Raw genomic sequence first — 60948 nt, 5'->3', positions numbered from 1 at the left:
AATCCATTCTGTTCATGTGAGGATGTGGCTCCATGATTTTATTTTTCCCTCAATTTTAGGAGAGATTTTTACATAGTTTTCTCTGAATTTACATTCTGAAGCAGAGGCAAAGTTGAGAAATCAGTAATTTGAGAAAAAAGTAGTATTTGATTGAATGAATATATATATTTACAAATTATATATAGAACCTTGTACCACAAAATGGAATCCAACACAAGAAACAGAAAAAATGAAATATCAATGCATACATACCCAATACTGTACGTTTAGGGATCTATATCTGTGTGATCTATGGGCATCTATATATACATATAGATGTAGAGTTAATCATGTCTGTTATCCACCAATCAGTGATTTGGAAATCTGTGCATTAGGACAGTTTTCAATAGTACCAATTATAATAATGACCAATCCTAAGGTGTATGTGATCTGATGTATACATCCTTGTGCTAGATGTTTGTTAAAGTTCCATGAAATGTATTTTTCATTTCAACATTGATTCTATTATTTTGCCACATCTTTCGAAATGTTACCCAGTGAGCATAGGAAAACATGTTTGATTTTAAAAGGGGTAATTAGACTGAAGTTGGCCTTAGGAGGTGATATTCTGGAGGCAAAGGGCTGACTTCCACTCCCCTGGAAATCCTGTTCTTTCTGAGTGGTTGGTATTGTGTTACCTGTTCCTGCTGAAATTCTTCATATTTCTATAGAAAGCTCTCCTGCTACCATCTCCAACAGCCAATCTAGTAGTGGATGTGGTGATGCTTCTCCTGTGCCTTGGAACTGAAGGAATTTCACTCTGTTTTGGTGCAAAGGGAAACCTCTGCCATTGAAAGACGCCACTTGGTATTAACATGGACTTGAACTTCCCACCTGCCTTAATGTCCTCCAATTGCCCGATGCTGCAGACCTCTGACAAAGGGAGGCAGCCTCCACCTGGAAGCCCCAACTTGGTGTATGAATTTTGGAGCCTTTGTGAGACAAATGACAGTTGTGCTCCTATAAAATAACAGTGATTAAAAGCTAAACTAAATAATTTTTTTTGAAAAGCAGTGTTTAGCTTATGGTAAGCTCTCCTCAAAATCGACCTTTAGATGTATCGTATCTATGTGGCTTTATATTCCAATTATGGAATGAGTCAACATAGACTCACTTTTAACAAGGTAGGAAGGGCCACAAAGGCCCTGTCGTGTGTCATGGAAGGTGTATATTAAGAAGGAAGGCAGACTCTGCCGCAGTTTGATAGGAATAACTGATATTCCTATCAGTTTGATAGCAATAAGGGGTACCTATCCCTTGAGAGGAAATTTTAACCTCCACGTAGCCAAATCAAAAGGCGCTGGAAACCCTTAATCCTCTGAGAGTGCCCTAAATGCATGGCCTTGATTACTGATAGTTTAGGTCAGCTGAAACCTGATGTGTCCCCTGGGCCACTGGCTCTGATTAGTCTCAGGGCCAGCTCCACTGAACTGAATCAGAGGAAGGTCCTTCCTTCATTGTTCTCAGAAACCTGGGCTGCTGCCATTGGTGTAGCTCTTCAGTGTGCCATTTGGACAGCTATGAACTGGCAGCTGAAGGACCATTCCTCCCCACCCCCCCTTCCAGTTGCAGTGCAGAAAGATTGATGTGGGTCACTCACTTAACACTCACTGGTGAGGGTCTGTTCTTCATAGAGACTGCCCAGAAACAAGCTGCTAATTGAGCCTGTTTGTGACATGGAGGTATCTTTGTATGGCACAGTTGTGACTCCTCATACCTGGCTTTATGGTGGTACACATGACAAATAAAATTGAAAAAAATATTTAACATGCAGCCTTAGCTAAGAAGACCCAAATCTTAGGGAACTGGTGGCGTGGTGGGGCGGTATTGGGTATGTGGAGTACAAGGATTGAAATATGTAACCCCACCACCATTCCCTTTTTATGGGGAGAAGTTTCCTAGGTGGAGTGGGGAGAAGTCTTTGGAAAAGAAACTTGGGCTTTTCAGACGTGTCCAGGAGTCCTAGCTCAGCCTTGCCCTTCAAGGGGTGCAACGAAGGTGGAAGAAGCATCTGAGTCCTTCACTTCCCATCCCCCAAATTCCTCTGTTAAGGTGGTCTTGAGAGGTGAGTGGGGATCTGTGTTGAGTGAGGCATGGAACAGAGTAGTCAGAGGCAACACTGCTCCCATTCTGTGTGGGAAAATACACACTTAGATGTAGAGTTAATCATGTTTTTTATCCACCAATCAATGTATTGGAGCATTGTCACTAGGGACATTTTTCAATAGTACTAATTATAATAATGACCAAACCAAGGCATATGTTATATGATGTATATATTGGAGTGCTAGTTGTTTCATTGTTAAAGTTCTATGAAATGTGTTTTTCATCCCTACTTTAATTCATTTATTTTGCTGTATCTCTTGAAGTAGCACTCAGTGAACACAGGAAAACATGTTTGATTCTAAGAGGGGTAATTAGAGTGAAGATGACAGTGCTAGCTGATATTCCAGAGGTAAAGGGCTGTCCTCCACCCCTCTGGAAATCCTGTTCTTTCTGAGTCAATAGTATTATGTTGTTCCTGCTGGAACTTCCCATATTTCTGTAGAAAGCTCTCCTGCTGCCATCTCCAACAACCCAGGTAGTAGTGGATGTGGTGATGCCTGTCCTTTACTTTGGAAATGAAGGAATTCAACTTTTTTGGTACAAAAGGAAACCTCTGCCATTGAAAGATGCCACTTGGCATTAGTGTGGACTTGACCTTTCCATCTGCCATGATGTCCTCCTATTGCCTGCTGTTGCAGACCTCCCTCCGTGCTCTGCTTGGAAGCCATCCTGAACAGCATCCTGCTCTTCTTCTGTGGTTCAGAGCTGCTTATTGAGGTGCTCACCCTGGTTGTTTTCTCCAGGATAGACAGGATTTGAAATACAGAAATTTCACCCAGCATTCTTCATGGGCTCAGACCAGATACTTCAGGCCTTTAGCCACACCAGTGAGATTTTGTGAGTCAGATTGTCTTGGGAAAGGTCACAGCTTTCCCTCTGTATAGGCATTTGAGTAACAGTGAGCATGAGGCCACTGGGCATCCTCTTTTAATGCAGGACCAAGAGTTCAAGAGACTGTTCTAACTTTAGCCTCAGGAGGGGCAAAGCTGTCCCATCCTGGCCCTTCTCACAAGCATTCTCTCTCTGCCCTCCAGTTCTCTTTGAACCTCCTAGTTAGAGCATCTTGTATGGACCCTGTAGGATCCCTGGACTACCAGCAAGACCACAGCCACATACTCTCTGTATGTGTTGTGTCACACCTGTCACTTGAGCGTAGAGAGCCTCAGGGTGGTCTGCTCCCAGGGTGACACAAAAGCCTCTCACCTTGATCCTCAGAGATGAATGCCAGAAATTTTTTTTGTAGATCATAGTGTTATTTTCCTACTCTTATCATGAAAGAAACACTTTAATAACAAATGTGTATTTTTTTGTCAAAAGACAATAAAGGAATAGTCTACTTACAATTAATAGAGTAACTCAGACATTTACATATCAGTGGAGCTTATTTCCTCTTTTTATGTATGTACATGTCTGTCAATTTTCAACATAATTTACGTTATAATCCCACATAATAATTGACCTCTACTTTTGAGTTGTATCCTTATGTCTTAGTTTAACCTGTTAATTTCATCATATATTTAAAATATAATCACAGTGTCATTTCTTTATGTACTATGAAACCCCACCTTTATAATTTAAGGACAATACTAATCCATTTACTTTACCCCTTCAATCTGATTGCTGAGATGTGTTTTAAAAACTTAAAGGCACATTCAGTGGTCGTAAGTGTGTAAGTGTGTAGCTCATTGACAGTTTACACAATGATCACCTTTCTGTATGTGGCACCTTTTTCACTAAATAGCATATTGTCAGACCTCATAAGCCCCTGGTGCTCCTTACCTATCAGTACTCATCAAAGCCATCACTGCTCTGATGTGAGACAACTATAGGTCACTTCAGCCTGTTTCACATTTGATATAAAGGAAGTAATAGAGCTTGAATTCTTCTTTATTTTACTTTTGCCCATCCTTCTATGTTTGTAAATTTAGTGCTGCATGCTGTTATTGATCATTCATTGGCATTGCTCTATAGGGTTCCATTGTGTATATAAAACAATTTGATCATTCCACTGCTAATTAGCCTAAGGGTGGTTTTCACTTTGAGACTATTAAGTTGTGTTGGTAGATAAATTTAGATCATGTCCTGTTGGCACACATACAAATTTGTTTGCTGTACAAGTAACTAACAATGCACTTGGTGGATGACAAGTCTACATCTTGGCAGCTTAAGGAGATGGTGCCCAGGGGGTTGGAAAATGTTTGTAGGAAGTTTCACACCCACCAGCAGTGTAGGAGATTTTCTGTTTTGTGCACATCCTTGTCAAAATTGTCATTTTTTCCACAATATGTTTTTGACTTCTGGTTGGTGTGGGATGGTACCAAGTAGTGATTTCATTTCCTTGATTACTAGGAAAGTTGAGTATCCTTTCATGTATTTGACACTGGGCAACCTTTTTTTGAAGTATATGTTAATTCATTTTATCCATTTTTAAAATTTTTATTTATTTATTTGAGAGAAAGAGAGCACAGGAGTAGGAGGCAGAGCAGATGGAGGGGGAGAAGCAGACTCCCCACTGAGCAGGCAGCTGGACATGGGGCTCCATCCCAGGCCCAGGGATCATGACATTGGCCAAAGGCAGACACTTAATCAAATGAGCCCCCAATCACCCCATCCTTTCTTTATTAATTTGTAATAGTTTTTTATATGTGCTGGACACATTTCCTTTGTTGGGGTCCTTCTCCATCCTCTGTGTCTGTCTCTCATGTGTGTTTTCAAATGAGGAGAAAGTGTTAATGTGAATATAAGTTTCCTCCTTTATAGATAATGTTTATCATTCTATTCAAGAGATACTTTCCTATACTAAGACTATATTCTTCTTTGTTATTTTTAAATCTCTATGTAGCTTTAAAATTTAGACCGTCAATCCATCTAGAGTTGGCTTGTTGCATGTATGGTAAATTCCATTTTTTTTCTGAAAAGTTAACAAATTTCAATTAATTCAGAATATAGGATATTATATGTGGAACTGAAGGGAACAGATGTGAACTACAAAGCTCTTACTCCCTGTGTGCATGAATAATACTGTCTTATGTCTCCCTCCATGGAGTCTCATGTCTTCTCCCAGCATCCATGCAACTGGCAACCTGCAACTTTGCAAATGGGGTAACATTTACAAGCCTTTACATATCTTGACAGTCTTGGCAATGAAGATGGGATAGGGATTGAACCCTACAAGCACTGGCCTTTGTGAGTTGCCATGTAGCAGAGGGAAGCTAAGTTGATATGGTCCTTTGGGCCTCTCACAGTCTGTGTGCAGTGCTATAAGAAAACGCCAGTCTGGCTACCTTATAGCCAAGTTTGTATCTCGGTGTTTTGGAGGATGAAAAATCTGAGATTTGGGTGCCAATGTGGTCCATGAGGGCCTTTCTGTGGGTTGCAGCCTTTTAGTATCTTCACAAGGTGAAAGGGGCTAGAGAGCTCATAGGTCTAGGCCTCTTTGTAAAAGGCCCCAATTCCATTCATGAGGGAAGAACCTCCCAATCACTTCCCAAAGTATCACCTCCAAATGCCATCACTTTAGGGGCAATATATGAATTTTGAGGGGACACAAACAGACCATACCAGGGCACTTTGTAAAAAGTTCAACACTAGTAGTTCTTTTTACATCAGGAAGTAACAGGCATTATTGTGCTATAGACTTGTGCTTCTGCATCCCAGAAGTGACAGAGGGGATTTTCCCAATCCGGGTGAGGGACAGGTAGAGAAGTGATACTGGGACACAGGGCCTTTCACTTGCCACTAGTGGGGGGTTAAGGATTTAGGTTTGCCTCTGATGTACCAAGGTTTCAGAATGTTCATGATATTCTCTGTTGGCAAAATTAAAGGCTGTCTCAGTTGCTATCACCTCTTTGCCAGTAGGAGTGGCTGATAATTCTAATTTCAGAGTCTTGTTTCCCACTGAAAATTCACTGGAACCCTCTGGGCAGGTGTACAATGCTCAATCCCTCCAGCAGTGAAGGAAAAGTTCTTGTCTCTTTGCCTTCCATCACCTAAAAGGAGGTCCCTTATTGGACTCCTAGCATACAGGAGATGGTACAAGTGTCTGTGAGGAATGAATCTATTATTTAGAACCTCTGGCAAAAGGAAGCAGCCTTCACTTAGAAGCCACATTTGCTGTATGAATTTGTGGCCTCCATGACATAACTAACAGATGTTCTTTTTAAAAATAGCAGTAATTAAAAACCAAACTAAATTAATAAAAAAAAAAGAGTATTAGCTTATTACGGAGCTCTCCTCAAAACTGACCCTTGGATATGTGTGACATTCCTCAGGAACTCCTGACTGCCCTAAATCCAAGAAAAGGAAAAACAAATGGTTAAGGAGAGCATGTGATGTAATAGGGGCACCGGGTGTTATATACAACTGATAAATTATTGAACACTACATCTGACAGTAATGGTGTACTGTATGTTGGCTAATTGAATTTAAATTAAACAAATTTTTAAAAAGAAAAGTAAATGGTTAACTTATAGAGATTATAGTTCTGCAAGACATGAGACTCCTTCAGTTTACAAATGTCTTAGTGATGGGGATCCCTGGGTGGCTCAGCGGTTCAATGCCTGCCTTTGGCCCAGGGCGTTGGGGGAGTCCCAGGATCGAGTCCCACATCGGGCTCCCAGCATGGAGCCTGCTTCTCCCTCTGCCTGTGTCTCTGCCTCTCTCTCTATGTCTGTCATGAATAAATAAACAAAATCTTAAAAAAAAAACAAATGTCTTAATGATTTACAAGAAAAAAAAGCACTTAACAATAACGAAATTTCCAGAAGGAAACTCTCAAGTGTCTTAATGCTGTGCTAGGTGGAAAAACAATCTTGACAATGTCAAGTCCTCCATTATCTTCTAGGTCCTCTTTAGTGTATGAAAGTTCTTTTGAAAACCTCCGTTTGTCCTTACCCTCAACTCCTAAGTATATTACCAGTCACCTCTCACAGCCCAGGTGCACCAGCTCCTTCTGCCCACAGGTCCTGTTCTCTTGCTTTAATAAAATCACCTTTTTGCACCAAAGACACTTCAAGAATTCTTTCTTGGTCATTGGCTCCAGACCTTACCAACATTGAAAAACTACATCAACTGTCTGGCTTAATATTCGAATTTTGGAATGAGTCAACATGGACTCACTTGTAACGGGATAGGAAGAGCCCCCAAAGTCCTATGTGGGGCAGCCCTGGTGGCTCAGGGGTTTAGTGCCGCCTTCGGCCCAGGGCCTGATCCTGGAGACCCGGGATTGAGTCCCACATTGGGCTCACTGCATGGGGCCTGCTTCTTCCTCTGCCTGTGTCTCGGCCTCTCTCTCTCTCTCTCAGGAATAAATAAATAAAATATTTTCTTTAAAGTCTTATGTGCCATGGAAAGTGCATTTTCAAGAATCAAGGCAGACTTTTTCCAGCAGCATCTCAGCTTGACAGGAATATAAGTGGTACCTCTCCATTTAGAGGAAATTTTAAGCTCCACACTGTAGCCAAAGCCGCTGGTGCTAGGAACCCTCTGAGGCTGCCCTAAATGCATGGCCCTGATCACTGATGGTTTAGGGCAGCTGAAACCTAACGGTGTCCCCTGGGCCACTGGGTCTCGTTAGTTTCAGGGCCAGCTCTGCAGAACCGAATGGGAGGCAGGTCCTTCCTTTTGGTCACATCTCAAATACCTGGGCTGCTGCCAAGGGTCTAGCTGTTCAGTGTGTTACTTGGAAAAGTATGGACCAGCAGATTAAGGACCCCCTCCATCCACTGCCTTGGGCTGTGAACTGTGGAAACCAATTGCAGTGCAGAAATGCTTGCGTGGCTCCCTCATTTAGATGCCCATGGTGAGGGCCTGTTCTTCAGAGACTGCCTAGAATCAAGCTGATGATTGAGCCTGTTTCTGATGCAGAGGTATTTTTGATGGGGAACAAAGGACTAGCTAAGGACAAAGCACAAGCCCTGGGAAGTACATTGACAAGTCCTTGAAACAGGGAGAGTGATGTTCCTCTACAGACTCAACTGCCTTGATGTTCATACTTTGCTAAGGGCAAAAGGCAAGATTAGCCAGACACCCAGGATCCTGTAAGTCTACTTTAACATATAAAAATTCCTTTAGAAATTCCCTTTATCTCTAAACCCCCAAGATACATGTTGGCAATCATCTCACAAGCACGTGGCTCACCAATATGCATTTGAAGGGTCTCATGACTCAGGTTTTATTAGACCATAATAAGTGACCTTTCTCAACAATAGCTAGCCCCCTCAAGGTCCTGGAAGCCTTGCTTCCAAAATTCCTTAGAGTATGCTATCCTCAAACCCCTCCCAACCCCCAGGTATATAATCAGCCACCCCTCACAGGCCTAGGGCAGCAGCTCTTCCTGTCCACGGGTCCCGTCCCCGTGCTTTACTAAAACCACCTTTTTGCACCAAAGATGTTTCAAGAATTCTTGGTGGTCGGTTCTAGACCTCACCTATAATTCCAAAACTTCATCAGTGGTAGTGGTAGTCGTATGTGGTTCTGAGGGCTGGACGGCAGTGAAGCAGTGAACGGGAGACATTTATGCAGAGATCTGCTCTCCAAGGAAAGGGATGTTTTGGACAAATGCTGTTTGACGTGAAAAAGCATGATGTAGTGCGAGGGCTCTAATTTTTCAGGGCCACTGAAGTGTAAAACGAGAAGTGGAAGATGTGCCTTGACTATCAGCCTGAAGGGCTTGAGTTTCATCGAGAGAGTAAGGCAAGTCACCAACCTTCGCTGGGCCTCCGCATAATAAGGCAAAAACCTAAGGCTCATTCCCATCTCCTCCCTCACAGAGTTGCCGGCAGTACGTCCACCAGGAACCAGGACCACTGCCTCACAAGCCAAAACTTGCAGACTGTCCGGGTCCTCATATGACGTCACGCACTCCAAGCGACGCATGCACAGAAGCTTTGTGCTGGACCGGCCAGAGCGCAGGCTTTGCTTCCTTTGAATCCCTCCATTTATTGGTTAGGTACAACTGCTCGTCTCCCTCGTCGTTAGCGGCGACGTAGGCGGGTACAATCTTGGTCGCTAAGATACCGCGTACTTCCGTTTCCTTCCCCTCTCTGCTATACTGAGACAGCCGACCTCGTCCCTTCAACCAATGGCAAATGGGCAGTGGGCGGGGCTTCATTTATCCGGACCAACGAAATGCGGGCGTCGCGCGGCCAATGACCGTGGGGCAGCCCCTGTAAAGTGGCTCAGGCGGCCCCACGCTCGTCTTCCGTCCTCTTCCCAGCCCTACCCTTCCTGCCGCGGTTTCAGTACGGCGCCGGCTGCAGTCTGACAGGAACGGGACGGAGCCAAGATGGCGGCCGCCGACGGCGACGACTCGCTCTACCCCATCGCAGTGTTGATAGACGAGCTTCGCAACGAGGATGTTCAGGTCCGGAGGCTACGGGGGTCTTGGGGAATTACGGGAAGAGGAAATGGGGGCACGGACGGCCCTCGCGGAGAAGGCTCAGTGTTCGCTAGGAGTGGCGGAAGGGGGAGGCGGCCAATCAGCGTCCGGCTTTCACGTTTCCATGTCCCTGGACTGGATGAGAGGGCGCCCGGGATTGGGTGTTGGCCCACTGGAGGGCGGGAGGCAGGCCAGCCTGGAGGCGCCCGGGCCTGCCAAGTGCGCGCGGCGGCCCGGGTCCTGGGAAGCTGCGCCTGGGGAGGGGGTCAGGACACTGGGTGGGGCGGAGGGAAGGGCTCGGTGATTGGCGGCGGCCCCGGAATGGCCCCTTGGGGATGGGGCGCGCGGCCTATTCCGAGTGGGGGAGGGGCCCCCGGTGTGTGGGGGCTCGGGTAGGTTTTCTCCTTACTGTGTTCTGGCGGCTGGGCCTCAGCGCCGTGGGGTAAACTCTCGGAATGGGGCCTGAGCGGTGACGGCTGCCCTTCCAATTCCTGCTCTCCCTCCCTCTTCAGTTTTGGTGTAGAATCCACGAGGGGAGGTGCGGCGAGAACACCCCATTCCCACGAGGGCAACTAGCCAAATTTAAGCACGGATTTCGAGATTGAGATTCTCCCGCCTTCTGGGGCCCTGCCGGGCTGCGGTGGGCAGTTGACTAAACAAACAGCCTAGCACATTTCTGGTGAAGGGCTGAGAAGACTGAGGACTCCACGGTTTGCCCATCCCGGCCCTACCTCCCACCCGCCGTGTGACCTTGTGCAAATTACTTCATCGCTCTGGGCCTGTTTTCTCTGCAATGTAGGCTAATAATAGTTCAGGCCTCCCTGGGTGGTTGTGATGGCCTGGACGAGTTAATACTGCAAGTAAAATAGAACGGTGCCTAATTGTTATAAGGGCCCAATAAATGTTAGCTGCAATTATTGGGAGTAGTAATGGAAGAGGTCCCATTCCTTTATAGGAGCTTCCATTTTTCTGTTTATGAAACTGAGCGGACTGCCTTAGGCCCAGCCTCTGAAGTTCGGGGTAGATCACTGATTCTGGAGTCAGACAGGCTGCTGCTGTACTTCTTGCTAATTGACATGGGCAAGTTTGTTAATCCTCTTGGCCCTGGCTTTCCTCTTCTCTCAGATGGAGGTAATTATCTGGTTCATAGGGCTCTTGTATGAATTCATTTGTTCAATAAACACCTGCCCCATGTCAGTTATGGCGATAATGGTGACACCAGTTGTTATACAAGAGGCAGATGTGAAACAGCTGAATACATTATTAACAGTTGTGAGATGTGGGAAGGAAACAGGGTATTGTGATAGTGAATCAGTATTTATTGGGCCTCAGCTCTAGGTAGTGCATTGTTTTAGGCACATGTATACAAAAAGGAACAAGGTGGACAAAAACTCGTGGACTCCTACAACTTTTATGTTGCCTGTGGAGAAACAGACAATAAGACAAGTTAAAATGTGTACCATGTAAGATGGCAATAAATGCTTTGGAGAAAAATGAAGCAGGGATGGGGAGGACGGGAGAATGTTACAAGTTTAGAATGACTAGGGAAGGCCTTATTGAGAAGGGGACATTTTAGCAGAAATGTGAATGAGAAGCAGGCCTCATAGATATCTGGGGGAATAGCATTCCAGGTAAAGGAAGCAAGCGCAAAAGTCCTGCAGCAGGAATATGTAATGCATGCTCTGAGAACTGCAGGAAGCCAGTGTGACAGGAGCCAAGAGAATGAGCTGTTGGGTGTCAGGAGATGAAGATAAAAGGGACTATGACTCAGAGGGAACTTGTGAGCAGTCACTTAAACTAGGTGTTGCCAGATCATTGAGCACAATGGTTAAGAAAGTTTTTGAGGTGTTTTATGGTACAGCTTAACAAGTTTAAGTAGCATGAGGACCTGTGGATAGAAAGAGCTGTACTTCTGTATGAAGCCAGTGGTTATATGCATGGTGCTCAAGGGGCAAGGGATGTGGAGGGAGAATTAGATCATAAATGTTTTCGAATTTCTAATTGTAAAACTAATTTCACAAGATTTCTCTGGTTTGGTATTAACTATTGGTGAGATATAGAGGCACTCTTTAAGAATCTAGCAAACAGGTTTTTTGTCCTTATTGAAACTATGCAGCTGTAGGTCAGCCTTCTGGGCTAAAAATGAACATATTTCTGCTTCTATCCCTCATCACAGGGATTGGCAAATGGCCAAGGGTGGCCCTTTGTCTTTTTATTTTTTAATAGAGTGTTATTGAAAACACAGACAATTCTATTTACATATCCATGGCTGCTCTGTGAAACAGTAGGGTAGAATTGAGTAGTTGCAACAGAGAGTTTTTGGCCCCTTAACGCCTAAAATATTTACCACCTAGTTCTTAATAGGAAAGAGGATGCCAACCTTTTTTTTTTTTTTTTAAGATTTTATTTATTCATGAGAGACAGAGAGAGAGAGAGAGAGAGGCAGAGACACAGGCAGAGGGAGAAGCAGGCTCCATGCAGGGAGCCTGATATGGGACTCGATCCCAGGACTCTAGGATCACACCCTGGGCCAAAGGCGGCGCTAAACTGCTGAGACACCCAGGGATCCTGAAAAATAGATAATTAAACAAAATATGAAAACTTGAACCACCTCTGTATTAAATCCTATCCTCTCTTCCCCCCACCTCCACCCCCAAAGTAGCCTATGTAATGAGGTCCTTACAAATCTTGGTAGGTATGTGCTGTTCACTGTGCTAGCCACTCTCTATATTTGGCTGTTGAACACATAAAATGTGGCTAGTTTGAGATATGCTTATAAGTATAATATATTACTAGATTTCAGAGACATAGTATGGAGGGTATTAAACATTTCAGTGAAGCTTTTTATCTTGATTACCCATTAAAATAATAAAAATGTTATATTGGGTTGAATAAAATATGTTAAGATTAATTTTGCTTGCTTGTTATTTTTTTTTTTTAATATTACCAGAAAATATACACTTACATGTATGGCTTGCATTTATTGTCTGCATTATATTTTTTCTTTTTTTTTTTTATTTTTGGCCTTCATTATTTCTATTGGAGTATGCTGACTCTAGCTCATGCTCTATTCATATATCAAAGAAGCAAGCTAGGGTTTTTATTTTTTTTTAAACACTAAATATTTTGTTTTACAACTCACACTTTTCACTTAGTATTTCTTCCATATCTTTTCATGCAGGTACATACAAATCTGTGTTTAGAAGGAGTTTGAATATTTTCATAAGAATCAGAGACAAAAATCTCAGACTGCCCACTCTCACACTGTGCCCATGTGTATGGGCTTTCCGAGGATGCGGCTTGGCTCTGATTCATCTCTCAGGACTCAGTGGCTCACTATAGACCTCAGAATAGAGGAGCCCAGAAAGGGTTGAATAAATTATAGCTGGTATCTGTTGGGTCCCTGCTCTAAGCTAACTGCTACAAAGGGAAGTATATTTACAAGCTTATTGAATTCTCACAACCACCCTCTGAAGTAGGTCCTGTGGGTACCTGCATTTTCCTGATGAGGAAACTGAAGCACAGCATAGTTAGTAACTTGGCCAAATTCATGGAGCTGGGAAGTGGAGGATCCAGGAAAGGTTCCCAGAGGAAGTACAAGACCTGAGGAGAGAATAGAATTTGGGGTGGAGGGATCCCTGGGTGGCGCAGCAGTTTGGTGCCTGCCTTTGGCTCAGGGCACGATCCTGGAGACCTGGGATTGAATCCCACGTCGGGGTCCCGGTGCATGGAGCCTGCTTCTCCCTCTGCCTGTGTCTCTGCCTCTCTCTCTCTCTCTCTGTGTGTGTGACTATCATAAATAAATTGAAAAAAATTAAAAAAAAAAAGAATTTGGGGTGGACAGAAACTGGCTGACTATATCCATATGCCAGATACTTTAATTGGTCTTTAATGAGACAATCTCGGATACTAGAAAGAACATGGAATTTAGAATCCTCTAGTCTTGATTCATTTGCTCAGCATATACTTGTTCAGCACCTCCAATGTGTCAGATTGTTTTAAATGCTAGAATACAGCAGGGAGTAAAATGGCAAAGCTGCCACCTTCATGGGGCTTATGTTCTAGTATAGGAGGCAGACAGTAGATCAAGAATGTGAAGTCAGTGGCAGTAATTGCTTACTAGAAAAATAAGGCAGGGACCAGGGACTAGAGCAAGCCCAGGGTTGCCTTTTTTTTTTTTTAATTGCACTTATTTATTTTTAAAGTTTTTATTTATTTGAGGGACAAGGAGAAGCAGTCTCCCCACTGAGCCAGATGTGGGTCTCAATTCCAGGACCCAGATCATGACCTCAGCCAAAGTCAGCTGCTTAACCATCTGAGCCCCCTGAGCTGCTTTTTAGATAGGGTAGTTAGAGAAGATTCTCTGAGGAAGTGATAGAGAGCAAGGACTTGAATGAAATGGGGGAGGGGGGCAATCCAAACAGTTGGTACAAAGGTCCTGAGGTGGAAGCATGCTTAGTGTAGGTCTTTGTTGCTAAAGCAGAAAGAATGGCATAGTGGTGAGAGGTGAGGACTCATCTGGAATGAGATCAAGTGAAGGCTTGTGGACCAGAGCAAAGGCTTCCGTAAGATTGGGGAGCTGTTGCAAGGCTTTGTGTGGAGGAATGACATGTTCTGACTTAATTCTAAAGGATCCTCCTGGCTGTTGAGTAGGGGCTGGGCAGGAGCAGATAGACCTGTTGGGTTGTCATTGCAGAGCACCTAGGACTGATGGCATGTATGTAGGGAGAAGAGGTTAGATTCTGGGTATGTTAAGAGGAGTCCTTTTGGGGATAGGATGTAATGTGTTGGATGATGAAGGGGAGAGTCAAGGATGTCTGAGCTTTGAATCCTAGCTCTGCCAGTTTATTCCCTGTGTGTCCTTGGACCAACTCCTTTTCCTCACTGGGCCGGGATTCCTCACCTGTGGAGTGGGAATAATGATGAGGAAGCAGCATCTGCCATGGAGGTTTGAAGATGCAGTGGAATTGGCAAGTTAAGTGGCTGCCTAGAAGTAGGCATTCAGTAAGTAATGACCTTGTTCAGTTGTTGTGGTATCTTACTGTTTTATACTTAAGAGAGTGATGTGCAAAGAGATTGCATCCTTTACCTAAGGGCTTCCCAGTCAGTAAGAGGCAGAGGCTGGATTATAATATCCACATGTGTTTGGGGCCCCACATTACTTAGACTGTGGTCCACTGGTTGAGAGGCTAGGTTTCTGTTAGACTCTGTTTTCTCATCTATAAGATGGGAATGATTTTATAATTTAGGAATTTGTAAGGGGGTTGTGAGGATTAAGTAGTATGGTACATGGAAAATCCTTAGAACAGTGCTTGGTGTGTTATAGGTGTTCAGTAGTGTTGGCCTATAGTAGTTATGTTGGTGATGAGATAATGGGGGCTTTGTCAAGAGGCGGTGCTTGAGTATTTTAAAGACTGTTCTCATTATTTAAGAGAGAACTCGCATGCATGAGCGATAGCAAGGAGAGGCACAGAGGTGGAGGCAGAGGGAGGAAAGAGAAGGCGAAGCAGACTCCCTGCTGAGTGTGGAGCCCAACATGGGGCTTGATCCCAGGACCCAGAGATCGTGACCTGAGCTGAAATCAAGAGTTGGACACCCAACCAACTATGCCACCCAGGCGCTCCTTTAAAGACTGTTCTTTTCATGATTACTCTAGAGTATTGTTTCTCAACCTGGGGTGATGTTGTTTTCCCCAGGAGACAAATGTCTGGAGATCTTTTTGATTGTCACAGCTGGTGGGTATAGTGCATCTGGGGTCCCGTGGGGAGAGGTGAGTGATGACCAGTGTCCTACAATGCACAGGACCGCCCCCACCACAAAGGTAACCCAGGTCTGAATGTTAGTAATGCTGAGGTTTAGAAGCCCTACTATGTGCCCAACCTCATAATGTGTACTTTGTATGTGTTAATAAAGTCCTCACAAAAGACATCTGAGATAGGTGCTAATTTACTTTCCTTTAAAAGATTTTTTAATAGTTATATATCAGATGTAATGTAATGACACAAGGAATTAGCCAAGGGCACTAGGTTTCAGGGCAGCCCTCCTCAACACCAAGCTGAGTCCCCTGTGCAGAAAAAGTCTAGGCCTGGAAGTGACACAGGGAGACACAGCCATGGATGGAAGCAGAGTGGGATTTCATTTTTTTTATTTTTATTTTTTTTATTTATTTATGATAGTCACAGAGAGAGAGAGGCAGAGACGCAGGCAGAGGGAGAAGCAGGCTCCATGCACCGGAAGCCCGATGTGGGATTCGATCCCGGATCTCCGGGATCGCGCCCTAGGCCAAAGGCAGGCGCCAAACCGCTGCGCCACCCAGGGATCCCCAGAGTGGGATTTCAAATCCTGGCCTGGCTACTTTCCAAGTTACTTAGCCCTTCTGGCCTTGATTGTCTTGTTAAATGAAAAAAGAATGGAAGACACACAGGCTGGGTTGTGTGGGTTAGTGAGATGTTCTGCATAAAGCCCCTGCAGTTTCTAACCACTATCCGAGATCTTGCAGCAGTTTGCTCCGTGTGTATGTCTCAGAAACATGGAGTTCCAAGCTCCGACTTTTTATGGAACACATGGGGAATTGGTGAATGAGAAGTTAGAAATAAGGTGGTTCTCTGAGAGTTTAAATTAAAAAGAGTTGTGTAGGATGGCAAAGAACTGGGTTCAAGTTGCAGGTTCTGCCACAGTTCACTGGGTAGCCTGCATTCCCCTCTCTGTGACTTACTTACCTCTGTAGGATGACTGTGGGGCTGGGGTCTGCCTCTTGTGTTGTCATAAGAATTACAAGGGAGAACCTGTGTAGAGTACCTAGCTGTGTACCTGGCACATAAGTACTCTGAATTGTAGTTGAGTTTTAAAACACTGAAATTATTTCTATTTATGCTTTTTTAGCTTGCCCAGCCCTGTGCTAGGTTCAGGAATCACCACTGGAAATAGTTGAACAGTCCTGACCATTGTCCCAGAGACAAGTCACCTTCCAAATGAGGGAAACAGGCATATCCATAAATAATTATGCTAGGCAAACTGCTGTGAGAACTGTTCACTCTAGTGCTGCAATTTCTGCTGAAGGTGGAGAGATTACTGACCCACCCCCCCCCTCCCCGCCAATGCCAAATACATGAGAAACAATGGTAAAGAATAACAGCTAACACTGAGGTGTTTGCTGCCTGCCAGGCTCTGTCTCTAGGTTTTCCTTAATTTGATCATCCCAGCAATCCCATGAGGTCTGCCCTGTTGTATTTCCCATTTTACTGGGAGGAAACGGAAGCTCTGAAGTGCCCAGACTTGTCCAGGGACCCTTAGCTCGTGGGTAAAGCCAGAGTATGTGCTCATTTGTTGTTTAAAAAATAAATAAAAAAAAAAAAAACAAATTCAAATGATACAGAAATACAGGTTGTGATGCCCATTTTCTCTCTTCAGCAGTATTAAATGATTACCAAGTGGGTGCTTTGTTTTTCACACCCACACATATATTCATTTAAAAAAGTGATCCTTTGTGAAATAAGGAAGAAAGATATGTAAACTTCAGGACTTTATAGGAGATAGACTCTGTCTCTCACTGGGCATTTCCCCCCAGCTCCTTGTTAAAGCACACACATTACATTACAGACCCACCACCCTATTGCTAGCCACCAGTTTTTCCAAACAAAAAGATTGCTCCAGATATCCTCCAGATGCTTGTCTCTGCTTGTATTAACATCTGTATTTCCTTTATTTTAAAAAAAACAAAACAAAACAAAAAAAACCCAGCAGATATTTATTGGGCTCTAACTCTGAGCAGGTGCTGTCCTGGGTTCTTGGGGCACAGGGTGAAGAAGACAGGGTCCCTGCCCTGTGAAGCTTACGTCCTGGTGAGGAATGACAAACTGAACAAAGAAGTCTGTGTTGAAAGTGGCGAGCGTTCATATATGTGGAGAGTGATGGCATGCTGTTTTCCTGGGCAGTTGTGAGGATCCAGCAGAGGCCTGGGTAAAGTAGGGGGAGCTCTGAGGTGTCTGGAGGGATAGTGTTTCAGGCAGAGGAGACAGTACATCAGTGAGTGCAAAGAGCTGGGTGAGAGTGGTGTTGCTTTGTTGGTTTACTGTCAAGGAAACTTAAGGCAGGATTTCCAGGGGTAAGGGGACAGTAGGCGGTGAGAGTTGGTGGGGAGGGGGCTAGATTATGTTGGGCTTCAGAGGTCATAGCAAGGGCTTCAGATTTCTCTCTGAAGAGAAGGTGGACTGCATGTAGCTCATACTGGACACCTTTGTAACAGGGAAGCTCCCTGGGGTCACACTGTACGTGTTTGTGTCAGGGACGCTTTGTGGATCCAACGGGAATATGGGCTTTAAAAAGGAGTGTTTCTGCAGGTGAATATAGTGGTGGGAAGTAAGATTTTAGATATTGTGTCTCCATGTACTGGGCTGTGTGCTGAGGGCTGCTGGGTATAAAGGCAGCCTCAGTCCAGAGTGACAGTGGCTGTTGCAAAACCATGCCTGTGGAATGTCATAGGTGACTGACAGGGACCTGCTTTGGGATCCGTACAGGATAATCTTCCAGCATTGTGCCATGATCAAGGAACAGTAAGGATTTCTTATTGATGTTATTCATAGCTGCTCCATCAGGAATGTCACAGAGAACCCAGCAAACAGTTGTTTCAAGTTAAGGGTTCATTTTTTCCTTCCATGACCAGTTTGGCAGCTTGAGGATTATATCACAGAATTGGGTCAGAGTATGCTGTTCTTTGACCTGCCCTATGGCCCCAAGATCGCTGTGTGACTGCAGATCCCCTTAAGAATACTTCCTAGAAGTCACACCCAGCATTCCCACTTGGATTTCACTGGCTGGGTATTAATTTCCTGGTCACGTTGGATGAAAAGGCAGTTCAGAAATGTCTCTTCCAGGGGGTTATGTGCACAGCTGAAAACTAGGGGTTACAAGCGTCAGCATAACCCAGTGCAGGAGCTCTCAACCTGAGGTCCATCTAGAATTCCAACACAGGTCCATGAATTTGGATGGGAAAAATAACATCTTCATTTTCAATAACCTATAGCTCCAATTTAACTTTCCTCCTATTATGAATTGTATCACAATAGCAAAGTATAGTTTTAGTAAAGCCTGTGGAAATCATAACTGTTCACATCTGATGTCAACTGTTGCAGGTACTCTAGAGTTTCATGTGTTCTCTATTTCAAAATTTGGTTATTAGACCTGCTAAGGGCACTCATCCCGTGTCTACACACACACACTATTAAAAACACAAATACAAATTGATGGTACCAGTTAAGAACCAGCTGACTCGTGTTCTAATCCTGGCTCTGCCACCTATAAGCAGTATGAGGTTACTTAACCTTCCTGTGCCTTTGTTTTCTCAGCCATGTAGTGGGTGATCCTGAATCCTCAGGAGGTTGCAAGGATCAAACGAGACAGTAAGGCACCTAAAACGGTGCCTGGCACACAGTATGCACCATGAGAATATTTGCTATTTTTCTTTTGCTATGAGAAAAAGTAAAGGAGTCAGTGGACAGCTAGCCTGCTGCCACGTGTGCCCTTCTTGACAGCTGAACAAAATCAGGATGCTGTCAACAGGGTGAGATCATAGCTGTCATTATTGTCTTTTAGTCAAATTTATGTCACTTGCTACTCACAGTAACCTTCTGAGGATAGGTGATGTTATAATCCCCATTTCACAGGTGAGGAAGTTGAGGCTCAGAAAGGTACAAAGAGTGACCCAAGATCCCATAGCTAATATGTAAAGCTGCTTATTAGCCTCGAACCCAAAGTGATGTGACTCCAGAGCACCATCCTGTGCTGCCTGTCTTGAGTGTTGATGGTGCTGTCTGTGCTGAAGAAAGGGCTGACATTCTCAACAACACCAAAGCCAGACTCTCCAGGGACAGCAGGAGGGAAGGAGCTTCTCCACCATAGCAGGGATGGCCTGATTCTTATGCGCCCACCCCTTGGGCATCTTTCCTAAACTACAGAGGTGTTGAGATTAAGAGTCTGGGTACCTGGCTTCCAGTCTGGTCTCTGCTGCTTTCTGGCAGATGACAGCTGCTCTGTATATCAGTATCCTCACCCTTAAAACAAAACCTACCTCAGGGGCACCTGGGTAGCTCAGTGATTGAGCGTCTGCCTTTGGCTCACTCAGATTGTGATCCCAGGGTCCTGGGATCAAGTCCCTCCATCAGGCTCCCAGCAGGGAGCCTGCTTCTCCTTCTGCCTATGTCTCTGCCTCTCTCATGAATAAATAAATAAAATATATTTTTTTAAAAAGGTAATACCTCTCTCAGAGCTCAGTTCTAAGGATCAAATGTGTTACTTTTCCCCATCAAGTACTTGGATGCTGTCAAGCACATAGCAAGCAAGCAATAAATGTTAGCAGCTATTGTTGCTGGCGTTATGCTTAGGCTCATTTCTTGCTAGCATCTCACTGTTGCTGCTCAGCTGTTGTCGCCCTGGCCCTTGTGTGCATTTCCCCATAGCTCAGCTAGAGAAGAATCCAAAGATCCAACTTGGAGGAAACAGGCAACTAAGTCAGTATTCCCCCCAGTATTTTATTATGGAAAACTTCAAACCTACAGAACATTTAAAGACTTGTACAAGGGCCAGCAGACTACAACCCGTGGACCAGATTCAGCCCATGGCCTCCAAAAGGAAATGCAGTTTGGCTGGAACACAGCTCTTCCTGTTGGTTTGCATATTGTCTGGCTCTGTGGCTGCCTTTGTGCCAGGGCACAGTTGAATAGTTAGGATAGAGATGGTGTGGCCCCACATGCTGAAAATATGTAGTTTTGGCAATTTACAGAAAAGGTTTATATTTACCACCTCTATTCATTAACTGCTAATGTTCATCATATTTCATTTATTATGTTTCCATTGGTCTGTCTCTATATGTGTTTTATTTTTTGGCTAAGTATGATTTGGACCTCATAATACTTAATCTCTTGATTCATTGCTGCCAGAGAAGGAGTGTTTGGACCATGTTAATCCAAAAACCCAGTGACATTGTAGGAGAAATGTGAGTGCATTTTTCTGAGAGGAGAGGCCACCATAGCATTTCCTTAGATCACATTATTGTCTGTGATCTCAGATTTTTAAACCCATGGACCAAGGAACTAATGTAGGATACCAGTCACTCACAGACCTCTTTAGGAAAAGAACTGGCTGAGGGAGCCCCATCCCTCCTTGTGCCTTTCCTTCCGGGAAGAAGGTGTCCGCTCTGCCCAGCAATGTGGCTTACTCACAGGGGTGTTTCCTTCCACTCCCACATGCATAACTTCACTTATTCTGCTGCAGCCCAATGAGCCTGGATGAGAGGCCGCACCATTGAGCTGGAGAAACCAGTAAGGATTTCCATTGCCGTGGACTGTGCCATCGAAGCATCTGGGTCCCAACTCTCTCAGTGCTCGCTTTGGCATGTGTCTGCCTCTCTGAGCCTGTCTCCACATGACGGGGGATGTTGGATGCTAACCTCCCTAGGAGTGAGAGGATAGGGAGAGGATTGAGAGAGGTCCTAACACCTAAGTGCTTCATGTGAGACTTATCCTGTGTTAGCCAAATGCGTTAGAGTCCTGGGTGCCAAAATAGATCACCACTCATTTGGTGGCTTAATGTAACAAAAATTATTCTCACAGTTCTGGAGTCTGTGAAGAAAATTGGTTTCATGCCTCTTTCTTAGGTTTTGGTGGCTGCTGGCAATTCTTGATGCTCTTTAGCTTGTGTGGATGCATCTCCTTGATCTCTCCCTCCATCTTCACTTGGCCTTCCCCTCCATGTGTCTCCATGTCTTCTTTTCTGTCTCATAAAAATACGATCATTGGCTGTGTAGAGAAAACTTGCACTCCTGTGTGTCTCCTTGACTCTCAAATCACTACCACACTCAACACTTCTGACACCACATGTAAGGTTTTTCTAATGCCAAGCAATTCTCTGTAATACCAGCTGGATGTCTTATAATTTGTTTCAGTTCTAGCACTAACCAGAGTCAGTACTGACCCCACAGATTAAGGGCTGTATCTCCCAAGACTGCCTCCCACTTCAGATGCCTGTGGCAGTAGGTCCCTCATGTCACCCACAACTTCTGTCAGATTTGGCTAAAAATTGGAGGTTTACTTGTCCTTGGATTTGGATATTTGCCAAAACAGCTCACAGAACTCAGGGAAAAACTTAACATCTCTCAGCTTATTATCTAATTTAAAAAATGATAAAGGATTTGAATGAACACCCACATGAGGAGCTATAGGGTGGGGTCTGTAAGGGTCCTGAGTACAGGACCTTCTGTTCCTCTGCAGTTGGGATGTGCCACTCTCTGGTATGTGGTTGTTTTCACCAATCTGGAAGCTCCTCAAACCCTGTACTTTGAAGATTTTTATGAAAGTGTCATCATAGAGGCAGGATTGATTATTAACTCCATTTCCAGCCACTTGGAAATGGCTTGGTCTTTTGGTGACCAGTCCCCACCAAGGAGCCCACCAATATTTGCTTCATTAGAAAGAAAGACATTGCTGTCACTCGGGAAATTGTAAGGGATTAAGGAGCTCTGTGTTAGGAATCAGGGTTATAAACTAAGTATTAGAATAGAAGATACTCCTAGTGTTTTTATTCACTTAGGAAATTGTGAGGGTTTTAGAAGCTCTGTGCAGAGCAGATACCAGTAAACATTTTTTCTGTTTCACAAGGGCTCCCCCTAAACTTGGGATGATCTCATCATGAGATGCTGTTTTAATTACATCTGCAAAGTCCCTATTTTCACATTTTTGAGAACTGGGAGGTAGGACTAGAGCATATCTTCTGGGGGCTGCTATTCAACCCATTAGGCTAGTGCTGTCATTACTACAGCTAATAGTACTCCTGTTTATATACAACATTGTTATAATATTGTTTGTTCTGCAATTATCACTGCTGGCTGGTGTCCTGGGTTTCAGTCCCTGCCCCACACCATGTACCGTGTGACCCTTAGAAGGGACTTTGCTCCCTGAGCCTATTTCCTCCTAAGTAGAATGGGGCTTATAACAACTCTGACGACTAGGTTGTCAAGAGCACCTATGTGTGTGAGTGCCCAGCCTCTGACCTGGCTCAGAATAAACTTGCTGGAACGTGGCCGCCCCTACTCGAGCATGTCAGGTGGTGCTGAATGCAAGAGGGGGCCAAAGAGAGGAGGAGGATCAAGTGTGTGGGGGTGCAGTGTATATAGTTTTAGAGAGTGGTCTTGGAAAGCACCAGTTGAGTGGTTGTCTGCTCAGTAAGATTCAGTAGGTACTTTTGCTGAGGCTGCTGCTACCATTGTAATTTATTGACTCTGTCACTTGGTAGGTGTATGCCAAGTTACTCTTCCACATCCTTACCCACATGAGGCTTCCAGAAGCTGCCTGGATCCAGAGCTGTCACGTACCCCTGAGTCTGGACTTGCTAACATGCTCCTCTGCTTTTCTTGTTCTCTCATTAGCTTCGTCTCAACAGCATCAAGAAACTGTCCACCATCGCCCTGGCCCTTGGGGTGGAAAGGACCCGCAGCGAGCTCCTGCCCTTTCTAACAGGTAAGGAGGTGGACTTCTGGGGCCCAAGCGGAGTGGGGACACCTGGGGGGTGGTTCCTTTTGGGGATTTAAGATTGTGAGTATCCACCCTGTGCCAAACATGGTGGGGTGAGGGCAGGATTGATGAAAGGGTTCTGCAGGCAGATAGAGCCAGGTTTGAATCACAGCACTAACAGAAGCTGGTATCTTGATGAGTTACTTAACCTAACTGTTCCTTACAGTGTTTGCATATAAAGTACAGATAAACATGCATGTGCTATATATCATTGATGTGAGCATTAAGTAACGGTAGTAGTTGCTGACGTTTGTCCTCTGCCTGCCTTGTGCCAGGAGGTGCTCTAAACCCTCTCCTGAGGATTGGGTTAGCTCATGGTCCTTACTGTGCTCAGTAAGTGCACATCAGCATTGTTCCCTGTGTTAATCTCACAACGGTTCCTTAAGGTGGGGAAGACCCCACTTTGTAGGTGAGGACACTGAGGATGAAGAGGTGAAGGAGTGCATTTGCCTACAGTGAGGAGGTGACTCTAGTCATGCTAGCTGCAGACTTTACAGCACTGGTTAATGACTCAGGGTCCTGGTGACCTTGGTTCAAATCCAGGCTCCACCACTTTCTAGCTTTGTGACCTTGGATGAGGTATTTCACAGCTGCCTGCCTCTGATTCTTCATGTGTGAGATAGGCTTAATAGAACAACCCGTTACGAAGATTAAATAAGATGCTATGTAAAGTGCTTACACGGTGCTCAGCATATGGGAAGAGCTCCAAAGTGTTAGCATTTAGACTGCCCTACCCCATGCACTCCTGACTGAAGATGTGTGCAAAGCACTTGGCACAGTATCTAATGCACACCAGTCCACCAGTTAGTAGTAAATCCTCTGCTCCCACTATTCCTATTACTACTTTATAGTAGTTGAAATTGCAGCTGAAGTCTCAGTCACTAGTGAGACTCCTATCTGATCCTGTCGTTGGGGTGTAATGGAGATGCTGGGGAGGAAGGGAGCGGAGATCATTGTTCCTTCTTTTGACATGTGGGGACATGAAGGCCTGCAGAGGTACAGGGACTTGCCCACAGTGACACGGCTAATGACTGAGGAGCACAGGCTTATCTGCTTGGGCATGCCACACGAGGAGTGGGGATACATGGGACGCTGAGCAGGTGACCCAAACCGAGTGGCTTCCATGGGTGAACATTGGGCAAGACGTGGGAGCTCTCAAGTGCTGAGGTGGAATAGCTGGGGCACAGGAAGTGTAATAAAGTAGGTAAAGTAGTTAGTGGGACCTGGGTTTGAATCCAACTGTGCCACAGCTGTGTAAGCTACTCCATTTCCCCTAGCCTCAGAGGTCCCTTATCTGTCAAGAAGTAGAGGAGGACCTAGTTTATAGGGTTGTTGAGGATTAAGTGTTCCACACAGAGCTGGGTCTGTAGAAAATGCTCAGTGTGTGCTGCTGGTCCCTCTATAGTGAAGTAGTGGGGAAGGCAGCTGGGGAGGGAACTGGCAGGAGTAAACAGCAAATGGAGGCAACATTGAACGTGGTGATTGGATGGGGAAGAGGCACAGGGACAGGTGGGTGGTAGGGTGGTGGGTTTGCCAGTCCTGAGTGCCAGGCAGCAATCTGGGATTAATCCTGTAGGTGAAGGCAGATAGCTGCTGGAGGGTGGGCGGCCAAGATGTAGAAAATAACCTCCTGTGCACACAGCAGGGTGAGATGGGCAAAAAAATAGAGGCAGCCAGCTTGGGGTCAGTGGCTGAGAACACAGACTGTGCGGTTGGGCTGCCTGGTTTTGTCCCAGCTTCATTTCTTACGTGAAATGGGAATCCTCTAATATGTGGGCCATTGTTAAGATTTAGTGACTTTTCAAGACAGATTTCTTTGGGCTGCTGTCCTTAAGTGATGGCAGATTTTTTTGCTTTGGCTTTACCCATTGCAAAATATTCAAAATAGCAATAGATACATTGCATCTTTCAGAAAAGATGCTACTGTTTCAGATAGAACAAGATGAAAGCCCTCTCTGAGCTCAGGCCTATGGAACATTCACAGTGTTATGAGGGGAGAATTACTGCCTGATGTCTCACTGTGTTAGAAACCAGTGTTGGTAATTTTTGGCCATAGTGAGATGTGGATGTGTTCCAAGGTAAGTCAAATCACCTATGTGTGCTGGTGGCTAAAAAGTCACTTGCCATTTAAAGACTTGTACTTAGGCAAACACTGGTGAAAAGTATCCCCAGAAGTCCTGGATTTGTCTTAAACACCTTGTGGTTTTGTTGGGAAGGTATACAAAGGCAGGTTCCCTGAGGCAGAGGAGAGTGGCTTGATACCTGCCTTTAGTTGTGGCCATGGCATTTCTTCAAGTTCAAGAAAGAGTATTTTTTCTATTTAAAAGATCTGGGTTCATTTAAGCTAATACATGGTACAGTTAAAAAATACTTTGATGTAGGCCATTTGTTGCATATTTCATAAATATCTGATGCACACCACTATGTGCTGTGAGATGGAGAACAAATCAAAGTTTGTCTTCATGGAGCTCCTTTTCAGGGAAATAGGTAGTGATAAGGCTGGAGAGAGAAAGTGGGAATAACGGTAAGAAAGATTCCTACTAGTGGTCAGGGCAAATCTTACTGGGGGTGTGACCTGAATGGCACCTACTTTATAGGACTTTAGGAGAAGAATGTTCCAAGTACGGGGAGAGGCAGGAGCAGGATGGACAGAGTGTTAGGGGGAAGATGTGAATTGGAGATTAGTACAGTGGCCACATAATGTGGGATCATGATATATGGAGTCTAGATTTTAATTCATGTTTCTCAGAAACCATTGGAAGATTGAGGTAGGGAAGTGTCATGATTTAAAGAATCAGGATTCTGGGAGGAGGCTGAGTGGTTTGGGGGCCAGGGTAGAAGCAGAAAAACAGTTAGGAAGCAGTTGCAGTGACCCAGCAAGAGATGGTCGTCAGAGTGATACTGAAGTGGAAGGTCAACAGGTCAGCCTCAGAGCAGTGGGGAGGAGGTGACCCTAAGCCTTTGAGTCCAGAACAGGGAGACTGGGAAGGCTGTTCTGTAGAGGTGGGGACCATGAAAATACAAAGTGCTGGCAGTTCCTTCCGATTTGGCTTTCCAGGGACATGGCTTCACCAAGGAGTCTGGACCGCATACTGAGTTGAATACCAGGTGAGGTTAACTATGTACAGAGAGGGCCAGGGAAACTGAGGCTAGGAAGGACCCAGGCCTGGTGGCCCTGGAGCCATGCTAGCCTGTGTTCTCTGAAGCACTGATTGGGCCAGGCCCCATGCTAAGCTCCTCATAGAAAACATCACTTCACTTTGGTTTCACACAGCTCTGTTGGGATGTAGGGAGAGAAAACAGACTCACAGGTGAAGTGAATGGCCACACACTCAGCCAAGAGAGAGCAGAGAACCACCACAAGGTGAGGAAGATGATGACAGCCCCAAGAGCTTAGAGGGTGGTGGTGAGGAAGCGACTCAGAGCTTGAACGTGTGAATAGAAGTAGCATTGACCAGAGCATGGTCACGTGGCATTCCAGCTGCAGGAGGGCCTGGGATGCCTGGCTGGGTTGCTGTATGCTTGGCTTAATCTCAGAAAGTTGAAATGCCAGCATAGAGGCCAGGGATGCTAGCATCTTCTGCCATAGCAGTCAGCAGTTCCTACTGGAAGCATCTTCTGCCATATGGGTCAGCAGTTGAAAAAGGCCTTTGGGTTGAGCATTAGGACTCAGCATCTCTGTCTTTACATAGTCATTCGTTCTTTTAGCACACCTGGACTGAGCTACTGTGCTCATCTCTAGCAGAAACTGGGGTACAGAGAGGAGCCAGTCCTGGACTCCAAATATAAGGACTCTCATAAAGGTGGCTTGGGGTTGAGGGGAGTATAGAGAAAGGATGTGCTCTGGTCTGTTCAGGAAACCTGAACTGAGTCTAGAAGAATGGAGAATTTCTCAGGCTAAAGAGAAAAATTAATTCTTGGCATAGAGGGCAGTACTGAAGAAAGAAGCTGGACCAAAGCGAAAAGCCCCCATTGACCAGGCTCTGTGCTTATATGCATGGTTTTGTGTGCTTCTCTGTAATTCTCCCTCAGAGAAGTGGGTGCAGGTGCAGAAGTGGGTTTGTAGACTGGTTTCACTCCCCCAGTGTCCCTCACCTAGTAAAAGGCAGAAGGGGGCCTTTGGTGCTCTGTCCTGATCCAAGTCTGCATCTCCGATCTGTGTACCAGCTCAAGTGGAGGGTGGAGAGACTTGAGTGCTTACAGAATGGAGCCTGCTTGCTCCCAGCTTGGGTCACCCAGAGTCTTGGGTCAGCTTTGGGGTGGGGCTATAACAGAGTCTGTCTTGGTTCCACAGATACCATCTACGATGAGGATGAGGTCCTCTTGGCCCTGGCCGAACAGCTGGGAACCTTCACCACGCTGGTGGGAGGCCCCGAGTATGTCCACTGCCTGCTGGTGAGTCTGGGAGGCAGGGAGGTCCTCTTGCCCACCCGTTTGGGGGTCACCTTCAAGGAATAGGCAAGCCTTGGACATTCTCTTTAATCCAGTAGATTAGTAGTGGCATTCATATAGCAATACCAAAGATGTACTTGTTTACCTTACTGTTAGCTGGGTACGCCTGACCAGTGCCAGGCCCTACCTGGCACTGTACATATAGGGCTCTGGGTGTGGAAGCCATCTGAGTACTACCACTTCTTTGCTGTGTGACTTGTAAGAGTTACTTAACCTCTCTGTTAAACTTTACTCATCCGTAAAATGGGAGTCATTAAAACATCTTTATAATTAATTTAAGCCCCCCCCAAAAAAAAATTAATTTAAGCCATTGGCACATGGCAAGTACCATCAGGTGTTAGCTGCCAGTGTCATTAAGCTGTATGTTTTGAAGTCATGTCCACCCTTTGGGAGACATTTCTATTTTGTAGATGAGCCACTGGGCATCTGAGAGGTTAAGTGTCTTGGCCAAGGCCTCACAGGTAGTAGCAGAGTTGGTTGGGATTCTAGGTGCCTGCCTATGCACCCCTGTGCTTGGTGATGGCTAGGGACACAAAGATGGGTCAGATATTAATAAATAGTAACTGCTATTTGTGAGAAGAGAAAGGAGAATTTCATTGTCACCAGGGAAAGAGTCCAGTCCTGTGATCTGGGAACCAGAAGCCTCAGGGCTTTCCCAGTCCCCTGGTTTTCATTGTTCCTCAGAGCCCGTGGCCACTGCTACAACCTGCTCCCCTCCCCTCACCCCTGCCCCAATAATTCTGTATGTCATGGTTTCTAAAGACACAGCTTTATATTTGACAACTGTGCTTAATGATGCTTAACACTTTTCATTAGCAGCCTTCTTCCTCCTTGCATTGTGTGAAATAATGGCACTTCTTAAAATTGGGGGAATTTGGGGTTTGAGCAGATATGGTAACTTTTCTTCCAAGCAGTATTAGGTCTGAAGAAATTGGATAATTGTCATTAAATTCTAGTCTGTCAGCTTTCATCTGTGTGTGCGTGTATAATTGATGTGTATGTATACGTAGACAATTGTATGCAAATGTGATCATTTCCTACATTTTACACAGATTAGGGCTGTTTAACACAAGGAACATGATGAGGTCTGGGGACCAGCCTGAAAAGGGTCCTGTGTGTCCCTTGAAACTTTCTGCAAGCCCTAACATTTATCAGTTTTTCTGAGAGAATTTGTGGCTTTCAGCAGCACCTCAAAGGACTTGGGAACAGAAAACGCTGATCCTGTAGCTTTAACAAGGGTCCCTTGGGCCCTCAGGTGGTATAAGACTCAGGCTTGCTGGGGAGCAGGACTGGAACCCTGGAGTCCTTCCCTTACCAGGTCAGGGTCATCCCACACTTACTTTGAGGGAGAGTCACAAGGCCTCTGGGGCTGGTGTTCATGATGTTCACATCAGCTGGCAGACACATCCTGAGGGCCCTGGTCCAGGGAGCACTGGAAACCCAGAGGCCAGGTCCCAGATCCGAATGCTAGTGCTCTTTGGTGCCTGTAGGTACCTTCCACACAGTCACCTGTCATGTCCCTCAGTGACCCTGTGACATACATACTCGTACCAGCCCCAGTTCACAGATGAGGGAACAGGCTCAAGGCCTGGTTTACGAGAATTGCCTGAGCTGAGAAGAGACCATCAGAATTTGAACCCAGTCCCCTGCCTCTTAACCACTGCTGCTCCTTTCTACTACCCTCCCAGGGGCTCTCAGTTGCTCTACAGGCTGATTAGAGCTGGACAAGAGAGAAGCTGGGGGACCTTAGAACCTGGAGGAAGCCCTTCACCTGTTTCAGATGGGATGGGGAAGCTGTCAGTGAAGGCTTCCTGGAAGAGGTGGCAGTGGATCTGGATTTTGACAAAGAGAAATGGAAAATGGCTACTGTGCAGTTTTTTCATTCCACAAACTTGAGTACCAGCTATGGGCCTTGGGAACCCAGAGGTGTGTCAGAGCCAATCCCAGCCCTTGTTCTCTGTAGAGGTGAAATGGAGTTAATTTCATAGGGATCCATGTAGCTACAGCACAAGGATTGATTCTGTATCCACAACTTTTAACCCTTTTGGAATTGTGGATCCCTTTGAAAATCTGATGAAAACTCTAGAGCCTTTCCTAAAAGTACAGTGATTTTAGGAGGTTCACACCTCTCCCCTCCCCTGTATCTTCTCTGGGTTTGAGAACTCTACTCTCTCTCCTTCATAGAGAGGCCCCCCAGTATAGCTTTTCATTGTGGGAAAGCATTACTTGAAGTTTCCTAGACCTGCATCTTTCTGGGCCCCACACTGATTTTTTTTATTTGGGCTGAGCCTGGTCTCCTGGGTGATCCTGTTGTGGTCCAGACCTCGCTGTGAGAACCACAGCCTATAGGAACCCACTAGGGCAGACACCATCATGTGACCTAAACACTGCATGGCTTTGGTCCCCAGGCCTCTATTATGACCAGTTACTCTCTCTGAATGGAACAGGTTAAGCTCCACCCAGAATCACTCATCACATACTGATTGAGTACCCACATCCCATATGCCAGCCTGGGAAGCAGAAAACCCCAGAATGAGGAGGAACAGTTCCTATGGTAGCCTAGTGACACCACCTTCGGCCATACTTCCATGAACCAGTCCAGAATCAGGAACCCTGTGATAGCATGGTATTATGACAGAGGCCACACACTTGGTGGCCTAGTGTTAATGTTTTCCTTTTGAATCATTGTCAATCTTTTGTAAATGAGATTTTTTTTGGTTTATTTTTATTGTGGTTAAATATACAAATTTAGCCAGTTTTAAGTGTACAGTTTTGTGGCATTAGGTATATTCACATTGTGGTGCAACCATCACCGCCACCTAACCTCTTCCCAAACTGAAATTATCCTCATCAACCAGTAATTTCCCATATCTTCTTCTCCCCTGCCCCTGGGGCCTGCCATTCTACTTTCTGTGTCTATGAATATGGTAACTCTAGGATCTACGTATAAATAAATCCTACAACGAGTGACCATTTCTGACTGCCTTATTTCAAGCAGCATAATGGCTTCAATGTTCATGGTGTAACACATGTTAAATGAGATTTTTGGCATATACACAACTGGCCCTTTTGGCTGCTTTTGGAAAACAGTTTGCTCTTACCAGCTGTGTTTTCCTACGGTGGCAGCTGATGGAGCCGGGAAGCAGCTGTCCTCCTGAGGCTAGTTGCCACAGTTTCTGCCTCTTTCCATTGTCCCCACACACCACCTTTGCTCCTTGCTCCATTTTATTGCCTGCCTGGGCCCTGGAGCCATTTCCAGGTATGATTTCCTGCCTTCTACACGTCAGGCCACACTGGACTTCAGAGTGCAGACCTTCACACTTTCATTTGAACAGACTAGAATCACTTAAGCGTCTCTTTTTACAGTCTAATGGTTGAGTTCCCGCCCTGCCTGAGGAGCTCTGCTGGGCTCTGGGGACATAGTGATAAGCCAGTCCAATGTCCCTAAAGGAGCACAACCCCTCAAGGCCTTGCAGTCCGAGCTCCTGGGGGCAGTCGCCTATCAGAAGCCACAGCCATGCTTTCAACCCTTTGTAAGCTCAGGAGCTAGGTGGCCTGGTTTGGATCCTGGCTTGGAGCTAGCGCTAGCGTGGGCAAGTTACTAAACTTATCTGCCTCAGCTTCTGCTTCTGTAAAATGAAGACCGTCATGGGACCTTCACAGAGCCAGCGTTGTCCCCTCCCCCATCCCAAGTTGTGTGACACAGTGACCCTGCTTAGAACATCTAGCAAAGAGATGTTCCAGTCAGTATCCACAATTTGTTTGTGCACTGTGAGGAACTAATGACAGCTGTGGCCTTCTGCTCAGAAAGCGATGTGTATAATTGTGAGGTTCATGGCCCCCAGTGAAGCTCCGTCAAGGACCTCTTTGTGATGTTCTTTGTTAGGGCTCTTCAGGAAGGCCTGCTGGGTGAAGGCTGGGATGGAGAGGTCACAGAAGGTTTCTCAGAAGAGATGAGCTACAAAGGGCATGGGGTTGGGGTCAAGGCTGGGGTAGTGGGGAGGAGACCTGCTGTGACCTTGTACTATGTGCTGCAGCCACCCCTGGAGTCGCTGGCCACGGTGGAGGAGACAGTGGTGCGGGACAAGGCGGTGGAGTCCTTGCGGGCCATCTCGCATGAGCACTCGCCCTCTGACCTCGAGGCCCACTTCGTGCCACTGGTGAAGCGGCTGGCGGGTGGCGACTGGTTCACCTCCCGCACCTCAGCTTGTGGCCTCTTCTCCGTTTGCTACCCCCGCGTGTCCAGTGCCGTCAAGGCAGAACTTCGACAGTGAGTCTCAGCCTCCCCTCAGCTTGGACCCCTTCTCTCAGGCTCTGCCCCCACTCCCACACCCGTGCCTTAGAGAGCCTGTGTGCCCAGGGCTGATCCAGACACAGCCTCTTGTTCATTTAGGAAGTGAAGAATTGATAGCTCCTTTCTCCCTTTGGGCATTGTGAGGATTTACAAGAATTACCACATATAAAGTGCTTAGAACAGACTCTGGCCCATAAAAGCACCCCACCCTGTGACGTTACCATCTTAGACCTGCCGCTGGTCCAGAACCTGCACAGATACACTGGTGAAGTTTGGCTGCTTGCTCCACCCTCTTGCCCTTAGGCTTGATACCCCAGAGAATTCCTTGTATGTAAGGCTCACCTCCAGAAACAGTGAATGAAAATTAAAAACTTAATGGTTTAAAACTTCCCATTAGTATGTGTTCCCCTACTCTGCACTGTTTTTACTCACCAACTCCACAGACTGTTGAGCTGCAAGCCAAGGCCCTGAGCTCTTACACAGGACAGAATACTGGCTTAAAGCTGCCCACGTGTGCTTAGAGATCTGCATGCGTATGTGCATGCATGCATTCCCCCACACTCCTGAAAAGTAAAATTAAAACCTTTGGGGGACTCCTGACCAGCATCTTAGCTCAACAACTTTATAGGATCAGCACCTGCCATTCACTGGGCCTAACAATGTATAGATCTGCTTTTATACACGTTATCTCATTTAAATCTCATCATGACCTTGTGCGGTGGGAACGGTCACCATTAGCTTTTTATAGGCCTGGGAAGACTTAAGAGAGCTTGTTGCTTGCCCATGGTCACTCAGGCAAAGCCAGACTTGCATGATTAGTCTGTGCTTTCTCCTCACTGCCTCTCCATGCTGCTGTGGGATCCTAGGCATTTCTCCTCCTGAGTCCCACTTCCAACTCCTAGGTACTTCCGGAACCTGTGCTCAGATGACACCCCCATGGTGCGGCGGGCCGCAGCCTCCAAACTGGGGGAATTTGCCAAGGTGCTGGAACTGGACAATGTCAAGAGTGAGATCATCCCCATGTTTTCCAACCTGGCCTCTGACGAGCAGGTGGGTTCTGCTCCCCAGCCGCCTACTCCATCTCCTTCCCCTGGCAGACCCTGTATCTAAGAGGGAGTCCCAGAGCTAATGGGCCTCTGGTGTCCTAACCCTGTTCTGATCCTCTCCCTAGGACTCAGTGCGACTGTTGGCAGTGGAGGCATGTGTGAACATCGCCCAGCTACTGCCCCAGGAAGATCTGGAAGCCCTGGTGATGCCCACCCTTCGCCAGGCTGCTGAGGACAAGTCATGGCGTGTCCGATACATGGTGGCCGACAAGTTCACAGAAGTGAGGATTGTTAACAACTCACAAATCAGGAAACTGAGGCCCTCAGAGGGGTAGGGATGGTGCCACACATAGGAGCTGGGGTTTTAGTTAAACAGATTATCAGATGTTTGAGCAATAAGATCTCTGATCATCTGACTGGGTCTCACTTCATAATGCCCATGCTCGTTGAGTAATAGTGGCAACCTAAAATGCTGTGTAGGGAAGGATTCTGAGGCCAGGTTGTTCTGTGGAGAGCTCTGGGAGCAGAGAATGGTAGTATGTGTGTGCTTTCATCATAATCGAACAGCTCCTTTTACAAAAGAGAAGGCCTGCCCTGTGTTAGTTTTGGGGGCTGCCATAACTAAGTACCACAGACTGGATAGTACTTTATTCCCTTGCTGTTCTGGAGGCTAGAAGTTTGAAATTAAAACGTCAGCTGGAATGGTTTTTCCAAGCAAGATCTCCCTTTTTAAATTATTGATTGATTGATTGATTGATTGAGAGTGCAGGGTCAGGGGAGTAGAGGGAGAGGACAAGCAGACTCCACACTGAGCACAGAGCCCACCAACGGGCTCAATCCCAGGACTCTGAGATCATGACCTGGGCCAAAACCAGGACTCCAGCACTTAACCGACTGAGCTACGCAGGTGCCCCTCCAAGACTTCTTTCCTTGGCTTGTAGATGTTCTTTTCCTGCATCTTCACATGGTCTCCCCTCTGTGCCACACCTGTGTCCTAACCTCCCCCTCTTATAAGAATTTCAGTTATTTTGGATTAGGGCCACCTAAATTACTTCTTTCAAAATCCAGTCTTCAAATACAGTCACTTTCTAAGGTACTGAGGGGTTAGGACTGTAATATACCAATTTTGGAGGCTCAGTAGTTCAGCCTGTTGCACAGTTCAAAACTTTGGTCAGAGTGACATCACCAGGCAGACAGCACAGGGACAAGATCCCAAGACAGTGCTCTTTCCACAGAGACCCAAGTTTGCATATCCTGTCATCATGTTTATTGATCACCAGCCCTTTTATGAGTGCTGGGGATTCAGTGGATTCAGCACATTCTTAGCCTCCAAAGAGCAGGTAGCCTGAAGGGGAAGGTCCACAGAGCTAGATGGAAACTGTCAGTGCCAGTCTGACAAACCTGCATGGGGCATTGAGAAGAGGAGATGGTGCTGCAGCTAGTTTTAGAAGACAGATGGGTGAGAGCTGGGGTAGGACTGTGTTCCAGCAAAAGGACGGCATGTGTGTGAGGTCCTGGGAATCCAAAGCCAGTGTGAGAGAGAGCACACAGGGCTTCCTCTTAAGGTCCCCATGTGAGAGAAAGCTGGAGAGAAGCTCGGGGTTTGAGCCATGGGAGTCACTCCATCCTGTGGCTCCATGTTCCCGTAAGTGTGCTTATTTCCATCATGTTCGCTGGAAGGACTCAGAGCCTCAGGATGACATTTCCTGGGACCATTGATGTTCCTGTGAAACTGTTCCCAGGAGGCTTAGATTTTTTTTTTTTTTTTTTTTTTAGTTTATTTATGATAGTCACAGAGAGAGAAAGAGAGGCAGAGACACAGGCAAAGGGAGAAGCAGGCTCCATGCACCGGGAGCCTGACGTGGGATTCGATCCCGGGTCTCCAGGATCGTGCCCTGGGCCAAAGGCAGGCACCAAACCACTGCGCCACCCAGGGATCCCCCCAGGAGGCTTAGTACCATGGTTAAAGACAATTCTTCCATCCTTGGCTTCTGGACAGCATGAACGGGATTACATTGGGTTTCATTTTATTTTATTTTTTAAAAGATTTTATTTCTATATTTATGCGAGACGGGGGGGGGGGGGGCAGAGACACAGGCAGAGGAAGAAGCAGGCTCCATACAGGGACCCGACATGGGACTCGATCCCAGGTCCCCAGGATCACACCCTGGGCTGAAGGCAGCACTAAACTGCTGAGCCACCCGGGCTGCCCTACATTGGGTTTTAGATAAAAGCTCAACAAAGGCAAGGATTTTAGATTCAAGCAATGTCTGGTGCCCAGGAGACACTTAGTAAATGTCTGTTGAGTGTCTAACGGGCAACATTTGCCCCAGGTAGCGTTGGGCCCATCAGGGTTTCTGTTCATTGTCGTCTTAGTCATGAGCTGTCCTGCTTCCTACTAAGTCTTCAGGAGCCAGCTTTGAAGCAGAACACAGGTGCCTTCCCTGGCATGCCTTCCCCCATCAAACTTGATGCGTTTAATTATATGACATGAGTAATATGTGGTTTGGTAACCAATTTGAAAAATATAGAAGAATATAAATTAAAATGAATGTTTAATATTAAAATTAATAAATTAGAAAAAAAAAGGAAGAGCCATTATATCACTAGAATGTTTTTGGATCAGATAATAGAAAACGCTATCCCAAAGAGCTTGAGCAGTAAGGATACCTATTGTTATTTTTAATGCAGACAGCACCACTATGCAGTAGGTACGGTACGGTCATGGCCCTCATTTTGCTTTTGAAGAAATGGGCTCAGAGAGGCTTGGAGTCTCACTCAAGCTCACCCCATGGTGCTAGGAGTATATTTCAGCAGTGATTCCAAGGGCTGTGTTCTTCTTACCCCCAGTTCTGGTGCCTTTAACTTTGATTCTGGTCTCATTCACCCAGAGTACCTGCCCAGCCCTCTCACTCTCCCTGCTTTCTGTCTGCAGCTCCAGAAAGCTGTGGGGCCTGAGATCACCAAGACAGACCTGGTGCCCGCCTTCCAGAACCTAATGAAAGACTGTGAGGCTGAGGTGAGGGCCGCAGCCTCCCACAAGGTCAAAGGTTGGTGCTGGCAACCAGAACACAGCAAATGGGGGGCGTCCAAGGGGCTTGAGGCAGAACCAGGACATCAGGTCTCACCTGCCTCTGCCTCCCTTCCCCCTCCCACAGAATTCTGTGAAAATCTCTCTGCTGACTGTCGGGAGAATGTGATCATGACCCAGATCTTACCCTGCATCAAGGTAATGGGGAGATTGGTAGGAGGAATAGGGGAGATCTTAGCCTGCTGAAGAGAAGGGGTGGACATTGGGCTTTGTGGACATTCAGAGGCAGACAATCCCCAGCCTTCTAGGACCGGGCAGTCTTGGGTTGGAAGCAGTTGGGGTCCCCAAGTCCAGGCAGAATCTGAAGTTTGGGGCTGAGCTTGGAGGTGAGAATGGTTCCCCTCAAAAGTTCCAACAGCTTTGGGATGAGGGTGGGAGGCTTTCAGGAGCAGGGCTCATGGAGCTCGAAGTAGGTGAGACAGGTAAGAAACTGCCTTATACCATTGTACCCTAAATCATCCCTGCTCTGTGAAGGAGAAGGGCTCAGGCCTCTTAGGAGGTGGAAGTCTGCTTGGTCACCTGCTGCTGCAGGAGTCGTTCTGACCCTGTGGCACCCACTTCCTTCTCCCTCCCAGGAGCTGGTGTCAGATGCCAACCAACACGTGAAGTCAGCCCTGGCCTCAGTTATCATGGGCCTCTCCCCCATCCTGGGCAAAGACAACACCATTGAGCACCTGTTGCCCCTCTTTCTGGCTCAGCTGAAGGATGAGGTAAGGGTGCTGGGAAGGCCCTGAGATCTGGGTTGGCAGAGGTGACAGGTAGGTCAACTACTTCGCCAGATTGGCCAGAAATCTCCTAGAATCTTAACTGACACCCAAGTCTAGAATGAGTTGAGTACTGGTGGGCATGCTGGGCTGTGCGTTCACTCATTCGCTTCATTAGGCAATGGTTTTGCGTGCCTTTGCTCTGTGCTAGTTGTTCTTCTGGGTATCAGGCATATCAGAAAAGACTAAGACAGTTTTGCTCCTCAGAGACCTTCAGATTAATGGTGAGAGAGGCAGTTGGGCAATCCCATGATTCTATGATTACATAGGTGCTGTGATATGTTCAGATCTTGGGATTTAGGTGAAGATGCTGTAATGAAGACCCACATAATATAGTAGCTTACATAAGATAACTTTTTCACAAGAGTTCACAGCTAGGTGGGCCTACACTGAGAGTTAGCCCTGCTGACCTCTGCACTCTTTGGATATGAGGCAGCTGCTCTGATTTTCACCACCCCCAGCCAGCATACAGGCAGAAGGGATTAGACAGCAGGAAGTGTAGTCCTCGTTAAGGGCAAGGCTCAGAAGAGAGCACCCATCATCCATCTCTTTGCACCCTACATTCCTCATTGGCCAGAGCCAGTCCTGTGACCACACCTTGCAGTTCAGTTGGCCCAAAGTACAGGGAATCTGAGTATGTGCCAGGTGATGGCTAGACAGGTTGTGGGGTGATAGCCAGGGAGGGAGTTTGGACTTGAACTATGGGCAGCCAGAGGAACTGGAACAGATCTGGGTGTTAGAAAGGAACCCTGGGGTTACTGTCAAAAAGAAAGATTGCAGTGGGGAAGCCAGAAGAGGTGCAGGGAGACCAAACTTGTGGGGGAGGTGTGGTTGCAGAGATGTGGTCAGGGCCATGTGGGGCAGGGGGTGGTTTGCACGCTCCATGGTTTTTGTCCTGGTGGTGATCAGGCAGATAGATGGTGAGACTGTTCACTGGTGTGTGACTTCCATGCTGCCAAAGGCCTTGGTCTCTTTCCACCAGCACCTCCAGCCCACGCAGTGCTTGGAAATCATGTCAGCTTTGAATCCTCTGCCCTGCCCCAAAATAGCACATTTTAAAATTCTGCCTATGATGGGATAATCTCCCAGCCCCAGAATTACAAAGCAGGGTTTTCTTATGTGGAAGACAACGCGCCTTTTAAAAAGAACCTTAGTAATCTTACTTTTGATCATTTATTTGTATCACTTGTTAAAGTTTAAGCCATAATTAATTTTTATGACTTAAATTTTAGGACCCAAGTAAAGTGCTTCACACACGTTTACTTTTATAGGCATGTTTTCTGTGGCTATAACTTGTTATAAATATAATTTGTATATACTTCTGCTTAAATGGGAAGAGCTTGGCTGGTGAGAGTCCCTCGAATTGGCTCCTGTGTCCTTTTAACACCTCACCAGAGTTTTGGGGAGCATTTTGCTTTCTGGCATCAAGGAAAGATACACATTCAGCCTGAGTGTGAAGGTGAGCCCACATGGGCAAAAACAGAGCCAGAGCCAGTTTCTGGTCCTGCTGCACCTTTAGCAAGTGCTACACGGTGACCTGCTCCTACAGCACCAGGGCAGTTTCCCTTGCAAAGAAGGAAAGAGAAAAACCCATCATGGTTTTCTTGGCTTATATTTAAAATTTCAGTTTTAGATCTATAAACTTTATATTTTATGTTTGATAAGGTTTATAAACTTACCCAAATAAAAAGGGCCTTTTTCTGGGTATGCCTAAACAAGAGTTTTTTTGTTTTGTTTTTTTTAAATGGGTAAAGCATTGTATTTGCGCCTTCTCTTCTCTTGTGTTAAGGACACTGTTCCTTACATACCAAGGGCTCAGAGGTGATCTAGGAGCGAGGCAAAGGCCAGCCCTGTCTTTGGAAGGGTAGGTTTTGGACAGTCTAGGCCTGCTGAGTTAACCTTTCACTGTACACACTCACTTGGTGTATTGGTTCATTTTTGAGCCTTGTTTGTTGTTGTTGTTTGTTTTTTATGACCAGAATAGTTTCAACAAAGAAATGTTTTTTTCTGCCTTCTCTGAGAGTAAGTTGTGGTTTGTGGGAAAGCCCTCATCTGAGAAAGGCTTTTCCTGTCTCTGGTCTCTGGCTGACTCTCAGTCTCAGAATTATACCTGACCTTTTCAGATGCCCCAGCAGGGATTGCTCTTCAGCTCTGGTTCAGAGTTCCTCCACTGAGCCTTCTGAGTTGGGCTCTCTGATGCTTGGGAATGGGGGGGAAGTAAGTCTCTTGACACAGGAGGCGTGATTTGGCTCCTGTGCTGTGGCAAGCTCTAGTAGGTTTTGTTGGGTCCTCATTTCTTTTTGCCTCCAGAGGTGAGACTTATGTGGGTCATAAGTCTTTATGTACTACATGTACATAAATGCATGTAGTATTTTCCATCTTTAGAATTGTAACATTCAGAAAAAGGAAAGAGGCCCATTCACTGTCAGGACATTTCTCTCACAGCCCTGGATAGGTGCTGTAACTCCCTTAATTCTTCATCATATTTGAAAATAGGCCAGACTCAGTACATGGGTCTCCACACAGTACAGAAAGGCCATCATGATAGTTTTATATGCATTTCAAATGTTTTTTTATTCAGTGAAACCTCAATCTAGTTAATTTTCAACATATTCAAAGAAGAAATTTCCCTCTATATTGGGTGTTACAGATGCCTTCATACCAAGTGAGGAAAGTATGAAAGACTCTCTCCTTGCCCTTCTCAGCCCTGACTCTGACCACATCTTGGTCCACCCAGTTGACTTGGATCATCTTCATTATATTCTGCTGGAGTAGATTCTGACACATGCACATCCAGACTAACTCGCTTTCCTAGACTGGGGTTAGAGTGGCATGGCAGATGGAGCTGTTCTCCAGAAATCTTTCTAAGGAAAACAAAGAATAGGTATACAATCTCTAACCATTATGACAGTTCAGGCTTTTACAAATGTGAGGTACAATGTTAATTTAAGAAAAGCAACTGAGGGGTGCCTGGGAGCTCCACTGGTTAAGTGTCTCACTCTTGATTTTGGCTTACATCATGATCTCAGGGTCATGAGATCAAGCTCTGAGCCTCGCATTGGGCTCTGTGCAGGATGTGGAGCCTGCTTAAGATTCTCTCCTTTCTGCCCCTCCACTCCCCCCAACACTCTCTCTCTTTAAAAAAAAAAAAAAAAAAAAGAAAAGAAAAGAAGTTAACTTAATGTTTAGTTATTTACATGAGTTTATGTAATTTATGTAATCAGCATTTTGCAAACATCTGAAACCACTCTATAAGATTTAAACAACTGTCACAGAAAAATGAAACCAACACAGTGGTCAGTACTGGGATATTTCCTCCCTCTTTCAGTATCCTTGGCTCTAGAAAGAAATGAACTAATACCATCTTGGGAGGGGAAATGGGGTTGGTTCTTAGAATTCTTTTTTAGCCATTGGACTAGCCAGCAGGAAGTTGTCTGCCTTCTGTTCCTAAATGAGAGCCTTACTGTGTTTAGTAAAGGAAAGAGGCACTTGTTGGCAGGACTCTGGGGAGTTTACTTGAGAGGTGCCAGCCGAACCCGTCTTGTCTTCAGCAGTTGCCTTACTTTTCACTGCTTTTGCTGCATCTGTGTCCCCACCACCATGCTCAGGTTCAGTGGTTTGCTATAAAACCCTTTCAGAAAAGCTGTTACACTTGTGGTTGCTGTTGGTCACAGGCAAAGGACAAATGAAAGTCAGCAAGGGAACAGGTGCCCTGGGGAGCCTCAGCATGAGGATCCCAGTGTCTTCTCCCATGGAGTCCTGTGGACGCTTCTTGAATCCCCCATGGGTGACATGTGACAGCACCCATAGAGTATTGCCAACCACAGAAGGTGGTTGAAGGTCACTGTGCCTTGATTTCCAGGGATTTTATTGGGGATTGGTCACATAGCCATGGAATGGAGCTGCCTGTATGATTGACCTCAGTTACTCTGTCTCCAAGGCCCTGCAGAGGTCAAGTTAATTGCTTGATCCTTGCTGTGAGTCATGTTGTTAGCTAGTCTGTCTGGCACAGCCCAAGTCTCCCAGGTAACCACAAAGACCTCTCATCAGGCAGGATATTCCAGGGACTTAGAGATATTCTCACAGAAGCTGGTCAAGGACCCAACCCTTGTTAGGAATGTGCCTCATTTGAGCAACCTGGGCCTGCTGAGTTAACCCTTTATTGTACTGCACACTTGTTTACTTGAGTCACTGAATTGTGTCTTACTTGGTTCAATTTAGGATTCCTTGTGATGTCTGCCATCTAGGAATGTGTAATTTGACACAAGGATCTAGTAGGGCTTCTGTTTGATTAATAAGAACTAACTGTGTTTATGTATCTTTTCTTACATGTTCACATACTTTATGGAAGTAGGTGGGGTACGTACATCTGTGTATGTGTGAGTACACGTAACATATATGTGTATTCATATATAGTAAGTCAGTGCTCGTAATACTGGTAGTCAACAGGCAGCTCAAAAGTATTTCTTTATCCCATTGTGCATTCTTTTAGCAGAAACGTATTGAGCACCTGCTGTGGGCCAGAAACTATGCCAGTTACTGGAGACATAAAGGATGAATGAGATGTGCTCCTTAACAGAGTTCAAAGACTAGCAGGGAGAACAAAAATCAGAGAACTGATACTAATGAGCTCCCACACATCAAGCATCTTGTGGATCAGATGCCAGCAGGCACTTTGATGGCCTCAACCACCCTTAAGGCTAGATGTATGCTTCCCTGTCACAGATTAATATCCAGGGAGTTTTGCCCCTTGCTGATGGGCTCCCAACTGACACGCAGCAGAGTGGGAATGTTACCACATCTCTTTTTTTACAGAGCAACATATTTTTGTAGTAATTCCTGCAGGTTCTTCAGAACAACTACTCATGTCTTGTGGTCTGTGGTGAGATTCAAAACGCTGCCTCACATAATAACCCATGCATGCTACTTGGTCAGGAGAAGCTGGGCAGGGCAGTAGCAGGCCCTCAGGAAGTGTGACTTCTATGGAGTTGATGAGGGGCAACTCTCAGCCCTCTTCTGGGCCAGGTACATCTTCTCAGACCCTTGTCTCCTCAGTGTCCAGAGGTGCGGCTCAACATTATCTCCAACCTGGACTGTGTGAATGAGGTAATCGGCATCCGGCAGCTGTCCCAGTCCCTGCTGCCTGCCATTGTGGAACTGGCTGAAGACGCCAAGTGGCGAGTGCGGCTGGCCATCATTGAGTACATGCCCCTGCTGGCTGGACAGCTGGTGAGTAAGGTGGCATGGGACCAAGCACCATTGTGTGCAGTGTGTCTAGGGCTATGACAGTGTCCCTGGGGCCCTTGAGGGCTATCTGAGGAGAAGGAGGAAGGGGCATGGGAAATGGGGCTTATAAGGTGAGTAGACTTTAGTTAGAAAAAGAGAAGGGAAAGGAGCTCCCCAGGTGAAGCTGAGAAGTGTCCGATGTGTTTGGGTGGGTGTTTCCCTAGGGTATCATTGGAAACTTGATTCCTTAACCTTTTTTTCTCCTGCAGGGGGTAGAATTCTTTGATGAGAAGCTCAACTCCTTGTGCATGGCCTGGCTTGTGGATCATGGTTAGTCTCTCTAGTGGGACAAAGGAGGATGTTGGTATTCCAGAAAGGCTGGATGGGCATTGGCTGGGGCCGATGGGTGTGGAGTCACTTTCCCAGGCTATCTGCTGCTGTGTGGACCTATTCCCTTGCTTTTAGAATCCTAGGGAAGTGCAGGTTGGGAGGGGGACAGAGCAGATCACATAGGGGTGGGGTGGCCTGGTCCAGTGGAGAGAGGGTGCGAGGGCTACTGGGTGGATGACCTGGGCTGGAATCCTTTCCCTGGCTATGGAATCTCAAGCACACTCCTTTGTGAAATAGGGGGCTTCTCAGTCTTTCAGGGCCATTGTGAGAAGTGCTAATGAGCAGTTTTCAGTGACAGGTAAAAATTAAGGTTAACATTTGTCTGTGTTGGAACAATTCCAAGTATTAATTACGGAATGGTTTGCTTGAGCAAATCACTTCTCAGAGCTGCGGTTTACCCATCTCTAAAGGAGGCCAATAGTGAAACCTGTGTCTTAGAGTCATTGGGAGGTGCTGTACAAAAAGAAACCCTATCTTTAGCACGAAGCAAACCCTTTGGTTCACCTGTAGCCCAGTACCTAGGTGACTGCTACTCCCTGCCTGCTTATTCCTTTACCTCCTGAATCCCTGCGCTTTTGCAGTCTATGCCATCCGTGAGGCAGCCACCAGCAACCTGAAGAAGCTGGTGGAGAAATTTGGGAAGGAGTGGGCCCATGCCACTATCATCCCTAAGGTCTTGGCCATGTCCGGGGACCCCAACTACCTGCACCGCATGACTACGCTCTTCTGCATCAATGTGAGCGCCCCCACCTGACCTCTAGCCTGTGCCCAGGGACCTGGGAGTATGTAGGGGAGGAGGGATGGCAAGAGTCTTTAGGAAGACATCTGGCTTAGGAGCACAGACATGGTGAGGTTTGGATGGGGCAAGGATGATTCCCTGGGGGAACAACAGGCCAGAGGGTGGGGACCTGTATGGTGAGAAACCCAGGACCGGGGAGACTTGGCCTGCTGAACAGTGACTGTCATACCCTTCCAAGCATCCCTCTCCTCCACAAAGTGTATTTGTATATTTGTTTATGATAGTTGGTTACGTGTACAGGTTCTACAATCAGAGCTACTCTTTAATTCTACCTCTGCCATGTTTTAGTCATGGATCTTGGGATGCTTTTTAACTGCTCAGTGCTTTAGTTTTTCTTACCAATAGAGCACTCATGCTGGTAATTGCAGTACCTTACTCATGAAGTGGTGAAGATTAATCTGGCTATATGTGCAAAGGTTTTAGAGCAGTTATGTTATATGGAGCAAGGGCTCCTTTTTATGCGTTTAAGTAAATCATATACATAACTAGAAATTAAAAAGATAGAATTTTAAAATATTAATAGAACTTAGTGTTCTGATTTCTTCCCATATCCCACTTTGGAGAGCATCGCGCTAAGGGAAGCATCCCTGAGGATTAGGAATCAAGCATCCCCAGAGGATAAAAGGAATTCTGAGGATGGAGAAATGAGACCAGGACAGTCTGGGCTGGGGGTTTCCAGAATAGGGAGACAGTGGTATTAGGGCATTAGGAGGGTATTAGTGGAGATGGTAGCTTTGGAAGAATCAGCTGTCCCCAGGGTGGGTAAACCTGTGCCCAGAGTTCCCCATATTGCTCAGCATCACCCTCAGGCCTGATAATCACTGAGGTGGCCTGGTGAGAGGAGGGAAATTAGTCATGAACTTTGCATAATCACATCTCTGTCACTGACCGCCCCCAGGTGCTATCTGAGGTCTGTGGGCAGGACATCACCACCAAGCATATGCTCCCTACAGTCCTGCGTATGGCTGGGGACCCTGTCGCCAATGTCCGGTTCAATGTGGCCAAGTCCCTACAGAAGATAGGGCCTATCCTCGACAACAGGTGAGGCCTGGATCGTCCCCCATCATGGGCAGGGCTGGTTCTAGGCATCTTAATCTGACTTTTGAAGTTGGAGCCTGGGGTTTGAGACCCTGTATGGCTCTTGGCTTGCTGTGTGAGCTTGGCCTATCTCTTCATCTTCCCAAGATCTTAGTTTCCTCAAATGTGGAATAAGAATTCCCATGGCCTATCTCACAGTGGGAGGGGTTGGGAGGGTGGCAGTTCTATATACTAGTAGCAACAGGTTAGAAAATGAAATTAACAAATATAAATAATTTTTGTACATATGTGTGTATAATTTGTTATTGCACCAAAACTATCAAATACCAAGGAATTTAATAAAAGATGTACCACATCTTTAGTGAAAACTATGAAACATTGCTTTGAGAAATTAAAGATCTACTTAATATTCATGATTGGGATGGTTCCCCAGATTCACGTATAGATTCACTCTAATTTAAGTAAGTATCAGTGTGTTCTTTATTGAAAATTTGATAAGTTGATTCTGGAATTAACATGAAAATGAAAAGATCTGGAGTAGCAAAGGTGGTCCTAAAAAGAAAAACGTTTGAAGACTACTACCACATATCAATACCTATGATACCACAGTAATTAAAAAGTGAGGCATTGGCACAATAATATAGCCTAATGAGACAGAATCAAGGGACCAGAAACAGACCCGTGTGTATATAACAGTAGGTGCCACTGCAGTTCAGGAGGGAAATGTAGGTATTTTCATAGACAGCCAGGTCAGTTGGATATGCTTATGGGTGGGAGGGAACAACCCCACTTCAATGCATAAGCAAATTAGAGGTAACAGGCCAGAATCAAAAAAATACAAAAATAGGGATGCCTGGGTGATTCAGCTGTTTAGCGCCTGCCTGGCCCAGGGCATGATCCTGGGGTCCCGGGATCGGGCTCCTTGCTTCTTCCTCTACCTATGTCTCTGCCTTTCTCTGTGTCTCTCATGAATAAATAAATAATAAAAATCTTTTGAAAAAAAAATAAAGATTCTGGAAGAAAACAGGACAACATCTTCAAGATTTTTTTAGAAAGATTTATTGATTTATTCATGAGAGACACACAGAGAGAGGTAGAGGGAGAAGCAGGCTCCCCACAGGGAGCCTGATGCAGGACTTGTCCCACCCACATCCCAGGATCACACCCTGAGCCAAAGGCAGATGCTCAACTGCTGAGCCACCCAGGCATCCCAACATCTTGAAGATTTGAAAGGATTTGTTAAATTACTCAGATCTGTTAAATAGCTCCCCAGGGAGAAGGGTGATTTCACCTTGAGTAAAAAGAACTTCATTAAAAGAGAACATTATGAGAGCAAAATGGTGTGCCACTGATGGGGAGGATGTACTTGTAAGACATATTTGTGACAGAGGACTAATTCATCCAGAGTACTTTTCTGCTAATCAATAAGACAAACACCCAAGTAAGAGATGGGCAGAACCCAACTTGAACAAACACTTTCAAAAGATCTCATGGCCAATATGCATGTGACAGGATGCTCATCATCATCAGCCATTGGGAAATTGTAAATGAAAAGACACCCCAGAATGGCTAACTTTAAAAAAAAACAAAAAACCTCAGGAACATTTGGTGTTGGTAGAATGACTGGAGTCCTCATACAAGGGCATATATCCAAGAGAAATGAGTGCTTTTTTTCCTAGTAAAAGGTCGTTTATTGTAGCTTTCTTTATATTAGCCATGAACTGAAAACAGCCCAAGTCCTTGTCCACAGTACAGTGGTATAAATCGTGGTTTGTTCATGCAATGGGAGACTGTTCGGTGCGACTGTTGCTCTGCTTAACAACACAGATGATTCTCCCCAACATCATGTTTGGTGAGAAGCCAGACCCAAGAAAGCATAGTCTGATTCCATTTATATTATATTCAAAAATAGGCAAAACAGACCTAGGTGGTAGAAGTAAGAATGGTAGTTGTATGGGGCAGAGGAACAGCCTCTTAACTGGAGAGGGACGTGCCTTCATTTCCCCAGACGCTTGACTGTCAATGGTGGTAGATTTTCAAGGGCCCCTCACTTAGGAGTAGATACCTCCCCTTGGCTCCTCTCAGGCTGGGTACTTCTCCTTCGGCCCTTAATACTTCTCTCTTAATTATCATCAGTTTGGTCTGTGTCTTCCTCCTAGCCCAAGTTCTACACAGGCAAGAATCAGATGTTGGATTTACCACTCTGACCACACTTAATGCAGAGTAGCCTCAGTAAATATGTCAAATAAATATGTCCATTTGCTGAGCCTCAGAGACTTGAAGTTTTTATGATTCTGTATTCCACTTTCCCAGACTGTCTGACCTCCCTTTGCCTATTCTGGACCCCCGAGATCTCTATGCTAGTTTTAGACTTCAGCCTGCAAAGTAATTTAATCTCTGGGCTCACATGCCATCGGTATCTGTGGCCCCCTCCTTGCCCAGGAGCCCTCACCCAGCCTAGCGTGGCTCACCCTTCCTTTGCCTTCCCTTTCTCCTTCCAGCACATTGCAGAGCGAGGTCAAGCCCATCCTAGAGAAGCTAACCCAGGACCAGGATGTGGATGTCAAGTACTTTGCCCAGGAGGCTCTGACTGGTAAGGCGTGAACTTGGAGACCCCAATGGGAGGGTGGTATGCAAGGATGGGCCTAGGCCTGAGAATAGCAGCTCCTGGGAGGGGGGATATGCAGAAGCAGTTTGTGGGCAGAAGGCTAGCTGTGGTTCTGACTCCCGCCTGTTCCTATTCCCCTAGTTCTGTCTCTCGCCTGATGCTGGAAGAGGAGCCAACGCCGGCCTCTGGTGTCCACCCTCCCTCCCCCCAAGTCCCTTCCTCGGGGAGATGGTGGGGGGCCTTTGGCTGTCACTCCCTGTGCATGGTCTGACCCCAGGCGCCTTCCCTCAGCACGGTTCTTCCTCTCCCCAGCCTGGGAATCCGACTGCTCACTGTCCACCTCCTTAAGAGGCTTGGGGAGCACAAGGTGGGACAGGGCAGTGACCCTGGGAGGAAGGGGCCACTTCTGCCCGCAGGGGAGAGATATGAGCATCCCAGGTCACTGGCTCCTGCTGCTGTAATGGGGACCTGTACCCCATCTACTTCACCTCCTTTCTCCCTTCCTCTCTCTCCCTCCCCTTCAGTGGTTTTTGTGTGTATGTGTGTGTCAACTGTGCCGTTTTTATTTTATTCCTGTTTTCCCTTTTCACAGAGAAATAAAGGTCTAGAAATAGCTGGTCCTCTGGTTTTAGTCAATAGCATGGAGGAGGGGTGCCACACCAGGCCATGGTCTCTACTCTCTCTAAAACAGACCTAATTATTGGCTTGGAATTTCTCTGGGAACCACCAGAAGTATAGGTGGCCTATGTTGTAGCAGGTCCATGAGGTCTCTGGCCAGCAGAGTTCCGTGGTGGAGCTTAGTTTCACAGACATTAGTTTAGCATGTGGTGGTTCAGAGCCAGACTGCCTGGGTACAGATCCTAGTTCTTTTAGTTAATGGTTTCCTGACCTTGAGTAGGTTACCAAGTTCCTCTGAACTCAGTTTTGTACTTTGTAGCATGGGGATAATGATAGAATCTAGATCACAGCATAAAGACTAAATGAGTTAATACATGTAAAATGGTAACTGCTGCATGGCATGTGAGAAGCAGTCGAGTCAGCTGTAACTTGTTGGAGAGCCCCACCGTGGACTAGTCCCTGCCCCTGAGGAAGTCTCAGGAAAATCAGGGTGTAACGGAATGCTTAGAAGGGGACTGGCAAGATGGAATCCATTGTCCTTCAATATCTGTTCTCCCTTTTCTTCACTAATAAAGACACTGATTTGTAGCTGGGCACATGTTTGCCTGGTTTCAAGGTGTTTTCCCAGATCTCTTGACATTCCGTGTGGTGTTGACTAAATCCTGGCCAATATCATGTGGACAGAAGTGGTGTGTGCTGCTTCTAGGAAATGTTCCTAAAGGAGGAGACATATGCCCCCTGCTTTTCCTTCTTGCTGCACTTCAGACTGTAGATCAGATGCGTGGAGTGGGAGTAGCCATCTTGGGCCAGGGAGTGATTTTATGAGCATAAGCCCAGCAAGGTGGCAGAACCAGATAAGAGGAGCCTGGGTCCCTGATGCTGTGAAAACCTACACCAGTATTAGTTACCCGGGAAAGTTAAACTGTTTGAATGACTGTTTATTTGGGGTTTCATCACTTGCAGGTCACCCGAATTCTAACTGATGCAGGGGCCAAAGAGCTCCGGAGAGAGGAGCAAGAGACTTAGTGGATGGTGGTACGTGTAAGGTTTCACAAAGGACATAATACTGAGTGAAATTTTGCTCAGTAGGGTGGAGGGGAAATTGGCACTGGGTGGCAGTGATTTCACCAGCCCAGCTCTCATGTTACTGAGTCCCTACTGTTTGTTAGGCCCAGCTGAGTCCTGGGGGATAAGGGTGAAGGAGACCTTGTTCCTCCCATTATTGGCTTATGTTATTTTCATAAGGGAGGACCTGTGGTTTAAGTTTGGTCCCCCACCCTGCACCTAAGCACATATGTACTGTACTCCCCCAGGATATAAATATTTGAAGGACTCATTGAGTGAAGAATTGAGGTTGGGAAGTGGGGCAATATGGTCACTCTTAGCATGCTGAATGTTCAAGTTCAGTCAGCAATCTACTAATTGCTGAAAGAACATTCAAATGAATGCTCCATCATCTTTCATTTTTATTTTACTAGATAACAACTCACGCCCAAAACTTAGTGATTAAAACAATGAAAATGTATTATTCCTCATAATTCTGTGGTCTGGGCTCAGCTCAGTTGGAAGGTTCCTCTGCTCCATATGGCATCTACTGGGGCTGGAAATTTTCAAGATGACTTCTTCAACCCCATGTCTGGGAGTACCACCTCAGCTGAGGCCTGGTACAACATCTCTCCAGGGTGGCTGGATCTCTTTATCTGATGGTTCCAAAGCAGTTTCCAAGAGAACAAGTCCCAGTTTACAAGTGCTTTAAAACCTCTGCTTGCTTCACAAGCTGAATGAACCAAGTCACATGGCTAATCCCAGAATCAGTGCAGGAGGGGACCTCGTAAGATGTGAAAAATCTAGAGATATGGTTCACTGGGGATGCCAGTGTGACAGTCAACAACACATGTTCCAGAGAGAAACTATGAGTTCTTAGCTCTGCCACAGATAGGTAGAGACATCAACAGCATAAAGAGAGGAGGTTGATTACAGAGTATATAGAGCATTTGGAACAAGCTGAAGATTTAAACTTAATCCTGGAACAGCACCCACAGGGGTTTTTGGTAAAGGAGTGACACTATCAGAATTGAAGGGGAAGAATGGGGGGAGGTGGTCTAAGCAAGAGAGGAGTTTTGAGCTGGAGGGAGATACCGTGGAGTTGGGGAAGTTGTAGGTAAAAGGAAACAAGCTTCTCAAGAAGACAGATTGGGACTTGGTGACACCTGGATAGGGGAGTAAAGGGAAGGATGCAGTCATCTTGGGAACCAGGATTCAAGTCACCTGCTCTTTTCTGGGAAAGGAGGGTTCCTGGAAATCCACACATGCTTTAACATCTCCAACCTTTTGTACGTGACATGAACCTCTACCTGGAAAGCTTTCCCTCCAGGCTTATTGGGAAACAGAAGTAGTTCAGTACAGAGTAAGGGGAAAGGTGGCATGGCCTAGGTGAGCATGCAGAAGTATGCAGATTTTGAGGAGCCTCCAGATACATTGAGGGATTGAATGTGAACCTGAGGGACAAGATTAAGACTCACAGGGGGCAGGAGGAGGGTAGAGGTTGGGTCCTTCCAGGGCCAAATGAGGCCAGGAGCCAGAGAGGGAGGAGGCTGGGATGCAGAAGAGTGTTTTGGGTGTCTGATGTGGCTTTTTATGGACTTAACCAAATGAGAGCTCCACAAATCTCTCCCACAAGAAAAAAAATGCCTTAATTTCCTCTGATAGCTTATGATCCTTTCAGGACCCATTCAAGGATGGAAGCTGGCCCCATAAGTTAGATGAGAAGCAGGGCATGGCTGGCACTCTAGGAAATCTGAGTCCTAATCTCTTAACTGTGATGCAAAATGTTGAAACCCATGGTAGGCTTTTTAATGAGTCATTAGGGGCAAAACCTGATCTGAACTATTATAGCAGCAAAAACCAACTTTGACTTTAGAGTTTTTGTCCCTCCTACATGGAACATATATCAGCAGCAGAAATATCTTAGAAATACATGAATGTATTCAATTAGTAATCAAAAGACTGTCCACAAAAACAAAAGACTGTCCACAAAAGTCTGGGCCCAGATGGCTTCAGTTAATTCTAAAAACATTTTAAAAATTAATACCAATTTTTCACAAACTCTTCCCAAAAGAGGAGAAAACACTTCCCAACTTATTCTGAGGCCAGCATCAGTGTAATACATCCTATCAATAAGAGACAAAAACCACATGATCATCTCCATTGATGCTAAATAGCATTTGACAGAATCTACACTTTGACTATAAAAACACTCAACAAACTAGAAATTGGAATTTCCTTAATCTGATAAAAAGGTATCTGCAAAAACCCACAGGTGACATAATGTGAAAGACTGTGTGCTTACCAAAGATCATGAACAGGACAAAAGTACCCACTCCTGCCACTTCTTTTCAAAAATATAGTAGTAGTTTAGGGTAATTAGGCAAGAAAAATAAAAGGAAAAAGAAGGCATGCAGTTTGGAAAAGAAGAAATAGAACTATATTTACAGATGACATAATCGTGTATATAGGAAACCCTAAGGAATCCACTAAAAAAAAAAGTTCAATAAGATTGCAGGACACAAGTATACAAAAATAATTTGTCTATATGTTGGCAGATAGTGTTGGTAAAAATGTGGAGATACTAGAATCCTCATACTGCTGGTGGGAATGTAAAATAATATAGTTACTTTGGAAAACAATGGCAGTACCACTGAGTTACCATTTTGCCCACCCATTGCACTCCTAGTTATATACCCAAGAAAATTGAAAACCTATATCCCTGTAAGAACGTGTATATATAAATACTGTAACAGCATTCTTCACAATAGCCAAAATGTGGAGACCACCCAAATGCCCATTAACTGATGAATGGACAAATGAAATGTAGTGTAGCCATATAATGAATGTTACTACTCAGCCATAAAAATTAATGAAGTATTATATTAGGGCACCTGAGTGGCTCAGTAGGTTGAACATCTGACTTGATTTTGACTCAGATCATGATCTCAGGGTCATGAGGTTGAGCCCTATACCTGATATATCAGGCTCCTTGCTCAGCAGGGAGTCTGCTTGCAAGTCTTTCCCTCTCCCCCTCCCCCTATTCATGTTCTCTCCCACCCCCCTCCTCTCAAAATAAATCTTTTTTAAAAAAATGGATGAATTTTGGAAACACGTCACATGAAAGCAGCCAGACACAAAAGGTCGAGTATCGTAGGATTCTGTTTTACTTGTACCTTTGGTGTCATTTCTGAGAGATCATTGCCAAATTCAATGTCATGAAGGTTTTGACCAATGTTTTCTAAGAGTTTTATAGTTAAAGGTCTTTGATTCATTTTGAGTTAATTTTTGCATATGGTGTTAGGTAGGGATCCAACTTCAATTTTTTTTGGCCTATGGGTATTCAGTTTTCCTAGTACCATTTCTTGAATAGTGTTGGCACTTTTAAAAAATCATTTGACCATAAATGCCAGTACCACAATACTTTGATTATAATAACTTGTTTTGAAATCAGAAAAGTGAGCCCTAGCTTTGTTCTTTTTCAAGATTGTTTTGATTATTGGAGGTTCCTTAAGATTCCATATGAAGGTTAGGATAGGTTTTTCTCTTTCTGCAAAAGACATCATTGGGGGGATCCCTGGGTGGCGCAGCGGTTTAGCGCCTGCCTTTGGCCCAGGGCACGATCCTGGAAACCCGGGATCGAATCCCACATCGGGCTCCCGGTGCATGGAGCCTGCTTCTCCCTCTGCCTGTGTCTCTGCCTCTCTCTCTCTCTCTCTCTCTATCATAAATAAATAAAAAATAAATAAATAAAAAAAGACATCATTGGGGTTTTGATAGGGATTGCATTGAATCTGTAGATTGGGTAGTAGTGACATTATATATAGCAATAGTAAGTTTTCTAATCCATAAACATGGGATACATTTCCATTTATTTATGTGTTTATTTCTTGAAGTCTTTTACTTCTGATTCTTTTATTTTTGATGCTATTGTAAATAAAATTTTAAAAATATTTTTCTTTTCAGATTGTTCATTGCTAGCGTATAGAAATGCAGCTGATTTTTCTGTTGACTTTATTTTGCTGCTTTGGTGAATTCATTTATTCTAACAGTTTTATTCTGGAATTTTTAGGCTTTTCTATATAGAAGATCCTTTCCAATTTGGATACCTTTTTTTCTTACAGATTTACTCTCTTCAAGACTTCCAGTACTGTGTTGAATTGAAGTGGTGAGAGTGGGCACATTTTTCTTAAATTCAGAGGAAAAGCTTTACTTTAACTTCTAAGTATATGATACTGGCTATGGGCTTATCATATATGGCCTTTATATTGTTGAGGTACATTCCTCAATTTGTTTTTATCATGAAAGGATATTGAAGTTTATTAAGTGCTTAATACAGTTACTGAGATGATCGTGTGATTTTTATCCTTCATTCTGTTAATGTGGTCTGTCATATTTGTTGATTTGCATATGCTGAACCATCCTTACATCCCAAGGGTAAATCTTACTTGATGATGGTGTATGGAACTTTTTATGTGCTTTTGAACTGGGTGTGCTAATAATTTGTTGAGGATTTTTGCATCAATATTCATCAGGTACATATTGATCTGTAGTTTTGTTTCCTTACAGTGTCCTTCTCTGGCTTTGGTATCAGGGTCATGCTGATCTTGTGAAATGAGTTTGTGAGTGTTCCCCTCCTCTTCAATTTTTTGCAGGAGTTTTAGAAGGACTGATGTTAATTCTTCTGTAAATGTTTGGTAGAATTCATGGGTGAAATGATCTGGACCTGGGCTTTTGTTGTTTTTTTTATTCACTCTCTTTACTCATTGGTCTGTCCAGATTTTCTGTTTTCTTCATTATCAGTCTTGGTAGGTTATATGTATGTAAGAATTTATTTCTTCTAGATTGTCTGGTTTGTTAGCATATTATTTTTCATAGTGGTTTCTTATCCTTTGTATTTCTGTGGAACCAGTTTAATGTTTCCTCTTTCATATACAACTTTTTTGAGTCTCTCTCTCTCTCTCTCTCTGGTTTTTCTAGCTCACGATTTGTCATTTTCTTTAAAAAACAAAAACAAAACAAAACCAAAAAACCGTAGTTTCAGATTTTTCTTTGTTGTCCTTGTCTCTATACATTTATTTCTGCTCTTTATTATTTCCTCCCTCCTGTTAAGGCTTAGTGTTTTGTTTTGTTTTTAGTTTCTTGAGGCATAATGTTAATTGCTTATTTGAGAGCTTTTTTCTTAATGTAGATATTTATTACTGTAAACTTCCCTCTTAGAACTTTTTCTGCATCTTATAACTTTTGGTATGTTGTGTTTCCATTTTCATTTGTCTCAGTATGCTTTCTGATGTCCCTTTTGATTTGTTTTGACTTGTTGGTTATTTAGGAGTGTGTTGATTTTCACAGTTTTGTGACTTTTTCAGTTTTCTTTTATTGATTTCTAGTTTCATGTTGTATTTCAGAAGAAATATGACTTCAGTTTTTTTTAATTTGTTAAGACTGCTTTATAGCCCAACATATGATAAACCTTATAAAATGTTCCATTTACACTTGAAAAGATTTTATTCTAGGGCTGTTGTATGGATCGTTCTGTATATATCTGTTAGGTCCATTTGGTCTGTAGTGTTCTTCAAGTCTGCTTTTTTCTTGTTGATTTTCTGTGAGGATGATGCATCAGTGTTGAAAATGGGGTATTGAAATCTCTTACTATTGTTGTATTATTCTCCATTTTTCCCTTCAGATCTGTCAATATTTGCTTTAAATATTTAGGTGCACCAGTACTGGGTTATATGTATGTACATTTGTTGTATCCTCTTGATGAATGAATTGACCCCTTTATCACTATAATGAAGTTTTTTGTCTCTTGTGACTGATATTGACTGAAAGTTTATCTTATCTTATGTAAATATAGCCACTCTTACTCTCTTTGGTTTCCATTTATATGAAATATCTTTTTCTGTTCCTTCACTTTCAGCCTATGTGTATCCTTTCTTCTGCTCCAGACTATTGTTCAACCACTATAGTAAATTTTATAGTTCCTTTAATTCTTCAGCTCCAGGATTTCTGTTTGATACATAATATTTTCTCTCTTTGTTCATGCATTGTTCTTCCTGACCTCTCTAAATAACCTTATGATGGTTATTTTGAATTCTTTGTCAGAGAAATCATCTATTTCCATTTCATTAGGGTTGGTTTCTGGAGATTTATCTCATCCCTTTGTTTGAGACATGTTTCCTTGTTTCATAATTTTCCTTGACTCTGTGTTGGTATCTGTGCATTAGGAAAAAACCAGCCACCTGTACCAGTCTTCATAGACTGGGTTTGTAGATTCTGGGAGCCTCTCAAATCTTCACACTAGTCTGAAGTACCATCTTTGTTGTAATGGCCCCAGGCATCTAAAATATGCTGGATCCTGTCAGTCTGAGACAGTTGAAACAGACTAGTCCTTCAGGCATCCCCCAGAGAAGTTGGGACTTTGGACATGTGGTCAACTCTTCTCTGCCCAGGGAGAGTGTGGAATCCAAACATTTTTTTCTGCTCACACTGCATTGCACTGGAAGAAGAGTTAAGGTGCCTGCTTGTATTCTTGTTTAAACCTCTCTTTACTCCCTTTGGCTTTTAGGTATCTAGAGTATGCCAGGTTCCATCAGCTCTGAGGCCAAAAACACGCCAATCTCTTGAGTAGCCCTTGGAAAAGTTGGTACTTTTGGATGTGTGGTCCAGTTCGTTCTTTCTTCAGGGAAGTTGGGAGCTGTGCCAGGGGTATGGATTATGGCAAGAAGGTATCTCAAATATTTGTACCAGCCTCAGTGTGACTGGTTTGACACCCAGGGTTCAGGAACCTCTCAAATAGTTTATGGATTTCAAACAGAAGGAATTCATCTGTTCATCGTTAAATCACTGTGTCTGTTGGGAGAAGGAGGGTTCTGGGCATCCCATTCTACCATTCTGCTGATACCACCCTCATAGGCACATTTCCTTTTTGTTTCCAGCAGCCTCTGGCTATTCACTGGTAAGTGACATGAAGGTATAATGCTTTTCATTCATCTAGTTTTGTATCAACTTGGATAACTCCTCAATTCCTCCTCCTGCCAGAAGGAGAGAAAATATCAAACTACAGTCAAGTTGCTGATTTCAGGCCTGCCTCTCACCCGTCAGCTTTGGTAACATGTAGGACAGCACAGGGCCCTAATTCCACTTTGCCCAGACCTTGGGTAAATTTCCTACATGTCTCAGGAAGCCTTTTCATATGCCCTATCCAGGGCTCTGGAAGGTCTTCATAATTTCATAATTTCCTCTTTGAAAACAGATCTCTCAGTATCCCATCCTCATCAAGACTGTCAAGAAATGTGAAAATATATCTTAGGGGTAAATATCTTTTACCCCCTTTTGCAAGATAAATTATACTCTCTGTTTCATGGGATACTGGAGGAAGGCATGAGACTCCTGGGTGTAAGATTAAGATTTTATTATTCATAACAGAGTAAACAGCGGGAGCTTCGTATTTGCATTTGTTCCCATGGTCTACCTCAAGTCCCATGGAGGTGATACACAGAGGCCTGCCTGTGTAGTAGGTTTACATTACCACTGAAGAATGTCAAGGTTAAGAAATCCCAACCTATTAAAGTTGTTCACATGCAAAAGTGCCCAAAGTTTGCCTCAGAGGGAGGCATTATTTTTATGATGGTCAAGAAGTAAATCTGCCCTTGCAGCAGGCATTGCCTGAGGCTGACAAAAAAAACCCTTGAAAAGAGAACTCTGGACAAAAGCTGATACAAGCTGTGAAAACACTAAAGGAACCAATGGAGAACCATTTCAGCATGGTACAGCTTTCCCTTTAAAGCAGACAAATAATTAGTCCTCTGAACAGAAAGGTTCACTGAAGATTCCTGCACCAAGAGTAACCTTGATGGTATGGTGCACTGGGGTCATAAGTTTCCAACAGACTGGAGAGAAAGCTGTGAGGGTGAGATAATGTTAAACCAGGTGAGGCAGTGATCAGTGACAGAAAAGAAATGAAAAGCCTAATACCACACTTTCAGAATAAATTGAAATGTATTCTCTTAATGGGTGTGTGTGGGGGGATAGTTTCCGAATAGATGCTGATGGAAATTTTAAAGGTATGAATGATGTTTTGAGAAGGAAACAACACATCTGAGATTTCATGAAAAGACTTCTTGTAAACAGAATAACTATAAAGGAGGAAAGCATCTACTTGTCAAAAAACACTAGGATTAGAGGTAGAGCCCAAAAAAGATTAATCCAGTATACATAAAGAACTTACAAAAACTCAGTAAGAAAATGATAGAAAACACAGCATGGAAAAAAAAAATGAACAAAATAAAGCAACAGACACTTCAGGAAAAGGTACCCAGTATCTAATAAACATTATAAAAAAAAAAAGGATCAACTTCCTTACTAATAAAGGAACTGCAAATAAAGCCACTACCTGGTTTAACATCACACAGCAACCACAAGACTAAATGAAAATGACAGAAAACACTAAGCATGGATAAAGTATATAAACCAGGCATGTCCTACACTGTTGCTGGGTATGAAATTTGTAACAAACATTTTGGAAAACTGGCTGTTATCTGCAAAAGCTGAGTAGATACAAGCCTGTGGCCCAAAAGTTCCTCTATCACATACATACCCAACAGAAATGCATACATGTATCGCCAAACCACATTGTAGAACTTACAGACCAGTGCTATTTATTCATGATAGCCCCCAAATGAAACCCACTCACATGCATGGACAGAAGAATGATTAAATTGATTGTTTTTTAAAAAAAATTGATGTTAACACAATGGAATTCTATCACCAACAGCATGAAAAACCACAGATAAATTAACATACATGAATTTTTTTTTAAGATTTATTTATTAGAGTACGAGTGCGTGCAAGTTGAGGGAGAGACAGAAGGAGAGGAAGAGAGAGAATCCTAAGCAGACTCTCCACTGAGCATGGAGCCTGACTTGGGGTTCAATCTCATGACTCCTGAGATCATGACCTAAGCATGAGTCCTACGCTCAACTGAGCCACTCAGGTTCCCCCAAACATAATAGAATTTTAAAAACCAAATACAAAAGAGCTCATGCTGTAGGATTTCCATTCATTTGAATTACAAAGAGGTGAAATTGATGTATGTAGAAGATGTCACAATAGTGGTTATTCTTGGGGATAGTGACTGGGAAGGCATGAGGAAACATCTGTAAGGTCAGTGTTCTCTTTTTTAATCAAGGATCTATACACAAGTGTGTTGTTCAGTTTGAAATTTTAGTGAGCAGTGCTCTCATGAGCTGTGCATAAAAAATATTTTTTAAAAGCAGCAACTAAAAAATTCTAAGAAGGTAGTAGATAGTATGCAATGACCTTATATTGTCTAGGTGGTTAACTATTAGATAATGTCGTGATAAGGTTTTATAATTATTTTGTAAATTGTGTTGAAATCTAAGATATTAAATCTACACCTCAAAAGTAAAATGTGAAATTATTACATTAACACAGAAGTCAACATAAAATAGAACAGATACCATGAAGCGCACATACAATAAGTTGGTAAATGCTTTCCAAATTTGCCCATTATTAAACACAAAAGACTGGGATGCCTGTGTGGCTCAGTGGTTGAACATCTGCCTTCAGCTCAGGGCATGATCCAGGATCGAGTCCCACATCGGGCTCTGCAGGAAGCCTGCTTCTCCCTCTGCTTGTGTCTCTGTCTCTCATGAATAAATAAATCTTAAAAAAAAACAAAAACACGAAAGACTAATTCTGTTAAAGTCAAATTATTTGACCACATTCATTTGGATATTTTTATCAAGAGGTACATGTAGGACATAAGAACTAAAGTAGATAAATAAAAATGCATTTCATGTATGTTAGCAAGATAATCAACTAGAAGGGTAAAAATAAGTATTTTAAATTCTGAATTTTACATTCTTATATGCAATTTTCCAATATTATTGCCTGATGGGTAATCATAATCAGATTGATGTGTGCACGTGTGTGTGTTTACCACCACTCTTGTCACTATTTCATATGATTCCAAGGGGGATGAGTGAATAAATGAATCTCCCTGTGCCTGTCTCTGCCTCTGTGTGTGTGTGTGTCATGAATAAATAAAATCTTTAAAAAAAAAAAACATTGGGTGAAAACATTGTTTACATTTTCTTCCTAGATGAGGGCCTTTGTATTCTGTAGGCAAAACAGAGCATGGGTGCCTTGTGGTCAGGCTTATGAACAGAAAGGGGTTGACGGTTGGGAAACTGATTACTGAAATGGTGCTCAAGAGATCCAGTTGGGATTATCAAAAAGAGACAAAATGACTTGAAAGATGGAGGAGAGGATGTTAAAGTAGACAAAGATATTCAGGAGAAGGATGGTTTTGGTGGCTGTAGATTCATTCAGGTGATGATGTGGAGGAGACTTTGGTTCTGTGAATGTGTTGGACCTTCTGCCTGTGCCTGTACAGGATGAAGACCATGCAGCTACTGGCCCAGAGCATGAGCCCCAAACATAGCACATCAGGGAATGATAACACTGCATACAATTTGAGTTTCTGGCTTTGTCATGATGAACCAAAGAACAGTTTCCAAAATTGTGATGTTTTTGTTGCTCTGTTTACTGGTGGTATACATAAGAAAAATGGTATTTACCGGGATCCCTGGGTGGCGCAGCGGTTTGGCGCCTGCCTTTGGCCCAGGGCGTGATCCTGGAGACCCCGGATCGAATCCCACATCGGGCTCCCGGTGCGTGGAGCCTGCTTCTCCCTCTGCCTATGTCTCTGCCTCTCTCTCTCTCTCTCTCTGTGACTATCATAAATAAATAAAAAATTAAAAAAAAATTAAAAAAAAAAAGAAAAATGGTATTTACCAGCATATGCAGGATCCAGCACAGGGTTATGGAGGTGCTTATGTCCTTGGGAGCTTTCACTTTAAGCTCTGTTACCTGGAGTTCCTGGGACTGATGATGATGGTCTGGAAGACACTCCAGAGGCAGGTGATACTGTGGACACAACTGTACAGAAAAGTTTGCAACCAAAATCATTAAGGAAATGTCTCAACCCAAAAGGTATTGAGTGGGGACTCCTTTAGGCAGAATGCCCAAGGAGTTGACTGAAATCAGGTGCTTGAGGATCAAATCTTTGGACCTTAGCCTGCACCCAATAAAGTAAAGGATTATAAAATGGTAAAGAAGAGAAATTGCCCAGTATTCCATCCATAGTCTGTGATGAGATCATCCCCATTGCCAGATACCCAGCAGTCATCTTGTCAGTTCGCAGTGACTGAGTTTATCTTCTTAACTAAGTTTTCCACAGGTTGAATGTGTAACCTTTAAAGAGCCCTCTTAATGTAAAATCACTTTTGTGAAGGCACTCGTGAGAACTTCACACTTCACAAATTTATGAAGCCAGCGCCACTATAGCTGTAACTAAAAGATGGAGAGAACAGACACAGAAAGGTTAAGTATTTGTCAAAATCTGCTGCTTGTGACAGAGCAGGGACTTGAAATGAATTGAGATGTGTCAAAATTCCAGAAATAGATTTAAAACACCCAAATCAACAAATAGTAAGTATTGTGCATATGAGAACTATTCATGAACAAGAAGCTTTCAAATTTAAAACATATGAAGATCAGGGGCATGATGTTCCAGGATGGTTTATAACCTGAATACAGTGAATGGTATTAAAATGGGGCTTTCTAGATTACAAGAGATTGGTTAAAAGTATCTTATGCCTTTTTTAGGAAGATAAATTTTTAATGATTATCAGAGGCATTCATAGGAAATAACCTATATATTGCTTATGTTCATGGAATAGCTAGGTTTTAAGTTTTTCTTATGTGGCTTAAAAGATTGATCAGGGAATTTTTAAGTCCAGTGTCCATTTTGTATTTAATTTCATAGCTGGTAACAATGCGTTAAACTCCTCTACTAAAAGCTAGTTAGCTGTGTTCATAAAATAATCCAGATTTTTATATATATGTATGTGTGTGTATATATATATGTATATATATATATATATATATATTTAAGATTTTATTTATTCATGAGAGCGAGAAAAAGGCAGAAGCACAGGCAGAGGGAGAAGCAGGCTCCATGCAGGAAGCCTGACGCAGGACTCGATCCTGGGTCTCCAGGATCATGCCCTGGGCTGAAGGTGGCGCTAAACCACTGAGCCACCCGGGCTGCCCCAGATTTATATTTAGTTTTGATTTTTACACCTTGTCATTTGACTTTAGATTTTTGTTATTGTAGTGTTGGATGTAGCAAGTTTCCATTTATTTGTAAAGATTTATAGGCCAATATCAATTACAAATAAAGCTTTAGATACCTTAATAAATGTAGATGCACTGCTGGCAGTAGAATACTGTAGGAAACTGCTCCATCACGAGTTGTGTATAAGGGATGTAAGGCTGGCTAGATATTAGGGTGGCAACAAAAACTTTTGTATCAACACAAGTATAATGGTACCTATCACAGGAAGTGTTGTATAATCACATCATACCTTACATTTGGGGACATAAAACACTAATACATGACAATGCT

The 60948-nt window shown here is 44.4% G+C and overlaps 1 protein-coding gene and 1 pseudogene across 3 annotated transcripts; both read left to right on the top strand.

Annotated features, from left to right (window-relative positions):
• The first annotated feature begins 761 nt into the window (after positions 1–761).
• On the top strand, positions 762–2904 carry LOC129500210 (transmembrane protein 216-like; annotated as a pseudogene).
• A 6433-nt stretch (positions 2905–9337) lies between these two features.
• Positions 9338–52810, top strand: PPP2R1A (protein phosphatase 2 scaffold subunit Aalpha). Of its 3 annotated transcripts, XR_008662514.1 has the most exons (16): positions 9338–9508; positions 22941–23031; positions 27380–27480; positions 31575–31807; positions 32734–32881; positions 33003–33158; positions 35813–35927; positions 36036–36106; positions 36544–36678; positions 41788–41961; positions 42228–42288; positions 42930–43084; positions 44046–44188; positions 46687–46778; positions 48375–48446; positions 52580–52810. XR_008662514.1 is itself a non-coding variant. In XM_055310375.1 (15 exons), the coding sequence occupies exons 1-15, from the start codon at positions 9431–9433 to the stop codon at positions 48392–48394; spliced, it is 1773 nt and encodes a 590-aa protein (XP_055166350.1). In that variant the 5' UTR covers positions 9338–9430; the 3' UTR covers positions 48395–48747. The 3 variants fall into 3 exon arrangements, 2 of the variants coding, with proteins under 2 accessions (XP_055166350.1, XP_055166351.1); XM_055310375.1 differs by lacking the exon at positions 52580–52810 and having other exon boundaries at positions 48375–48747; XM_055310376.1 differs by lacking the exons at positions 48375–48446; positions 52580–52810 and adding an exon at positions 46935–47406 and having other exon boundaries at positions 9339–9508.
• Positions 52811–60948: the final 8138 nt, after the last annotated feature.

This window comes from Nyctereutes procyonoides, unplaced genomic scaffold (genome assembly GCF_905146905.1).
Source record: "Nyctereutes procyonoides isolate TBG_1078 unplaced genomic scaffold, NYPRO_anot_genome, whole genome shotgun sequence".
Taxonomy (NCBI): domain Eukaryota; kingdom Metazoa; phylum Chordata; class Mammalia; order Carnivora; family Canidae; genus Nyctereutes; species Nyctereutes procyonoides.
This window is presented reverse-complemented; position numbering and strand designations above follow the sequence as displayed.

What these genes read in the sequence shown, in the direction of transcription:
- PPP2R1A (XM_055310375.1), top strand. Translation starts at nt 9,431, where the DNA reads ATGGCGGCCGCCGACGGCGACGACTCGCTCTACCCCATCGCAGTGTTG. An exon ending in TGGCCGACAAGTTCACAGAA is followed by an intron (nt 33,159 to 35,812) that starts GTGAGGATTGTT and finishes TTCTGTCTGCAG; the next exon opens with CTCCAGAAAGCTGTGGGGCC. An exon ending in CCCTGCTGGCTGGACAGCTG is followed by an intron (nt 41,962 to 42,227) that starts GTGAGTAAGGTG and finishes TTTCTCCTGCAG; the next exon opens with GGGGTAGAATTCTTTGATGA.